Here is a 72,089-nt window from a genome sequence, read left to right on the forward strand (position 1 = left end):
ATTACTCACTTTCTCACTCTCCATCTGTGATCTGTCACTGTGATCCCTCTCTCTCTGTTCTCTCTGTCTCCCTGAGGGATCTCTCTCTGGATCCAGGGCAGGATCTCATTCTCAGAAGTGACGTTCGGTAGGAGGAGCGAGGAAGTGACACGAGTTAAAAAGAAACTTTTAAAAGGAGCGAAAGAGACAGAGACCCAGAGAGAGAGAGAGAGAGGGACCCAGACAGGGACCCAGAGAGAGAGTGGGACAGAGACCCAGACAGAGGGACAGAGACCCAGAGACACAGAGAGTGGGACAGAGAGCGGTTCCGGGGGATCCGGGATTTCCCTCCCGCGGTTACTTTGTAACAAAGAGAGTCGCGGCTGTTCGGATCGATCCCGGGGATCCCCGGAGATCCCGGTGATCTGCTGGGATGCGGTTATCCATGCTCCTGGCGCTGGTGCGGCCGGTGGGGCCGGTGGTGATTGGAGTTTCCCTGGGATTCACCCTGAGTTTACTGAGCAGCGGCTGGGGGGAGGAACCCTGCTCCCAATCCCGGGATGGAGCTGGGATTCGGGGCAGGAAGCCCAGCTCCCTGGCTGCTGCTCCCGGGGGACAGAGTCAATCCCAACGGCAGGAATTCCAACCCAGGATCGTCCCGTATAAAGCAGCAACTGGGAAAAACCCAGGCAAGAAAACTGTCCGGTAAGGAATGGGATTGGGAATTGAAATGGGGATTGAGATGGGAGATCTGGCATGGGAATGGGGATCTGGAATGGAATGGAATGGGGATTGGACAATGGAATCAGGAATGGGAATGAGGGATGGGGATTTTGATTGGGAATTGGGAATGGGGATTCAGATCAGGAATGGGGATCGGGATCGGGAATGGGATCAGGAATGGAAATGGGGATCTGGATTGGGAATGGGGTAAGGGAAGGGGATCTAGGATGGGAATGGGGATCTGGAATAAGAATGGGGAGTGGGAGTGGGGATCGGTAATGGGATTGGAAATGGGATCAGGATCGGGAATGTGGACTGCGATCAGGAATGGGGATTGGGAATGGGAATGGGGGATCAGGAATGGGGATTGAGAATGGAGATTGTGGATTGGAATGGGGATAGGGAATGGGGATCAGGAATGGGATTGGGGGTTGTGAATGGGGATGGGAGAGTGTGTATGACGCACAAAGCTATGGAGGGGTTACAGGGACTGGAATTGGGATCAGGGTATGGGAATAAGGAATCAGAGAATTGGGAGTTAGAGGGACAGTGGCTGGGATTGAAATTAGAACAGGGGAATGGGGGATTGGGAATGAGGAGGTGACTGGATTCAGGGATTGATGAATGGGAACTGGAAATCCTTTGGGGATTGGGACTGGGAGTTGGATTACGATCCCAGTCAATTATTTGTAATGGGACAGGAGGAGGGAATGGGGATATGGATGAGACTGGGATGGAGGGTTCCCAGTTTTAACAATGCAGGATAACCGGAGCTCACATTCCACCCACCTCCTTCCCAGATTCTCTACCCTGCACCTGGAAACATTGCTCCCTCACACACACCACCATCCCAAAGACACCTGGAATCTCACGGATATCACCCATTCACCCAGCCTTCGTCTTCCATTGTGAATGTGGACCTTCAGCTCTGGGCACATTGCAGCCAGGGCCAATCCTGACCTCAACACCCAGGTGTTTCTAACACCCGGTTCCCAGACAGTGATCAGGAACAGAGGGATTTGGGGGTCACAGAGTCATAGAACTTTCCAGCACAGAAAGAGGCCTTTCAACCCATCTATCAGTCTGTGCTAACCATCAAACACCTGTCTATTCTAATCCTATTTCCTAGCACGTGCTCCGTACCCTTGGTTATTCTGGCGTTTCAAGAGTTCATCTAAATGCTACTTAAATGTTGTGAGGACTCCTGCCTCTCCCATCCTTTCAACCCCAGTCTAACCAGCCTCTCCTCAGAGCTCACTCCAGCCCAGGCAACGTCCTGGTGAACCTCCTCTGCACCCTCTCCAGCGCAATCACATCCTTCCCGAGTGTGGGTGATCAGAGCTGCTCACAGTTCTCCAGCTGTGGCCTAACCAGCGTTTTATACAACTCCATCATAACCTCCCTGCTCTTACATTCAATGCCTCAGTTAATAAAGGTAACTATCCCCTATGCCTGCTTAACCACCTTATCTACCTGTCCTGCTGCCTTCAGGGACCTATGGACATGCTTACCAAGGTCCCTCTATCCTCAGTGCTTCCTAAGGTCCGATTGTTCATTGTGTGTTTCCTTTACCTTGTCAGTCCTCCCAAAATGCATCGCCTCACCCTTTTCCGGGTTAAATTCCATTTGCCACTGTTCTGTCCGTCTAGCCGGCCCATCTATATCATCCTGTTATCTAAGGCTGTCCTCCTCCATATTCACCACAGCACCAATATTCACATCAGCGGTGAATTTACTGATCATACCCCCCAACATCTATATCACTAACATACACTATAAACAGCAAGGGACCCAGCACCGATCCCTGCAGAACACCACTGGACACAGGCTTCCAGTCACAGAAACAACCTTCCACCATCACCCTCTGCCTGCTGACTCGAAACCAATTTGTCTATTTGCACTGGATCCCATGGCTCTTACCTTTCTGATCAGCCTCCTACGCGGGAGTTTGTCAAAAGCCGTGCTGAAGTTTATGTATAGACGACATTGACTGCAGTAACCTCGTCTACACACCCAGTCACCACCTCGTGCATAAATCACCAAACGTTCGTGTGCAGATGGTGATCTTATAGAGATCTATAAAATAATGAGGGGCACAGATCAGCTAGATAGTCAATATCTTTTCCCAAAGGTAGGAGAGTCTAAAACCAGAGGGCATAGGTTTAAGGTGAGAGGGGAGAGATACAAAAGTGTCCAGAGGGGCAATTTTTTCACACAGAGGGTGGTGAGTGTCTGGAACGAGCTGCCAGAGGTAGTAGTAGAGGCGGGTACAATTTTGTCTTTTAAAAAGTGTTTAGATAGTTACATGGGTAAGATGGGTATAGAGGGATATGGGCCAAATGTGGGCAATTGGGACTAGCTTAGGGGTTTAAAAAAAAGGGGGGCATGGACAGGTCAGGCCGAAGGGCCTGTTTCCATGCTGTAAACCTCTGTGGCTCTAAATTCAGTGGGGAACACGGAAGGTCAGATAGAAAGTTGGCCTTTATTTCAGAGGGAATGAAGTATAAAACAGGAAAATCCTGCTAAAACAATACACTAGATAGACCACACCTGGGATACTGGGAACAGTTGTGGTCCCCTTATCTTAGGAAAGATATCTGACAATCAAGGCAATCCACTGCCAGTATAGGTTGGGCCTCTACTCATTGGAGTTTAGTAGATTGAGAGGTGGCCTCATTGAGACACATTGGATTCTCGGGGGCCGGGCAGGATGGGTGCTGAGAGATTGTTTCCCCTTGTGAGAGAGTCTAAGTCCAGGGTAAGGGGATTGCCCGTTGAACACAGAGATGAGGAGGAATCTCTCACTCAGAGGGGAGTGAATGTGTGGAATTTTTTCCCGCACACACATAGCTCATGGGATAAAAGGGACATTAGCAACTTGGCAAAGTGATAGGAAAAGAGTGGAATGATTAATGGATAATTTCCATGTTTTTAAAAAATTCTTTCACGATATGATCACTGTGAGCCGATGCCCTTGGGCAGGACAAACAAGGCAAGGGAATACACGACGAACGACAGAACACTGGGAAGCTCCGAGGATCAGAGAGGTGTCCATGTACACTGGCCCCTTAAGGTAGCTGGACAGGAGGCTAAAGTGGCTAAGAAGGCATTTGGTATTAGCCGAGGCATAGAGTTTAACAGCAGGGAGGTTATGCTGGAAATGTATAAAATGTAGGTTAGGCCACAGCTGGAGTGTTGTGTGCAGTTCTGGAATCCACATCATAGGAGCATTGGAAAGGGTGCAGAAGAGATTTACCAGGATGCTGCCTGGGTTGGAAAGTTTTAGTTACAGAGAGAGATTGGATAGACTGGGCTATTTTCCTTGGAGCAGAGGAGACTGAGGGAGGTCATGACTGAGATGTATAAAATAATGAGGGGCAGAGATAGAGTCGACAGGAAGAATCTTTTCCCCTTATTGGAGTGATCAATGACCAGGGGCCAGAGATTTAGAGAAGATGTGAGGAAAAGCTTCTGCAGTCAAAGGGTGATGGGAGTCTAGAACTCTACCTGAAAGGGTGGTGGAGATAGAAACCCTTAAAATATTTAAATGTGCACCTGGGATAGCAAGGCACACAAGGCTATGGGCCAAGTGCTGGCAAATGGGATTAGAATGATTAAGTGGTTTGTCTTTGACTGGCACAGATACAATGGGCCAAAGGACCTTTTTTGTCCCGTAGACCTCGATAATTCTATGTGGGCATCGCTGGCTGGCCAGCATTTATTGCCCATCCCTAGTTGCCCTTGAGAAGGTGGTGATGAGTTGCCTTCTTGAATTGCAGCAGTCCGCGTGCTGTGGGTTAACCCACAATGCTGTTCGAGTGGCAATTCCAGGATTTTGACCCAGCGACTGCGAAGGAACGGTGATATATTTCCAAATCAGAATGGTGAGTGACTTGGAGGGGAAGCTCCAGGTGGTTGTGTTCCCAGATATCCGCTGCCCTTGTCCTAGATGGTAGAGGTTGTGTGTTTGGAAGGTGCTGCCTAAGGAGCCTTGGTGAGTTGCTGCAGTGCATCTTGTAGATGGTCCACACTGTGGCCTCTGTGCGTTAGTGGTGAAGGAAGTGAATGTTGAAGATGGTGGATGGGCTATCAGTCTCACAGGCTGCTTTGTTCCTGATGGTGTTAAGCTTCCTGATGTGGTTGGAGCTGGAGGAAGGTTTGTTGTAGGGTTCCCCAGGGGTCAGTGTTGGGATTCCAGCCTTTCCAGATGTATGTTAATGATCTAGACCCTGTGTAAGGGACAGTTTAGAAATTTGAGGATGATGTGAAAATTGGAAGCTGTGAACTGTGAGGAGAAACATGTAGAAATAAAAAGCACAAATTCGCGTTGGTGGAACAAGTGGGAAGGTGAAAGGTTAAGTTCAATATGGAGAAATGTGAAGGATTTTTTGGGAGGAACACGAAGAGACAATTTAAGATAAAGTATAGGATTCTAAATGGGGAGCAGGAGCAGAGGGAGAGGGAGTATCTGTCAGGACAAGTGGAGAGAGTAGTGAATCAAGCTGATTGGACGTGATGGATGAGGAGCCGAGGGTCGGGTGTGTAGATATTCTGGGTCATGCCGATATCAAAAAGGAGGAGGTTTTGAGTATCTTAAAAAGCATTAAAGTAGATAAGTCCCCAGGGCCTGATGGGATCTACCCCAGAATACTGAGGGAGGCTGGGGCCTTGACAGACATCTTTGTAACCTCATTGGCCACAGGTGAAGTTCCAGGGGACTGGAGGAGAGCCAATGTTGTTCCATTGTTTATGAAGAGGAATAATCCTGGAAATTATAGGCTGGTGAGCCTTAGATCAGTGAAAGGGAAATTATTGGAAAAGATTTTTAGGGACAGGATTTACTCACATTTGGAAACAAATGAACTTGTTAGTGTTGGACAGCATGGTTTTGTGAAGGCTGTGCCTCACTAACTCAATCGAGTTTTTCAAGGAGGTGATGAAGATGATAGATGAGGGAAAGGCAGTGGATGTTGTCTACATGGACTTCAGTAAAGCTTTTGACAAGATACCTCATGATAGACTGGTATGAAAGGTGAACTCACACTGGATCAAAGGTGAGCTGGTAAGATGGATACAGACTGGTTTGTCCTTAGAAGGCAGAGAGTAACTGCTTCTGTGAATGGAAAACTGTGACTAGCGGGGTTCCACAGGGATCAGTTCGAGAACCTTTGTTGTTTGTAGTGTATATAAATGATTATATAATTAATATTGTATTTATTATATAAATAATACATATGAAGGAAAATGTAGTTGGCCTGATTTGTAAGTTTGCAGACAACACAAAAATTGGTGGAGTTGTGGATGGTGATGAGGTTTGTCAGAGGATACAGCACCATTGGAGACTTGGGCAGAGAAATGGCAGATGGAGTTTAATCTGGACAAGTGTGAGATAATGCATTTAAGAACCAGGAGCAGGAGTCGGCCATCCGGCCCCTCGAGCCTGCTCCGCCATTCAATAAAATCATGGCTGATCTTTTCATGGACTCAGCTCCACTTACCCGCCCGCTCACCATAACCCTTAATTCCTTTACTGTTCAAAAATTTATCTATCCTTGCCTTAAAAACATTCAATGAGGGAGCCTCAACTGGGCAGGGAATTCCACAGATTCACAACCCTTTGTGTGAAGAAGTTCCTCCTCAACTCAGTCCTAAATCTGTTCCCCCTTATTTTGAGGCTATGCCCCCTAGTTCTAGTTTCACCCGCCAGTGGAAACAACTTCCCTGCTTCTATCTTATCTATTCCCTCCATAATCTTATATATTTCTATAAGATCTCCCCTCATTCTTCTGAATTCCAGTGAGTGTAGCCCCAGTCTACTCTGTCTCTCCTCATAAGCCAACCCTCTCAACTCCAGAATCAACCTAGTGAATCTCCTCTGCACCCCCTCCGGTGCCAGTATATCCTTTCCCAATAAGGAGACCAAAACTGTACACAGTACATTTTGGAAGGTCCAATGCATGTAGGAATTATACAGTAAATGGTTGAACTTTTAGGAGTATTGACAGGCAGAGAGATCTGGGCGTACATGTCCACCAATCACTGAAAGTGGCAATGCAAGTGGATAAGGTAGTCAAGAAGGCATACGGCATGCTTGCCTTCATTGGTCGGGACATTGAGTTGGCAGGTCATGCTGCAGCAATACAGAACCTTAGTTAGACCTCATATAGAATATTGTGACTCCCCCACTGGTGCCCAAAACCAGGGGTCACATCAGGAACATCCCTCCTGAATCTACCCTGTCTAACCTTGTTAGAATTTTATAAATTTCTATGAGACCCTGCTTGTTCTTCGAAACTCCAGTGAATATAATCCTTACCTAGACAATCTCTCCTCATACACCAGTCCCGCCATTCCAACTAGAAAAATGGGCTGAAAAATGGCAAATGGAATTTAATGCAGCCAAATGTGAGGTATTGCACTTTGGAAGGACAAACCAAAGTAGAACGTACAGGGTAAATGGTAGGACTCTGAAGAGTGCAGTTGAACAGAGGGATCTGGGAATACAGGTACAGAATTCCCTAAAAGTGACGTCACAGGTGGATAGGGTCATAAAGAGTGCTTTTGGTACATTGGCCTTTATAAATCGGAGTATCGAGTATAAGAGTTGGAGTGTTATGGTGAGGTTATATAAGGCTTCGATGAGGCCGAATTTAGAGTATTGTGTACAGTTTTGGTCACCTAGTTACAGGAAGGATGTAAATAAAGTTGAAAGAGTGCAGAGAAGGTTAACAAGGATGTTGCTGGGACTTGAGAAACTGAGTTACAGAGAGAGATTGAATAGGTTAGGACTTTATTCCCTTAGAAGAATGAGGGGAGATTTGATAGAGGTGTATAAGATTTTGATGGGTATAGATAGAGTGAATGCAAGCAGGCTTTTTCTACTGTCTATTTTCTCACTCTCCATTCCAGCCTTGGGTCGCTATCTGTGTGGAGTTTGCCCATTGTCCCCGTGTCTATGTGAGTTTCCTCTGGATGCTCTGGTTTTCTCCCACAGTCCAAAGATATGCGGGTTAGGTGGATTGGCCACAGTAAATGTTACGGGGATAGGGCAGAGGGACAGATTGGGTGGGAGTTCTTTCAGAGAATCAGTGCAGACTCAGTGGGCTGAATGGCCTCTTTCTGCACTGTAGGGGTTTGATGGAACTCTGCTGGAGTATTGTTTCCAGATCTGGCACAGAATTGTAGAGAAACCAGAAAAGAATCACAAGAATTCTTCCTGGCAAATAAGAGGTTTGAAAGGAATCTTAATGGAGGGATTCCAATCAGGAATGGTCAGCACAGAATACAACCAAATAACACTGGGGTACAGTACTGGTGGGGACAGGTCTGTCTCTGTATAACACTGGGGTACAGTACTGGTGGGGACAGGTCTGTCACTGTATAACACTGGGGTACAGTACTGGTGGGGATGGGTCTGTCACTGTACAACACTGGGGTACAGTACTGGTGGGGACGGGTCTGTCTCTGTATAACACTGGGGTACAGTACTGGTGGGGACGGGTCTGTCACTGTATAACACTGGGGTACAGTACTGGTGGGGACAGGTCTGTCTCTGTATAACACTGGGGTACAGTACTGGTGGGGACGGGTCTGTCTCTGTATAACACTGTGGTACAGTACTGGTGGGGATGGGTCTGTCACTGTACAACACTGGGGTACAGTACTGGTGGGGATGGGTCTGTCTCTGTATAACACTGGGGTGCAGTACTGGTGGGGACGGGTCTGTCTCTGTATAACACTGGGGTACAGTACTGGTGGGAACGGGTCTGTCACTGTATAACACTGGGGTACAGTACTGGTGGGGACGGGTCTGTCACTGTATAACACTGGGGTACAGTACTGGTGGGGACGGGTCTGTCTCTGTATAACACTGTGGTACAGTACTGGTGGGGATGGGTCTGTCACTGTACAACACTGGGGTACAGTACTGGTGGGGACGGGTCTGTCTCTGTATAACACTGGGGTACAGTACTGGTGGGGACAGGTCTGTCACTGTATAACACTGGGGTACAATACTGGTGGGGACGGGTCTGTCACTGTATAACACTGGGGTACAGTACTGGTGGGGATGGGTCTGTCACTGTATAACACTGGGGTACAGTACTGGTGGGGACAGGTCTGTCACTGTATAACACTGGGGTACAGTACTGGTGGGGATGGGTCTGTCACTGTACAACACTGGGGTACAGTACTGGTGGGGACGGGTCTGTCTCTGTATAACACTGGGGTACAGTACTGGTGGGGACAGGTCTGTCACTGTATAACACTGGGGTACAGTACTGGTGGGGACAGGTCTGTCTCTGTATAACACTGGGGTACAGTACTGGTGGGGACGGGTCTGTCTCTGTATAACACTGTGGTACAGTACTGGTGGGGATGGGTCTGTCACTGTACAACACTGGGGTACAGTACTGGTGGGGACGGGTCTGTCTCTGTATAACACTGGGGTGCAGTACTGGTGGGGACGGGTCTGTCTCTGTATAACACTGGGGTACAGTACTGGTGGGAACGGGTCTGTCACTGTATAACACTGGGGTACAGTACTGGTGGGGACGGGTCTGTCACTGTATAACACTGGGGTACAGTACTGGTGGGGACGGGTCTGTCTCTGTATAACACTGTGGTACAGTACTGGTGGGGATGGGTCTGTCACTGTACAACACTGGGGTACAGTACTGGTGGGGACGGGTCTGTCTCTGTATAACACTGGGGTACAGTACTGGTGGGGACAGGTCTGTCACTGTATAACACTGGGGTACAATACTGGTGGGGACGGGTCTGTCACTGTATAACACTGGGGTACAGTACTGGTGGGGACGGGTCTGTCACTGTATGACACTGGGGTACAGTACTGGTGGGGACGGGTCTGTCACTGTATAACACTGGGGTACAGTACTGGTGGGGACGGGTCTGTCACTGTATAACACTGGGGTACAGTACTGGTGGGGACGGGTCTGTCTCTGTATAACCCTGGGGTACAGTACTGGTGGGGACGGGTCTGTCTCTGTATAACACTGGGGTACAGTACTGGTGGGGACGGGTCTGTCGCTGTATAACACTGGGGTGCAGTACTGGTGGGGACGGGTCTGTCGCTGTATAACACTGGGGTACAGTACTGGTGGGGACGGGTCTGTCACTGTATAACACTGGGGTACAGTACTGGTGGGGACAGGTCTGTCTCTGTATAACACTGGGGTACAGTACTGGTGGGGACGGGTCTGTCACTGTATAGCACTGGGGTACAGTACTGGTGGGGACGGGTCTGTCTCTGTATAACACTGGGGTATAGTACTGGTGGGGACGCGTCTGTCTCTGTATAACACTGGGGTACAGTACTGGTGGGGACCGGTCTGTCACTGTATAACACTGGGGTACAGTACTGGTGGGGACGGGTCTGTCACTGTATAACACTGGGGTACAGTACTGGTGGGGACGGGTCTGTCTCTGTATAACACTGGGGTACAGTACTGGTGGGGACGGGTCTGTCTCTGTATAACACTGGGGTACAGTACTGGTGGGGACGGGTCTGTCTCTGTATAACACTGGGGTACAGTACTGGTGGGGACGGGTCTGTCTCTGTATAACACTGGGGTACAGTACTGGTGGGGACGGGTCTGTCTCTGTATAACACTGGGGTACAGTACTGGTGGGGACGGGTCTGTCACTATATAACACTGGGGTACAGTACTGGTGGGGACGGGTCTGTCTCTGTATAACACTGGGGTACAGTACTGGTGGGGAATGGGTCTGTCACTGTATAACACTGGGGTACAGTACTGGTGGGGACGGGTCTGTCTCTGTATAACACTGGGGTACAGTACTGGTGGGGACGGGTCTGTCACTATATAACACTGGGGTACAGTACTGGTGGGGACGGGTCTGTCACTGTATAACACTGGGGTACAGTACTGGTGGGGACGGGTCTGTCTCTGTATAACACTGGGGTACAGTACTGGTGGGGACGGGTCTGTCGCTGTATAACACTGGGGTACAGTACTGGTGGGGACGGGTCTGTCACTGTATAACACTGGGGTACAGTACTGGTGGGGACGGGTCTGTCTCTGTATAACACTGGGGTACAGTACTGGTGGGGACGGGTCTGTCTCTGTATAACACTGGGGTACAGTACTGGTGGGGACGGGTCTGTCTCTGTATAACACTGGGGTACAGTACTGGTGGGGGCGAGTCTGTCGCTGTATAACACTGGGGTACAGTACTGGTGGGGACGGGTCTGTCTCTGTATAACACTGGGGTACAGTACTGGTGGGGACGGGTCTGTCTCTGTATAACACTGGGGTACAGTACTGGTGGGGACGGGTCTGTCTCTGTATAACACTGGGGTACAGTACTGGTGGGGACGGGTCTGTCGCTGTATAACACTGGGGTACAGTACTGGTGGGGACGGGTCTGTCTCTGTATAACACTGGGGTACAGTACTGGTGGGGACGGGTCTGTCTCTGTATAACACTGGGGTACAGTACTGGTGGGGACGGGTCTGTCTCTGTATAACACTGGGGTACAGTACTGGTGGGGACGGGTCTGTCTCTGTATAACACTGGGGTACAGTACTGGTGGGGACGGGTCTGTCGCTGTATAACACTGGGGTACAGTACTGGTGGGGACGGGTCTGTCACTGTATAACACTGGGGTACAGTACTGGTGGGGACGGGTCTGTCACTGTATAACACTGGGGTACAGTACTGGTTGGTTAATTTTTTTCTGTTACTTTTCTTGGAGTTTTGTGTTTGTTTCTGTGTGTTAGATGTTTTCTGATTTTAATATTCCTGATAAGATATGAAAAGGCTATTCAGATGCGATGATGTGGAAATTCTGATCCTGTTACAGCATCCTGCTGTTTTTCCCAACATAAGCTGCAGCAATCTTGAGTGAACGATAAATCTCCGTATCTGACTTGCTGTAGAATTGCTGTTTGTTTCATGTCCGTAAGGAGCCAAAGTCAGCTCTCCCTGGCTGCCTTCCTCAGCCACATTCTCTCTCGACAGCAGCTTCGCTTTCCTGCGCTAAACTCGTTAATTAATTATTTTTGGTTCCCACAGCTTCTCACTGCCTGCTGACTGCTGTTGGAGGGTGGACAGGTGTCCAGTAAGTGCCTGACACATAGCATCACGTTGACATTGAGACAACCTGTTGGAATCTGCATTTCCAGGACAGTAGCAGGGCGTCAGTCGAGGGAGGTGTGTCATGTGATTCAGTCTCAGTTTAACTTTGGCTTTGAGCAAGAATATAGCACACACAGCTCTGATATTGTTCTCCTGTGCCCAGTCTGAATGGATAAAGCCGCAACCTGTTTACCCAATCCCTTCTGAGTAATTGCTACCTTTATATCATTATTACAACACAGAATGTTGCTGTCCAGTTCTCAGCCAGACCAGCAGTAAGGTTCATTACAGTACGACACGGTGACCAGTCTTCCATCGTGCTACAGCGCAAGAGACAACCCTCAACATTCTGGTCAGATCACAGCAGACTCACCGCTTCAGAGTGTTTTGGTGACTAAACAGGAAAGTTTTGAGGACACAGGTCTGAGTGAGTGATTGAGTAAGGAGCTGGAAAGCAGACAAATCCCTCTTGGTGAGATTACAGCGTCTAGCCTGTCAGTCAGCGAGTGGGACAGCTCGGTGAGAGGGTCAGTACTGGGTTCACTCTGACAGGAAAGGTCAGTGAGTGGGGTGTGCGCCGGATCGATAGCGAGTGAGAGACAGTCAAAAAATTAAAACAAAAACCCTCATAAAACTCAGGCCAGAGAAAGGTGGGATTCCAATGGGCCGATTCTCAGAAAAGCAAACTGAAGGGGCTGCACCTCAGGCACTGCCCCTGGGGGAAGGTCAAAGGAATATTGTCCAAATCTCCACTCAGACTGAATCACAAGACACACCTCCCTCGACTGATGCCCCGCTGCTGTCCCAGAAATACAGATTCCAACAGGTTGTCTCCTTGTCAGTGTGATGTTAGGGACATACTGAGCACCAGCCCACCCTGCAACAGCAGAGAGCGGACAGTCAGGAGCTGTGTGAAGATTATAGTTTGAATTGGCTGCTGAGTTCCTGTCAAGATTCAGAATGTTTAAACAACATCCAGAACTCTGGGTTCCTCAATTCAGGTGCGTCTGAAGCAGACGAGCAAGCCCCGGAATCTCATCCGGTAAGGAGATGTGTTTGAGTGAGGTTTCCTGTGTCTTTGATTGGGTTTTGCCTGCGGGCATGTCCCTTGGCAGGATTGGGAGAATGTGTTAGTGCACAGTGTGCCAGCTTCTGTATTCCAGCAGCCAATTCTTCCAGACTCCTGTCCAGGCACAACACAGGAAATCAAAAACCTGTTCACACCCCGTGTTCAGAAACTCGTCTCAACATCATTACTGAGCTCACAGAGCAACCTCCCTCATCGTAGAACACCCACACTCCTCACTAAAACACTGAGGGACAGTGTAGAGGGAGCTTTACTCTGTATCTAACCCCGTGCTGTACCTGTCCTGGGAGTGTTTGATGGGGGGGTACAGTGTAGAGGGAGCTTTACTCTGTATCTAACCCTGTGCTGTCCCTGTCCTGGGAGTGTTTGATGGGGGACAGTGTAGAGGGAGCTTTACTCTGTATCTAACCCCGTGCTGTACCTGTCCTGGGAATGTTTGATGGGGGGTACAGTGTAGAGGGAGCTTTACTCTGTATCTAACCCCATGCTGTACCTGTCCTGGGAGTGTTTGATGGGGACAGTGTAGAGGGAGCTTTACTCTGTATCTAACCCCGTGCTGTACCTGTCCTGGGAGTGTTTGATGGGGGACAGTGTAGAGGGAGCTTTACTCTGTATCTAACCCTGTGCTGTCCCTGTCCTGGGAGTGTTTGATGGGGGGTACAGTGTAGAGGGAGCTTTACTCTGTATCTAACCCCGTGCTGTACCTGTCCTGGGAGTGTTTGATGGGGGACAGTGTAGAGGGAGCTTTACTCTGTATCTAACCCTGTGCTGTCCCTGTCCTGGGAGTGTTTGATGGGGGGTACAGTGTAGAGGGAGCTTTACTCTGTATCTAACCCTGTGCTGTCCCTGTCCTGGGAGTGTTTGATGGGGACAGTGTAGAGGGAGCTTTACTCTGTATCTCACCCTGTGCTGTACCTGTCCTGGGAGTGTTTGATGGGGACAGTGTAGAGGGAGCTTTACTCTGTATCTAACCCCGTGCTGTCCCTGTCCTGGGAGTGTTTGATGGGGGACAGTGTAGAGGGAGCTTTACTCTGTATCTAACCCCGTGCTGTCCCTGTCCTGGGAGTGTTTGATGGGGGACAGTGTAGAGGGAGCTTTACTCTGTATCTAACCCCGTGCTGTACCTGTCCTGGGAGTGTTTGATGGGAGGACAATGTAGAGGGATCTTTATTCTGTATCTAATCCTGTTTCTCAGGCAGTTGATTGGCAATTTTGTCTCTATGATGTTTGCTAACATCATCTCGACAGGGTTAGCGTGATGCCTATATCCCGTTTTGTATCAGTGTCTGACTTTCCCTGTCACAGTTTGTGTTGGAGACCCTGGTCTTTCCCTTTGTTCCCTCTGTCTGTGGCCATTCCGGCAGATTCCGGGCTGGTGTCCCATGTCCCAGCTTTGATAAACTGGAGGTGACCGGAATCGCTGCTCCTGTTTCCTCACTCACTCTAACTCCTGTTCCTGACTGTTTCTGTGCCCACTCACACACACACACACTGATCCCAGACCAGCTGGACCTCCAAATTCTCATCCTGCTTTCCATAGTAGTCATGATGTGGAGATGTCAGCGTTGGACTGGGGTAAACACAGTAAGGATTCTCACAACACCAGGTTAGAGTCCAACAGGTTTATTTGGTAGCAGAAGCTTTTACTATCAAACAAACTGGTGTTGTGAGACTCCTTACTGTGTTTCCAATCTCTCCACAGAGTCACTGCTCCCTTTCTCTGTGATCTCCTCCAGCTCCACATCTCTCTCACATTCACGCCTCTTCTTTCTGCCCAAGTCTAACCCTCCGAGTTGGCTCTGAACCTTCAGCTGCCGGGGCTCACACTGGGATTCCCGCAGTTTCTGCCTTTAACTCTTCCTCACTGACTCATGTTTCTGTCACCTGACTGAATATTTCTTTCACTGGTTTCTATCAAACTCCCACGCTCCTGTGCTGTGCCTTGTGGATGATGTGTTGCGTTAAAGGTGCTATGTCAATGAAAGTTGTTGTTTGATGTTCCCTCCCGTTAGATCTCGTTACATCAGCACGGAGTTGGGAATACGCGAGCGTCTGCTTGTTGCTGTCCTCACGTCGAAAAGCACTCTCAACACCTTGGCAGTGGCTGTGAACCGCACCATTGGCCATCACATTGACAAGGTTCTGTACTTCACTGGGACAAGGAGCCGGAAGATTCCGCACGGAATGTACATTGTCACACATGGGGATGAGCGGCCGATCTGGAACATGTACCAGACCGTAAAGTACATGTTTGAACATTACAGTGACGAGTACGACTGGTTCTACTTCATCCAGGATAATTCGTACACAGAGAGTGATCGCATCAAAGACTTGGTGAACCACCTCAGCATCAACACTGACCTGTACATGGGGTGTCCCGAGGAGTTTATTGGCGGTGAGACAGAGGGACGTTACTGCCACGGGGGATTCGGATACCTGCTGTCCCGCAGCCTCCTGATCAAACTACAGCCACACCTGGAGAGCTGTCGCAACGACATCCTGAGTGCCAAGCCAGACGAGTGGTTGGGTCGATGCATCATTGACTACGTGTCAGTGAACTGTGTCAGCGATTACGAGGTGGGTAAAACTCACTGGAACCTGGACTGAGATTGCGGATTTCTCCTCCGGTTATCGTGACTTTGTGTCAACCATTCCTGAAGCTGTGAGTTCCGAGGGTTGGATTGTGGGGATTCCGGACGGAGGGGACGATATTAACCCTTCACCTCCCCGTGACTCTGCCCTGCTCCCTCGGGCCAGGTACTGCCCGCACCGTGGGTGGCGTACAGGCTGGCGAGACGCAGTCACAGGGTTCGATCGGAGGATGTCGTGTGGCCCACTCTGCCAGCGGGCACACTCCTCACAGCTACACCAACCAGAACAGAATAAACAGCTTGATATTTACCCCACCCAATCAAAAAGGGAACACCGGGATGAGGGTTAACGTGGAGAGACCGGGGAAGCTGGGACTGTTCCCCTCGGAGCAGGGAAGGTTCAGGACGGGTTTAATTGAGGTGTTCAAACTCGGGAAGAGTTTGGACAGAGTGAATAAGGAAGCAATGTGTTTCCAGTAACAGGAGTGTGGGTAACCAGATTAAAGGGGGACAGGAATAGAATATTAGATCAGTTGTTGTGATCTGGAAGGCGCTGCCTGAAAGGACGGATTCAACAGGAACATTCGGAATTGGAGAAATAGCTAAAGGGGGAAATTCTCAGGGCTCTGGGAAAAGAGCTGGGGGAGGAGGGGGAAGGGGGGCCAATTGGGTTGACTTTCAGAGAGCTAGCAGGGGGGGGCAATGGGTCGAATGGCCTTTCTCTGTACAGTGCAATGCTGTCCAAAGATGTGCAGGGTAGGTTGATTGGCCATGTTAAGAAATTGCCCCTTAGTGTCCAGGGATGTGTAGGTTAGAGGGATTAGTGGGTAGAATATGTAGGGATATGGGGGTAGGGCCTGGGTGGGATTGTGTTCGGTGCAGACTCGATGGGCCGAATGGCCTCTTTCTGCACTGTAGGTTCTATGAATTATTCTGTGCCAATTAGTGAATGATGTTGATGCTACGCCGGCCAATGGGAAAAGACAGTTAAAAATCCGTGTGGTATTTGGGATAGAGTCAGGAGCAGTCAATCCGGATGCAGTCTGGGATTTTACTGATCATCTGGAATGGGATTGGGCTAGTACTGGGGAGTGAATGGCCTCACAGAGAAGCAAGCTTTGTATTGGATTGTAGTTAGACTGTGAGCTGGCCAGTGCAGTACCATTCAGACAGAGCAGCCTGTGTAATCTCTGCACTCAGAGGCTGCCACACTGACTGAGATCATTCTTCATGTGAAGCTCATTGCCCAGCCTGTGAGTAACACAACATCTGACACCTCCCCCCTTCTCCCTCGAGTGTGTCCCACACAAACTCTCTCCTCTCAGTCTCTGCCTCGCCAGCTCAGCTGCCAATCACTGTGAGAGAGCCTGGCTCTGGGCACTGAGGGGAGGGGGGCGAGGAGATGGCAGATTCAGTAACTGCACTCGAACCCCCTCGGAACAAATCACTGCCAGTGTGTGTGAGCCCAGAACTCACCACACAGCCTCAAACACTACCCCCCCCTCAACCCCCTTCACTCCCCTCAAACACTACCCCCCTCAACCCCCTTCACTCCCCTCAAACACTACCACCCCTCACCCCCCTTCACTCCCCTCAAACACTACCCCCCTCACCCCCCTTCACTCCCCTCAAACACTACCACCCCTCAACCCCCTTCACTCCCCTCAAACACTACCACCCCTCACCCCCCTTCACTCCCCTCAAACACTACCACCCCTCAACCCCCTTCACTCCCCTCAAACACTACCACCCCTCACCCCCCTCACTCTCCTCAAACACTACCACCCCTCACCCCCCTCACTCTCCTCAAACACTACCACCCCTCACCCCCCCCTCACTCCCCTCAAACACTACCACCCCTCACCCCCCCTTCACTCCCCTCAAACACTACCACCCCTCACCCCCCTTCACTCCCCTCAAACACTACCACCCCTCACCCCCCTTCACTCCTCTCAAACACTACCACCCCTCACCCCCCCTTCACTCCCCTCAAACACTACCACCCCTCACCCCCCTTCACTCCCCTCAAACACTACCACCCCTCACCCCCCTTCACTCCTCTCAAACACTACCATCCCTCACCCCCCCTTCACTCCCCTCAAACACTACCACCCCTCACCCCCCCTTCACTCCTCTCAAACACTACCACCCCTCACCCCCCCTTCACTCCCCTCAAACACTACCACCCCTCACCCCCCTTCACTCCCCTCAAACACTACCACCCCTCACCCCCCTTCACTCCCCTCAAACACTACCACCCCTCACCCCCCCTTCACTCCTCTCAAACACTACCACCCCTCACCCCCCTTCACTCCTCTCAAACACTACCACCCCTCACCCCCCCTTCACTCCCCTCAAACACTACCACCCCTCACCCCCCTTCACTCCCCTCAAACACTACCACCCCTCACCCCCCTTCACTCCCCTCAAACACTACCACCCCTCACCCCCCCTTCACTCCTCTCAAACACTACCACCCCTCACCCCCCCTTCACTCCCCTCAAACACTACCACCCCTCACCCCCCTTCACTCCCCTCAAACACTACCACCCCTCACCCCCCTTCACTCCCCTCAAACACTACCACCCCTCACCCCCCCTTCACTCCTCTCAAACACTACCACCCCTCACCCCCCCTTCACTCCTCTCAAACACTACCACCCCTCACCCCCCCTTCACTCCCCTCAAACACTACCACCCCTCACCCCCCTTCACTCCCCTCAAACACTACCACCCCTCACCCCCCTTCACTCCCCTCAAACACTACCACCCCTCACCCCCCTTCACTCCCCTCAAACACTACCACCCCTCACCCCCCCTTCACTCCCCTCAAACACTACCATCCCTCACCTCCTCCTTCGCTCCCCTCAAACACTACCACCCCTCACCCCCCCATACTGATTGCTGTGTGTGTGTAAATAGGCAGTTGGGGAGTTTGGGTCGGATTGTCACTAAGCAGTGGTTTGGAATCTTTACCATTTCTAATCAGCTTCCTGCAGCAACTGCCAACTCCCTTTGGCAGTTCATCACTACTGCTGAACCGCCTCGTGTTTTAACAGCTCTCTGGACAAGGAAAGGGTTTTGGTTAAAACCAACTCACTGAAAGCTTCCCTCCAGAGGGACTGTCACTCTCAGCAATGCAGAAACTGGAGGCAGGCGGAGGCATTTGGCCCCTCGAGCCTGCTCTGCTGTTCACGATGATCATGTCAGGTCGAACCCCGGGGGAACTGGATTCGAATAGATCTTTAGAGGGTAAGCTCTTTGCTGTGGAGGTTTACTGGAGGAGGAGAGAGATGGAGGTGACCATTTACACCAATCACTAAAGGTTAGTGACTGCTGCAAAAGGTAGCTAAAGACCTAACAGGATACTGCCCTTTACCCCGGGGGTATAAAGGGGAGGGAGTCAGATGACAGTTATAGAAAGCTCTGCTTCCCCGCCATCCGGAGTTCCATTCTGGGCCCCGCACCTCAGGAAGGAGATTTGGGTTCTGGAGGGGGGAGCAGCTCAGATTCCCCAGAATGACCCCAGGACTAAAAGGGTTAAATCCTGAGCTGTGTAACCACTCGCTGTGTGAATCTGTCTCCACCACACTCTCAGACAGTGCATTCCAGATCCTAACCACTCGCTGTGTGAATCTGTCTCCACCACACTCTCAGACAGTGCATTCCAGATCCTAACCACTCGCTGTGTGACTCTGTCTCCACCACACTCTCAGACAGTGCACTCCAGATCCTAACCACATGTGAAACTCATTTGTATCCCACTAATGGGATTCAGCATGAAGGTCAGATCCACCACCGCAACCCCCCCACCCCCACCCCCACCCCCCACCCCCCACCCACCCCAATTGTAACCCTTGCTCAATTCTCTGATGTGGTGAATGAACACTCTCTGGAACTGAACACACTGGAACAATGTGGTGTTCAGGACAGAGTGAATTATTTGAGGAAGGAGTGGATTTTCTCAGTTGCTGTGATGGAATTTATCACAGTTATAAAAATGAGCAGACTTTTCAGGGCAGGTTGTTGGATCTGGTTTGGGCTGAACCTTCCTCAGTCAGATGGAAATTCTTTCAAATTTGTCACTAAAGCAGAACCGGACAATGAGGAGCCGCACAGCATTGTGATAAAGATTGTAAATTTTATTGGCACATTTAATGGTACAAAGGATCAGTTACAGCGTCGAGATGTTTGAATGTAGTTGTTATTCTCACAGCGTGGCAGGGCCATGATTCTAATCTGTGTCTTGTTTAATATTCTCTGTGTTTCTCTAGGATCTTGTTGGAACATTGCTAACTGCATCATTCCACTCTCTTAATGCTCCTCCCATTAATTAGAGATAATTCCCTTCAGTAATTAACCTTTTAGCCCTTTGCTCTGTGTTGGATATTAATGTGAGGTACCTGCTCCTGTTCACAAATAAATTCACCCATTAGTAATCGCTAGCTTTAATCGCATTTCAAACACATTCAGATCTTTCTCAGAAACAGGTGGGATTTCTGTCCAATATCTGATACCCACCCTGGCAGCAGGAAAATGTCAGGTCTTCTGATACTGTCTGATTGTGGGCTGTGGGAAAGTCTCTGTCCCCATACAGCTCAACCATGGGACGTATTAGTGAGAGACAACATGGTTTTGTGAAGGGGAGGTCGTGTCTCACTAACTTGATCGAGTTTTTCGAGGAAGTGATGAAGATGATTGATGAGGGTAGTGCAGTGGATGTTGTCTACATGGACTTCAGTAAGGTCTTTGACAAGGTCCCTCATGGCAGACTGGTGCAGAAGGTGAAGTTGCATGGGATCAGAGGTGAGCTGGCAGGGTGGATACAGAACTGGCTCAGTCAAAGAAGACAGAGGGTAGCAGTGGAAGGGTGCGTTTCTGAATGGAGGGCTGTGACGATTGGTGTTCTTCAGGGATCAGTGCTGGGACCTTTGCTGTTTGTAATATATATAAATGATTTGGAGGAAAATGTAACTGGATTGATTAGTAAGTTTGTGGGCAACACAAAGCTTGGTGGATTTGTGGAAAGCAATGAGGACCATCAGAGGATACAGCAGGATATAGATCAGTTAGAGACTTGGGTGGAGAGATGGCAGATGGAGTTTAATCCAGACAAATGTGAGGGAATGCATTTTGGAAGGTCTAATACAGATAGAAAATATACAGTAAATGACAGAACCTTAGGGATATTGATAGGCAGAGGGATCTGGGTGTACAGGTACACAGGTCACTGAAAGTGGCAATACAGGTGGAGAAGGTAGTCAAGAAGGCATACGGCATGCTTGCCTTCATTGGCCGGGGTGTTGAGTTCAAAAATTGGCAAGTCATGTTGCAGCTTTATAGAACCTTAGTGAGGCTGCGCCTGGAATATAGTGTTCAATTCTGGTCACCACATTACCAGAAGGATGTGGAGGCTTTAGAGAGGATACGGAAAAGATTTACCAGGATGTTGCCTGGTATGGAGGGCATTAGCTATGAGGAGAGGTTGGAGAAACTTGGTTTGTTCTCACTGGAGCGACGGAGGTTGAGGGGAGACCTGATAGAAATCTACAAGATTATGAGAGGCACGAACAGAGTGGATAGTCAGAAGCTTTTTCCCAGGGTGGAAGAGTCAATTACTCAGGGGCACAGGTTTAAGGGGCGAGGGGCAAGGTTTAAAGGAGATGTACGAGGCAGATTTTTTACACAGAGGGTGGTGGGTGCCTGGAACCTGTTGCCGGGGGAGGGAGTGGAAGTGGATACGATAGTGACTTTTAAGGAGCATCTTGACAAATCCATGAATAGGATGGGAATAGAGGGATATGGTCCCCGGAAGGGTAGGGGGTTTTAGTTCAGTCGGGGGCAGCATGGTCGGTGCAGGCTTGGAGGGGCCGAAGGGCCTGTTCCTGTGCTGGAATTTTCTTTGTTCTTTGTTTGCAGCAGAATTTCCTCACAGTTACTGTCCCCCCCCCCCCCCCCCAACATGTGTAATCATTCCCAATGCAGAAAGCTGTTGGCACGGTGACTGTCCCATGACTTTATAATAAAGATGGTAAATGTCAGAGATATTTACAGCGGTTAATATGGACCCAATCATTCCCATTCTCCATTCATACACAATGGCCACCCAGCCAATCCTTGGCCTCACTGGACACGGTGTTTTTAATGTTTCACTGTCCGTGTGGCCATCCTGCGGGATTCGCTGCGGCTGGGACCCAGAGGACATTCCCAGCCTGTCCCACCGGGAATCACCCATAATCTTGAAGGATTCCTTCCGGGGCTCCATGTGGGACCTTTACAGCACCTGCCAGGCCCTGGCACAGAGCATCTGGGCAGCTACACAATGGCATTCAAACAGCCCCACTTCCACTGGGATCAGACCAGCCAGGATGCAGGAATCCTGGGATCCACCTGGATATCTGGCTTTCCAAAGTCGCTCTCAGACCCCCCACCATGTTGTAGGGTTCACTGTAGTTTCAGGTTGTTTCCTGGGGATCCCCGGAGAGAGCAGCAGAGACCAGACACAGCGAGGCTCAGGCTGCGAGTTAGAGCACGGCAGAGGGAGACTGTGAGTCAGGCTCTGGTGTCTGGACCGGGCTGGTGGGGCCCTGCTGTACAGTCTGCAGAGGGGTACTGGCCACCCGCTCTACCCAGGAGGAGAACTGCCTGAGGAGGAGGTGGAGGGGTGGCACTCTCTCCTCGGACGGAGGGCAGCCGCTGACGTCCCTTCCTGATTTTGCCTTGCCTCAGGAGCTCCAGCTCCAGGCCTGACAGAGTCCAGAGGTCGTTATCTGACTCGGGTTCAGCAAATTCCAGAAACCCTCTGCGTGCCGGCACCTGGGATGTCCCCGTGTCTGCCTGCTGTGGGTCAGATAGTCTGTCACCCTGAGGCCTCTCGAACTCGGTCGCACCAACCCGTGTCTCTGTGTTGCTGGGGGATGTGGGCAAAAACTCTGAGGCTCCTTCAGTCTCCACATCCAAGAAATCTCCTTCTCTGCTCCCTGAGCTTGTTTGGATCTGGAATGGCGACTGTCTGCGCTTCACCCCTGAGGGGTCTACACGAGAGCAGCGTCCTGGGTCCTTGGTTTGTCAGACGCTGCCTCACCCTTTGTACAGGCAGAGCGGAGTTTCACCCCAGCTGCCTGGAGAGCCTCCTCCTTGGTGCTTGTGTACCGTGAATGTTACTGCAGCCCGAGCCTGGATATTGTCCAGATCTTGCTGTATTTGAACATGGGCTGTTTCAGTATCTGAGGAGTCTCGAATGGTGCTGAACATTGTGTAATCATCAGCAAACATCCCCAATTCTGACCTTATGATGGAGGGAAGGTCATTGATGAAGCAGCTGAGGATGGTTGGGGCCTCGGACACTCCCCTGAGGGACTCCTGCAGAGACGTCCAGGAGCTGAGATGACTGACCCTCCACAACCACAACCACCTTCCTATGTACCGGGTCTGACTCCACCCAGTGGAGGGTTTTCCCCCAGATTCCCATTGACTCCAGATTCACTCGGGCTCCTTGATGCGGCACTCAGTGGAACGCTGCTCTGATGTGAACAGCTGTCACTCCCACCTGAGTTCAATCTGGGCCGTGTGTAATTTGTGAGCTGGTTGTTTGGAAGCTCAGTTCCTGTTTCAGTCAGTGTGTTTTCTGATTGTTAGACTGAGCACAGACTGTACTGAAACTGTGACCTGTGATTGATTGAGACTGTGGCCCTGTCTATCCTGTGACCGGAACCTGGGTGTTTACAGGAATTACAGGTTCAGGAAGGTGTCAATCTCACGCCAACACTCACTCCGAGTCTGCCTGTCACTCAGAAGGGGACCCTTTAGACAAAGTAGGCTGATTGATGAGATTTTCTTGTCCATTCTGAGTGAACAATTCAGTAAACTTCCCTTCCTCCTCCAAGCTCTCTCCCTCTTCACCTCATTATCCAACTGCTTTTGGAAAGTTATTACTGAGTCTGCTTCCACTGCTCGTTCAGGCAGTGCCTTCCAGACCACAGCTCGCTGTGGAAAATTACTCATCCCTTCCCCTGGCCCCTGTTCCCGATTCTCCTCAGTCTCTCCCTCTGGTCACACACACACACACACACACACACACACACACACACACACACACACACACACACACACACACACAGACACACACACAACACACACACACACACACACACACACACAGACACACACACACACACACACACACACACACACACCCCCCCCCCCCCCCCCCCCCCCCCCCCAGTGAATGGGAACAAGTTTCTCCTCCTTCACTCAATCAAAACCCTTCCGGATTTTGAACATCTCAATTGGGTAGTGGGAGTGAAGGGGGGGGGTGGGGGGGGCTAGAGGGGGCAGGGTCGGTGGGGGGAGGTGGGATATGGGGGTGGGGGGAGCGGGGCTGAGGGAAGTGGGGCTGGGGGGGTTAGTGAAGATGGGGTGCACAGGGGTGGGGGTGAGCAGGAGGGGTCGGGGGGTGGAGGTCACGGGAGTAGGAGTGGGGTGGAGCGGGGTGGGGGGAGTGGGGTGGTTGTGGGGGTGGAGGGAGTGAGGGGAGCAGGGGGGAGGAGTGGAGTAGGAGTTGGGGGGGAGTGGGGTGGGGGGAGCGGGGTGGGGGGAGTGGGGTGGTTGTGGGGGTGGAGGAAGTGAGGGGAGCAGGGGGGAGGAGTGGGGGTGGGGATGTGAATGGTTACGCGGGTCTGGGGGTAATGCTCACTCTCTGTCCCTCTCCTGTCTCAGGGTCGCCATTACCGATTTTTCCAGCTGCTGGATGACGTTGAGCTGGAGAAGGAGGAGGCTGAGGAGTTCAGGAACGCAGTGACCGTCCACCCGGTCCTCGACCCCGTCCTGATGTACCGGCTCCACAAACGTTACACTGAGCTGGAGCTGCACAGCACCTACCTGGAGATCGCACAGCTGCAGGTACGGCCCAGAACCCCAATTCCAGAGAACAAAGAACATTACAGCGCAGTACAGGCCCTTCGGCCCTCAATGTTGCGCTGACCAGTGGAACCAATCTAATGACCCTCTAACCTAAACTATTCCAATGTTATCCATATGCCTATCCACTGACCATTTGAACACCCTCAAAGTTGGCGAGTCCACAACTGCTGCAGGCAGGGCATTCCACGACCTTACTACCCTCTGAGTAAAGAACCTACCTCTGACATCCGTCCTATAATTACCACCCCTTAATTTAAAGCTATGCCCCCTCGTGTTAGCCATCACCATCCGAGGAAAAAGGCTCTCACTGTCCACCCTATCCAATCCTTTGATCATCTTGTATGCCTCAATCAGGTCACCTCGTAACCTTCTTCTCTCCAATGAAAATAACCTCAAGTCCCTCAGCCTTTCCTCATAAGACCTTCCCACCATACCAGGCAACATCCTGGTAAACCTCCTCTGCACCCTTTCCAATGCCTCCACATCTTTCTTATAATGCGGCGACCAGAACTGTACGCAATACTCCAAGTGCGGCCGCACCAGAGTTTTGTACAGTTGTAACATAGAAACCCCCTCACATCTGAGTCAGTGCTGAGGGAGTGCCGCACTGTCAGAGGGTCAGTGCTGAGGGAGTGCTGCACTGTCAGAGGGTCAGTGCTGAGGGAGTGCCGCACTGTCAGAGGGTCAGTGCTGAGGGAGTGCCGCACTGTCAGAGGGTCAGTGCTGAGGGAGTGCCGCACTGTCAGAGGGTCAGTGCTGAGGGAGTGCCGCACTGTCAGAGGGTCAGTGCTGAGGGAGTGCCGCACTGTCAGAGGGTCAGTACTGAGGGAGTGCCGCACTGTCAGAGGGTCAGTGCTGAGGGAGTGCCGCACTGTCAGAGGGTCAGTACTGAGGGAGTGCCGCACTGTCAGAGGGTCAGTACTGAGGGAGCGCCGCACTGTCAGAGGGTCAGTACTGAGGGAGTGCCGCACTGTCAGAGGGTCAGTGCTGAGGGAGTGCCGCACTGTCAGAGGGTCAGTGCTGAGGGAGTGCCGCACTGTCAGAGGGTCAGTGCTGAGGGAGTGCCGCACTGTCAGAGGGTCAGTGCTGAGGGAGTGCCGCACTGTCAGAGGGTCAGTGCTGAGGGAGTGCCGCACCTGGATCCCCTGGAGAGTGGAAAATCTTCACCAGCGAGTTTACAGAACCACACTGCCCAGTGCATCACAATGGGTGGCACAGTGGTTAGCGCTGCTGCCTCACAGCGCCAGGAACTCGGGTTTGATTCCCGGCTCGGGTCACTGTCTGCATGTTCTCTCCGTGTCTGTGTGGGTTTCCTCCAAGTGCTCCGGATTCTTCCCACAGTCCAAAGATGTGCAGGTGGATTGGCCGTGCTAAATTGCTCCTTAATGTTTGGGGTATGAGCTAGGGTAAATACATGGGGCTATGGGGATAGGGCCCCAGTGGGATTGTGGCCGGTGCAGACCGGATGGACTGAATGGCCTCCTTCTGCACCGTAGGGAATCTATCGTCAGGAAACACACACGATGCCACCTTGACAGACACACTGACACTGAGAAACACAAATATACTCACAGTCACACTGGCAAACACACACACACACTGGCACACACTGACACACACACACACACACACACTGACACACGCTTGCACACGCACACTACACGCAGTGACATTGAGGCACAGACATGCACTCACACAGCACACGGAGCAGGTTTTGGATCCAGATTTGAACGAGGCATTCCGACAGGAATTGGATTGTTATCTGAGAAGAGAGAATGTGCGAGGTTATGGGCATTAGACAGGGGGTGGATTGCCCAGGACTCTCTGCAGAGACATAGCGCAGACTCGATAGGCTGAGTGATCTCTGCCTGCTGCGTAGAGACACAGACAGCCCGATGTACAGGCAAAGACTCACACAGGCGCAGACATTGACACACAGTCTGTGGTTTTGAACAGTGGGTCTGATTCTCCTGAGTCACACACAGGGCGTGTGAATGGGTCTTCTCATTCTGCTCATGTCCATTCGCTGCTGGGCAAAGAAAGGAATGGAGAGAGAAGCATTCCTGATCCTCGGAGGGGGGGGATTGGGAATATTGTTGCTGATCCAGGTCACCTCAGGAAGGAGATTTGGGTCCTGGAGGGGGAACAGCTCAGATTCCCCAGAGTGACCCCGGGGCTGAAAGGGTTAAATCCCGAGGACAGCTCACTCAGACTCGGCTCGTACCCCCTCGAGTGTAGAAGATTAGGGGGTGATCTAATCGAGGGGTTTCAGACGGTTAAAGATCGAGTCGATAGGGAGAAACTGTCACCTCCGTGGGGGGGAGTTCAGAACAAGGGGACAGAGCCTCCAAACTGGAGCCAGGCGGTTCAGGGGGGAATGTCAGGAAGCACTTCCTCACACAGAGGGAGCGGGAATCTGGAACTCTCTCCAGAAATGGAGTTGTGGCTGGGATTGAGTTTCCGAGGGGAGGAGAGATCCTTGTTGGGTGCATTGTGGTAAAGTCAGGGAAATGAAGCTCAGATACCGATTGGCCAGGATCTAACTGAGTGTTGGAAGGAGCTGAATGGGCCAAATGGCCTCCCTGTTGTTCTGCAAAGACTCGAGGGATAAAACGGCCTTTTCCTCTTCCTAACTTTTTTGTTCCACTTTTCAGGATGAAATCAGGAATGTCAGTGGGCTGACGGCTGAGGGGGAGAAAACCAGCAGCTGGCCCATTGGGATTAACCCCCCTTTCCAGCCCCACACCCGCTTTGAGGTCCTCCGCTGGGATTACTTCACCGAGGACCAGGTCTTCTCCTGTGTGGATGGTTCCCCGAAATGTGAGCTGCACGGGATTGACAAGAGCGATGTCAGCAATATCATTGAGACTGCGGTGGAAGAACTAAACAAGAAATACCGACCCACACTTCACCTGCGCAAAGAGCAGCTCCTGAACGGTTACCGCAGATTTGACCCCACTCGGGGCATGGAGTACACGCTGGACCTGCAGCTGGAGGTAATGACCCAGAAAGGACACAGTCGCTCCATCACCAAGAGGGTCCATCTCGTCCGGCCGCTCAGCAATGTGGAGATTATCCCCATGCCCTACGTGACGGAGGCCACCAGAGTCCACATCATTCTCCCTCTCAGTGTCCACGAGAGGGAGCAGGCCATTCGCTTCATTGAACTGTACGCGCTGAATGCACTGGAGAATAATGAGAACGCCATCCTCACACTGCTCTTCATCTACGACCCCTTCGAGGCTCAGCACGTCAGTCAGAATGACATCTTCAGCAGCGTCAAGTCAAAGATCATGGACTGTGAGAGGAAATATCCTGAAACAAAGATTCCCTGGATCAGTGTGAAGACTGACTCACCGTGCCAGCTGAAAATCATGGACATCATCTCCAAGAAGCACCCAGTTGATACTTTGTTCTTTGTAGCCGGCATCAACATGGAGGTTAACTTTGAGTTCCTGAATCGCTGTCGCATGAACACAATCAACCAATGGCAAGTCTTCTTCCCCATCCACTTCCAGGAATTTAACCCGACCGTCGCCTACCACAACCAACCACCACCGCTGACCATCGACCTGCTGAAGGATTCCGGACACTTTGACCGAGATTTCTTTGACGCAGCCTGTTTTTACAACTCGGATTACATGGCAGCTCGAGGCAGGATGGCCTCTGACGTGCTGGAGAATGAGGAGATCCTGGAGACTCTGGATCTGTACGAAATGTTTGTCCAATATTCCAACCTCCACGTGTTCCGTGCTGTGGAGCCTGCTCTGCGCCAGAAATACGGGGAAAAGGTGTGCAGCCCCCGGATGAGTGAGGAGATTTACCACCGCTGTGTACAGAGTAACCTCCAGGCGCTGGGCTCTCGCTCCCAGCTGGCAATGCTGCTGTTTGAGCAGGAACAAGGGAACAGCACTTGAGGCTGAGAACCTCGAGGAACATCCATCCGGTGCTCCACGTTACACCTCTGCTCCTCCTCCTGCCCATTGCTGGAGGAACAGGACACACTCCTGACCCAACTGAGACTGGTTCAATCCCATTTACTTCAACCAAATAGCAGGGTCACCAACAGGACAAAGACGACCATCATTGGTCAACAAGATAACCAAAATCTCTCTGTCTGCAGGGGCCTGTCAACAGTCATCCCATCGTTCCCCAAACCACGGAGACACCCCAACCAACACCTGTCAAGATTCTATTTTTACAATAAATGATGTAACAATTTACATTTTATTCCATTTCCTTCGTCCAACGGTGAGACTCCATTAAACAATAGGCACTCTGATTTGTTGACACTGTGCAAGTGCTGGGGGTCCGGGGTGGGGTACAGACAGGTGAGTAGGGCCGAGAATCGGGGAGGAGAGGCAGAATGTGACAGATGGTGGAATGGACAGATGGCTGGAATATAAGGAGAGGAGGGGAGGGAGAGAGAGGAATGAATCAGAAGACTGGCACAGTCATTCTGGGGAAGGCGTGAGAGGTTGGTGAACCTTCCCTGGATCCAGAGTGCAGTGTGCAAGTCCCTTATATTGGATAGGTGCAGCAGGCAGTAAAGAAGGCCAGTGGTATGTTGGCCTTCACTGTGAGAGGTTTCGAGTACAGGAGCAGGGATGTGTTGTTACAATTATACAGGGGCCTTGGTGGGGCCACTCCTAGAGTATTGTGTGCAGTTTTGGTTTCCTTTTCTGAGGAAGGATGTTCTTGGTCTCGAGGGAGAGCAGTGAAGGTTTACCAGGCTGATTCCGGGGATGGTGGGACTGATGTGTGAGGAGAGATTGACCAGGTTAGGATTGTAGAATGAGCCTGACCAGGTGGTTGATATTTCAGTAGGGGAGCAGTTCAGGAACAGTGACCACAATTCAGTAAGCTTTAAGGTGCTGGCGGATAAAGAAAAGTGAAGGTATTGAACTGGGGGGAAGGCAAATTACAACAATATTAGACAGGAACTAGGCAGGCTATCTCGCTGAATATATTTAAGTCACGGGTAGATAGGTTTTTGACAGACAGGGGAATTAAGGGTTATGGGGAGAAAGCGGGAAAGTGGACCTGATCCACTTCAGATCAGCCATGATCTTATTGAATGGCGGGGCAGGCTCGAGGGGCTAGATGGCCTACTCTTGCTCCTATTTCTTATGTTCTTATGTTAGAACTGAAGAATGTAGATTGGGGGCAGATGTTTGAGGGCAAATCAAGATCTGACATATGAGAGGCTTTCAAGTGTAAGTTGATAAGGATTTAGGACTGTCACATTCCTGTAAGGATGAAGGATAAGTGGCAAGTTTTGGGAACCTTGGATAATGAGAGATACTGTGAGCCTCGTCAAAGAGAAAAAGGAAATATTTGTCAAGGCTAGGAAGCTGGGAACACAGGAAGCAAGTGTAGAATACAAGGAAAGTAGAAAGAAACTTAAGGAGGGAGTAACAAGAGCTAAAAGGGATCATGAAAAAGCATTGGCCAGCAGGATTAAGGAAAATCCCAAGGTTTTTTATACATATATAAAGAGCAAGAGGGTAGCCAGGGAGAGGTTTGGCCCACTCAAGGACAAGGGAGGGAATCTATGTGTGGAGCCAGAGGAAATGGGTGAGGTATTAAATGAGTATTTTGCGTCAGTATTCACCAAAGAGAAGGATTTGGTGGATGATGACTCTGGGAAAGGATGTGTAGATAGTTTGAGTCATGTTGAGATCAAAAAGGAGGAAGTATTGGGGTTCTTGAGAAAAATCAAGGTAGACAAGTCCCCAGGGCCTGACGGGATATACTCCGGAATACTGAGAGAGGAAAGTGAGGAAATTGCTGGGGCCTTGAGAGAAATCTTTGTATCCTCACTGGCTACAGGGGAGTCATGATATTGAGATGCCGGCATTGGACTGGGGTAAACACAGTAAGAAGTCTCACAACACCAGGTTAAAGTCCAACAGGTTTATTTGGTAGCAAAAGCTTTCAGAGCAATACACATCTCTTTAACCTGTGCTTAACGTTCTTTCCACTCACATTGCCTGTAGCTTTAAGATTTGATTACCTGTAAAGACATGCATTCCAACCATTATTTTGCAAATTGAGTTTATGTCTGTGTGCCCTGTTTATGAACAGAACTCCCACTCACCTGACGAAGACACAGGGGAGGTTCCAGAGGATTGGAGAATAGAGAAAGTTGTTCCTTTGTTTAAGAAGGGTAGCAAGAATAATCCAGGTAATTACAGGCCGGTAAGCCTTACGTCAGTGTTAGGGGAATTACTGGAGAGAATTCTTCAAAACAGGATTTATTCCCACTTGGAAATAAGTGGATATATTAGTGAGAGGCAACATGGTTTTGTGAAGGGGGGGTCATGTCTCATGAACTTGATCGAGTTTTTCGAGGAAGTGATGAAGATGATTGATGAGGGTAGGGCAGTGGATGTTGTCTACATGGACTTCAGTATGGCCTTTGACAAGGTCCCTCATGGCAGACTGGTGCAGAAGGTGAAGTCGCATGGGATCAGAGGTGAGGGGGCAAAGTGGATACAGAACTGGCTCAGTCAAAGAAGTCAGAGGGTAGCAGTGGGAGGGTGCGTTTCAGAATGGAGGGCTGTGACGATTGGTGTTCCTCAGGGATCAGTGCTGGGACCTTTGCTGTTTGTAATATATATAAATGATTTGGAGGAAAATGTAACTGGATTGATTAGTAAGTTGCAGACGACACAAAGGTTGGTGGATTTGTGGATAGTGATGAGGACCATCAGAGGATACAGCGTGATGTAGATCAGCTGGAGACTTGGGTGGAGAGATGGCAGATGGAGTTTAATCCAGACAAATGTGAGGGAATGCATTTTGGAAGGTCTAATACAGATAGGAAATATACAGTAAATGGCAGAACCCTTAAGAGTATTGATAGGCAGAGGGATCTGGGTGTACAGGTACACAGGTCAGTGAAAGTGGCAATGCAGGTGGAGAAGGTAGTCAGGATGGCATACGGCATGCTTGCCTTCATTGGCCGTGAGATTGAGTTTAAAAATTGGCAAGTCATGTTAAGAACATAAGAACATAAGAAATAGGAGCAGGAGTAGGCCATCTAGCCCTTCGAGCCTGCCCCGCCATTCAATAAGATCATGGCTGATCTGTCGTGGCTCAGTTCCACATTCCCGCCCTCTCCCCATAACCCTTAATCCCCTCTCTTATCAAAAACCCATCAACCCGCGTCTTAAAAATATTTAGCGAGGCAGCCTCCACCACTTCAACAGGCAGAGAATTCCAGAGGTTCACCACCCTTTGAGTGAAGAAGTTCCTCCTCAACTCCGTTCTAAACCGCCCCCCCCTTTATCTTGAGGCTGTGCCCCCTAGTCCTACTGTCTTTTTTGAGCGGGAAGAGTCTCTCCACCTCTATCCTATCCATCCCATTCATCATCTTATACGTCTCAATGAGATCTCCCCTCGTTCTTCTAAACTCTAACAAGTACAAGCCCAGTTTATTCAGCCTCTCCTCATAGCTCAACCCCCTCAACTCCGGTATCAGCCTAGTAAACCTCCTCTGCACTCCCTCCAAGGCCAAAATATCTTTGCGCAGGTGCGTTGCAGCTTTACAGAACCTTAGTGAGGCTGCACTTGGAATATAGTCTTCAATTCTGGTCACCACACTACCAGAAGGATGTGGAGGCTTTGGAGAGGGTACAGAAAAGATTTACCAGGATGTTGCCTGGTGTGGAGGGCATTAGCTATGAAGAGAGTTTGGAGAAACTTGGTTTGTTCTCACTGGAGCGACGGAGGTTGAGGGGAGACCTGATAGAAATCTACAAGATTATGAGAGGCATGGACAGAGTGGATAGTCAGAAGCTTTTTCCCAGGGTGGAAGAGTCAATTACTCGGGGGCACAGGTTTAAGGTGCGAGGGGCAAGGTTTAAAGGAGATGTACGAGGCAGTTTTTTTACACAGAGGGTGGTGGGTGCCTGGGACTCACTGCCGGGGGAGGGAGTGGAAGCGGATACGATAGTGAGTTTTAAGGGGCATCTGGATAAATACATGAATAGGATGGGAATAGAGGGATATGGTCCCTGGAAGGGTAGGGGTTTGAGTTCAGTCGGACAGCACGGTCGGTGCAGGCTTGGAGGGCCGAAGGGCCTGTTCCTGTGCTGGAATTTTCTTTGTTCTTTGTTTTCACTGGAATTCAGACAAATGGGGGGTGGGGGGGTGCTGTTGGTGTTGTGGGGGGATCTCATTGAGACTTGTAAAGTTCTAACAGGACCTGACAGGGTAGATGCAGGGAGGATATTCCCGATGGTGGGGAGAGTCCAGAACCAGGGGTCACAGTCTGAGGATTCAGAGTAGACCATTTAGGACGGGGATGAGGAGACATTTCTTCCCCCAAAGAGTGGTGAGCCTGTGGAATTCATTCCCACAGGGAGTAGTTGATGCCAAAATATTGAATGTAAAATTGATGAAATTGCTGGGCCTCTGACGCAAATCTTTGTCTCTTCTTTGGACACAGGTGAGGTCCCAGAGGACTGGAGGGTAGCTAATGTGGTACCATTGTTTAAAAAGGGCAGTAGGGATAACCCTGGTAATTATAGGCCAGTGAGTCTGACATCGCTGCTAAGAAAATTGTTGGAGAAAATTGTTAGGGATAGGATGTATGAACATTTGGAGCGTTGCAATCTGACTAGGGATACGCAGCATGGCTTTGTTCAAGGGAGGTCTTGCCTTACAAATCCGGTAGAATTTTTTGAGGAGGTGACAAAAACGGTCGACAAAGGACGAGCCGTTGATGTCGTCTATATGGATTTCAGTAAGGCGTTTGACAAAGTCCCTCACGGTAGGCTGGTAGAAAAGGTTAAGGCTCATGGGATACAGGGACAGGTATCTGGATGGATTGAAAACTGGCTGGGCAACAGGAGACAGAGAGTAGTAGTGGAAGGGTCCTTTTCTAGCTGGAGGTCTGTCACCAGTGGTGTGCTGCAGGGCTCAGTACTGGGAACTCTTCTATTCGTAATATATATAAATGACTTGGAAGAGGGCGTACGTGGTGAGATCAGCAAGTTTGCAGATGACACAAAGATGGCAGGATTGGCGGACAGTGAGGAGGAGTGTCAGGTGACACAGCAGGATATAGATAGGCTGGTATATTGGGCAGATAAATGGCAGATGGAATTTAATCCTGACAAATGCGAGGTGATGCATTTTGGAAGGAATAATGCAGGGAGGAGTTACATGATAAAGGGTAGACCTATTAAGAGTATAGAAATGCAGAGGGACCTGGGAGTGCAAGTGCACAAGTCTCTGAAGGTGGCAACTCAGGTGGAGAAGGTTGCGAAGAAAGCTTACGGAATGCTAGCCTTTTATAGGAAGGGGTATAGAGTATAAGAACTGGTGTCTAATGCTACAGTTGTGTAGAACGTTGGTTAGACTGCATTTGGAGTATTGAGTCCCGTTCTGGTCGCCTTACTACCGGAAGGACGTGGAGACCCTGGAGAGAGTGCAGAGGAGGTTTACCAGGATGCTGCCGGGTATGGAAGGACTGGGTTATGAGGAAAGATTGGGTAAATTGGGGCTGTTTTCCTTAGAAAGACGGAGATTAAGGGGGGATCTGATAGAGGTGTATAAAATAATGAAGGGTATAGATAGAGTAAACAGTGGCAGGCTTTTTCCTAGATTGGAGACAAATATCACGAGGGCCCACGGGCTTAAGATGAGGGGGGAGAGGTATAATTTCAATGCTAGAGGGAGGTTTTTCACACAGAGGGTTGTGGGGGTATGGAATGCACTGCCAAGTAAGGTGGTGGAGGCAGGCACGCTGGACTTGTTTAAGGTTTACTTAGATAGACACATGAGCGAAATAGGGATGGAGGGTTATAGGAGACAGTTTTAAATAAGGGTCAGAGCCTCGGGACGTTACTGGAAATCTAATGCTACATGTGTTGATGTTTTTTCTCTTTTAATTCGCAGGTGTGTCGGTCCACCTTGTTGTCAAACGAGGGGCATACACACGGTGGGTCGTGCGTGGGCTACTCTTGGATGTTTCGGGAGTGGCCTAGTACTTTGCATCGTTGTGTGTGCTTAAAACTGGACCAGCAGATGGGCACCACAACAGCTCAGTGACTATCACTGCTGGCTGTGCAGATACATGGATTTGGGCCAGTGTCTGTGGGAGTTTGCACATTCTCCCCATGGTTGCGTGGGTTTCCTCCGGGTGCTCCGGTTTCCTCCCACACCCCAAAGATGTGCTCTTAGGCTGATTGGTGTAACAAATTGTCCCTAAACTATTCTCCCCTCAATCTGGTTTCCAATGGGGGTACCATAAGCATAGACACGGGTCAAGGGTGGAGGAGGAAAAACACATTGTTAAGATGGCGGCGCGGGCTCGTTGGGCCGAAGGGCCTGTTTCCCGTGCTGGGTTGTTCTTTGTTCTTTGTTCTGAGGTGTCTGGATACAGCACTTGGGGTGAATGGGGTCAAAGGTTATGGGGAGAAAGCAGGATTAGGCCATTGAGTTGGACGATCAGCCAGGATCGTAATGAATAGGGAAGCAGGCTCGAAGGGCAGAATGGCCTCCTCCTGCTCCTATTGTCTATGTTTCTGTGATAAAGCGTTAGAACCAAAAAGGGAAGGGGAGGGTGTGTGTCACTGAACAAAAATCAAACATTTATATTTTCATGTATTTTAATAAGTGTGCAATAAGAGCTGGAATTACACAAGGATCAAATTGAGAAGCAACAACAGGAAAGAGAAAGTGAGGATGTTATAAATATAACCAGGGCATGCTCCGTATTCCCAGAATAATGGCGAGACTGTGAGGGGTGCAGAGGAGATTTTGTGGGTGTCTCTGGGCCAGCAGTGAGTCTTTATTTCCTGATTGCCGTTTAACTGAGGCTGTTTAAGAGCCAATCACATTGCTGTGGCTCTGGAGTCACCAATAGGCCAGACCAGGTAAGGACGGCAGATTTCCCTCCCTAAAGGACATGAGTGACCCAGATGGGTTTTTCTGACAATTGACACTGGTTTCATGGTCATCGGTAGATTCTTAATTCCAGATTTTTCTTGAATTCAAATTTCACCATCTGCTGTGGTGGGATTCGAACCCGGGTCCCCAGACCATTACCCTGGGGCTCTGCATTACTGGCCCAGTGACCATACCACCACGTCACTGCCTCCAGAAAAGAGTGGAAGGAGGGAAGAGAGACCTTATTTATTTGGAGAAGCTTCGTTTCTCTGGGTTTTAGATTTAGACTTTCTCCTAGTTTTGTTTTCTGTGTTTTTTTTTCATTTGTTTACAGGATGTGGGCATTGCTGGGTGGCCAGGATTTACTGCCCATCGCTAACTGCCCTTGAGAAGGTGGTGATGAGCTGCCCTCTTTAACGTGCTGCTGTCCATGAGGTGTGGATGGATAGGGCCTGGCACATTGCATGGCTGGGTGTTCATTATCACTTCTCAGCTCAACCCTGGATATTATCCCTTCCAGCAGCGGGAATATTTTCTCCCTGTCCGCTCTGCCCAGACCCCTATAAAAACATTAACTAAATCCTCCCTCAATTCCAGCTTCCCCAATCAATCAACTTCACTGAGGTTCCCCAGGAACCATTCTCCGGAACACATTCTCTCATTGCATAAGTGTGGTGTCCAGAGTGTGGCACGTGTGCCGCTGGCAATGGAAGCAGGGTCTTGTTGGGAAAGTGGATGGGATAGTTCAACAATCCAGTCCTTTCACAGGCAGTGTACAGCGTACAGGGCCTCTATCACCCTGGCTGCAGTCAGGGACTCGGTGCCAGAGCTGCTGCTGTCGAGTTTCCAGCCGGCTCCAGCCACAGACAAAAGCTCATTGTTTCCGTGGAAGCCAAAACCCTCATGTTCTGGCTGGATTCCACTTTCATCTGCTCCACAGCCCATTGTTTGAACATCTGCCCAGAACTCAGCATTTTAACACATCACACATACGCACACACAGCCTTAGAGCCTCATACAGAGCAGTAACACACACAAGTAAAGCTCCCTCTACACTGTCCCCCATCAAACACTCCCAGGACAGGTACAGCACGGGGTTAGATACAGAGTAAAGCTCTCTCTACACTGTCCCCATCAAACACTCCCAGGACAGGTACAGCACGGGGTTAGATACAGAGTAAAGCTCCCTCTACACTGTCCCCCATCAAACACTCCCAGGACAGGTACAGCACGGGGTTAGATACAGAGTAAAGCTCCCTCTACACTGTCCCCCCATCAAACACTCCCAGGACAGGTACAGTACGGGGTTAGATACAGAGTGTAATGGTGTTGAATTGATTGACCTGAATTCTTGATTCCAAGTTGGGGCTGAATTTTCCCGCCTGTGAATGGGAAGTATCTGTGATGAACCCAATGTTTATTTTCACATTTGTAACGTGACAGAGAATAATAAAGAATCCCACACCCACTCCACCCAGAAACACTTCCCACTTTCAGCATTTCTCCAGGTACATCCTGGTGTTTAGCAAAGGTAAACCATTACTGAGGTGATACGAGTCCAGAGAATCCCTCTCTGCATCTCCAAACTCGGCACATTGGTTAGCACTGCTGCCTTGCTGTGCCAAGGACCTGGGTTCGATTCCAGCCTCAGGTCACTGTCTGTGTGGAGTTTGCACATTCTTCTCATGTCTGCGTGGGTTTCCTTTGGGTGCTCTGGTTTCCTCCCACAGTCCAAAGATATGCCGGTTAGGTTGAGTGGCCATGCTAAATTGATCCTTGGTGTCATGGGGATTATCAGACTAAATAAGTGGGGCTGTGGGGATAGGGCCTGGGTGGGATTGTTGTCGGTGCAGTCTCGATGGGCCGAGTGGCCTTCTGCACTGTAGGGATTCTATGAAATGCCTCATTTCCAACATCTGCTGCAGTTTGAGATGTAACAACTGTCACCTATTAATGGACAAGTCAGAGCCCAGTCCCACAGGGCAGGACCCCAGGGGGAAGGGGCCAGTCCCACAGGGCAGGACCCCAGGGGGAAGGGGCCAGTCCCACAGGGCAGGATCCCGGGGGAAGGGGCCAGTCCCACAGGGCAGGACCCCGGGGGAAGGGGCCAGTCCCACAGGGCAGGACCCAGGGGGAAGGGGCCAGTCCCACAGGGCAGGACCCCGGGGGAAGGGGCCAGTCCCACAGGGCAGGACCCCAGGGGGAAGGGGCCAGTCCCACAGGGCAGGACCCCCGGGGGAAGGGGCCACAAAAAAATAAGCTTGGAGCTTTGCAGCACGATTCCCCATTGAGATGATAGAATCTGCAGCAACTTTAGCCAGAGTTCCATGGGTACGATGGGTACAGAGGGATATGGGCCAAATGTGGGCAATTGGGACTAACTTAGGGGTTTCAAAAAAAGGGAGGCCTGGACAAGTTGGGCCAAAGGGCCTGTTTCCATATGGTGAATCAGTTTATATTGGTACAGCTGTATTTCCAGATGTGAATGATCATGAACTACATCTGGAGTGTCAGTTCCTCAAGTAAGAAAAGGCACAAATCCGTTGGTAAGTTGATAAATTGATCAGGCTTCAGTATTTCCATTTATTGTGAGAATATTAGAGTTTTGCGACAATTCTATAATCACATTTTTCTGATCTACGTTCTAACATACAGCATTAAAAACATACTGAATACTGACCCACACACCTGGTGAATTACAAACAGCTGCAATATTAAACAAAGGTCCTTGCTGACCCTATCCCCTCATCTCTGATCAGTCCTGACTTCTTCTCCTCTCACTCAGGTTGCTATAAGGAGTCAGTGCTCCTCAATCTAACATTGCCCTGTAACCCGGAGTAGCTAATGAAATTTAAAATGGATAAAGCTTCCACTGAAACATCTCAGATACGCCATCAATCTGGATTACACAATTCTAAACACTCAAACTCCCCAATTAAACACCATTCAGTCTCATTCTCGCCTCAGTCTCTACTACAGGACTGTCAGAGGGTCAGTGCCGAGGGAGCGCCGCACTGTCAGAGGGTCAGTGCTGAGGGAGTGCCGCACTGTCAGAGGGTCAGTGCTGAGGGAGTGCCGCACTGTCAGAGGGTCAGTGCTGAGGGAGTGCCGCACTGTCAGAGGGTCAGTGCTGAGGGAGTGCCGCACTGTCAGAGGGACAGTGCTGAGGGAGTGCTGCACTGTCAGAGGGTCAGTGCTGAGGGAGTGCCGCACTGTCAGAGGGTCAGTGCTGAGGGAGCGCCGCACTGTCAGAGGGTCAGTGCTGCAGATTAGCTTTTCCAGATTCTTGTACTAGGACACCCAGATCCATCTGTACCTCAGAATTCTGCAATCTCCCTCCATTTCAATAATTTGCTGTTATTCTTCCTGCCAAAATGAACAAGTTCAAATTTTCCCACATTCCTTTGACCAAATTTTTGCCCATTCACTGAACCTGTCAGTGTTCCTTCAGCGACTCCTTGTTCCGTCTGCCACGGGAATTGTAGTGGACGGGGTGGGGTGTGGAGGAGAGGGGCGGGGGGGGGTGATGGGGAACCATGCAGAGGTCTGTTGGCCTCGGCAGGAATTTCCAGCCTTGAGGCGAGCGTGGCTGGAAAATCCCGCTTCTCGTGTCCTTTTCCAACTTACCCTCTGACCTCCCCCTGTGCCCAGCAGTGCATTTAGTAACCGCACCTTCACTGCCTCTATCCAAGTCATCGATATAGATTCGAAACAGCTGGTCCCCAGCACTGATCCCTGTGGCACTCAACTCATCCCACCTTACCAACCTGAAAATAACCCATTTATCCCTACTCTCAGCTTCCTCACCAATCCTCTATCCGTGTGAATACGATACCTCCTACACCATCAGCTCAAACTTTGTGTCACAACCTTTGATATGGCATCTTATCAAATGTCTTCTGGAAATTTAGGCCAAACACATCCACAGATTCCCCTTTTTCCATGTTGCTTGTTTCTTCCTCAAAGAACTCCAGTACATTAAGAAACACAATGTCCTTGTCACTAAACCATGTGTGTGGTTAGATTGAGATTTCTAAGTGCTCTGCTATAACCTCCTCAATAATAGATTCCTGTAACCTCCATTCGACAGACATTCAACTGTAGTTTCCTGCTTTCTGTCTCCTTTCTTGAATTGAGAAGTTACATTCACTATTTCCCAATCTGAGGGAATCGTTCCAGTATCGAGGTAAATTAGGAAAGTTAAAACCATTGCAGTTACCCGCTCAGTAATCACTTCTTTTCAGACTGTAGGAGAAACTCTTATCAGGAGCTGGGATAGTGTCTGGTGATTGTAATTATTTTAATTTCCTCCCTGCCTTTCATCTCCTGCTTCACAGTTTTTCCTGGAATGTTATTTGTTTCCTCTACGGCAAAGACAGAAGCAAAATGTCCATTCAATTCATCCACCATTTCCTTATTTTCCATCATTAATTCCCCATTCTCACAGAACACTACAGCACAAACAGGCCCTTCGGCCCACAAGTTGCGCCGATCATATCCATACCTACCAGGCCTATCTATAACCCCCAATCCCATTAAATCCCATATACTCATCCAGAAGTCTTTTAAAAGACCCCAGCGAGTTCGCCTCCACCACCACCGACGGCAGCCGATTCCACTCACTCACCACCCTCTGAGTGAAAAACTTACCCCTGACATCTCATTCTGTAGAATTCCAAAATTCATTTTACTTTATTCCTTACTAAATACCTGGAGAAACTTATTATCTATTTTTGAGCTAATTTTCTCTCGTACTTTCATTTCTCCCTCGACATTAATATTACTCATTCTTTGTTATAAGTTTTCTCTTTCAATTTCACAGTCACAGAATCATAGAATCCTACAGTGCAGAAGAGGCCCTTCGGCCCATCGAGTCTGCATTGACTCATGTAAGGCCCTGACCTGCCCCCCCCCCCCCCCCCAGTCCCGCTTGCCAGCTCTTGCTCCATAGCCCTGAATGTGATGATGCGCCAAGTGCTCATCCAGATACTTCTTAAAGGATGTGAGGCATCCCACCCCCACCACCCTCCCGGGCAGCACATTCCAGACCCTCACCACCCTCTGGGTAAAAAAGCTTTTCCTCAAACCCCCAAACCTCCCGCCCCTCACCTTGAACCTCTGTCCCCTTGTCACTGACCCTCCAACTAAGGGGAACAGCTGCTCTTTATCCACTCTGTCCGTGTCCCTCATCGTCTTGTACACCTCGTTCAGTTCACCCCTCAGTCTTCTCTGCTCCAACGCAAACAGCCCAAGCCTATCCAACCTCTCTTCATAACTCAAACACTCCATCCCAGGCAGCATCCTGACTCTCCTCTGGACCCCCTCCAGTGCGTACATGTCCTTCCGATAATGTGGTGACCAGAACTGCACACACTGCTCCAGCTGTGGCCTCACCAAAGTTCTCTACAACTCCATCATGACCTCTCTGCTTTTAAGCCCTGATTGATAAAGGTGAGTGTGCCTTATGCCCTTTTTCACCACCCTATTAACCTGTCTTTCCACCTTCAGAGATCTAAGGGCGCACACACCAAGGTCCCTTTGTCCTTTGGAACTTCCCAGTCTCAGACCTTCCACAGTAAATTTCCTTGTCAAATTATTCCTTCTAAAGTGTATCACCTCACACTTTTCAGGGTTAAATTCCATCTGCCACTTATCCACCCATTTGACCATCTTGTCTCTATCTTCCTGAAACCCAACATCAACCTCACGGTTAACCATCCGGCCAATCTTTGTGTCATCGGTAAACTTACTGATCCTATCCCCCACATAGTCATCAATATCATTTATGTAAATGATGGACAATAGGTGGCCCAGCACTGATCCCTGTGGTACACCACTGATCACTGGCCTCCAGTCATTAAAGCAGCCGCCTGTCACTGTCCTCTGTCTCCTACCACTAAGCCAATTATGAATCCATCTTATCAGATCACCCTGTATCCCAGGTGCATTTGTCTTCTTAATAAGTCTCCCATGTGGGACTTTGTCAAAGGCTTTGTTGCAATCCATATAAACTACATCAACCGCACTCCCCTCATCTACACACTTGGTTACTCGCTCAAAAAATTCAATCAAATTTGTTAGGCCTGAACTCCCTCTGAAAAAACCTTGCTGACCATCCCTGATCAAACTTTGCCTTTGCAAATGGAGATAGATTCCCTCCTGCAGAATCTTCTCCAGTAGTTTCCCAACCACACCTGCGACTCACCGGTCTGTAGTTCCCTGGTTTGCCTCTGCAACCTTTCTTAAATAGTGGGACCACATTAGCTGTTCTCCAGACCTCTGGCACCTCCCCGGTGAGAAGTCTCACAACACCAGGTTAAAGTCCAACAAGTTTATTTGGCAGCACGAGCTTTCGGAGTCTCAAACTCCTTCATCAGATGAATGAGGACTTGTGTTCACACACCCTGACCTCCCCAGTGGCCAGGGAAGAATTGAAAATTTCAGTCAGAGTCCCTGGAAATCCCTTCCTTGCCTCCCACAACTGCCTGGGACATAATTCATCTGGACCTGGAGATTTGTCCACTTTTAAGCCTGCCCAATATCTCCATTACTCTCGATGATAATTTTCTGTACAGCCTCAGAGTCTCTCTCCCCGAGTTCCATAACCACCTCCTCATTCTCATGGATAAAGACAGATGTGAAATATTCATTTAACACCTGACCAATGTCCTCTGCCTCCACCCACAGATTTTCCCCAGAGTTCCTGATGGGCCTTACTCTTTCCCTGGTTATCGTCTTCCCATTGATATACTTTTAGAATATCTTTGGATTTTCTCTGCTTTTCTCAGCCAGAGCTTCCTCATATCTCCTCTTTACTCTCCCAATTGATTTCTCAGCTCCATTCTGCACTTTCTGTCCTCCACTAATGCCTCCGTAGACTGACTCCCTTATACTTGTTAAAAGCTTCTCTTTTCCTTCTCATTGTATCTTGAATGTCTCTGGCCATCCATGGTTCTCTGGGTTTGTTACACCTTCCTAATATCCTGGAGGTAGCATGTTGGGCCGGTATCCTCCCCATTTCATTTTTGAATATGCCCCACTGCTCTTCTGTACATTTCCCCACAAGTAACTCGTTCCAATCTACCTTGGCCAGATCCTGCTGAATTTTGTTAAAATCTACTCTCACCCAATCCAAAACCTTTTTCTGCAACTTGTCTATTTCTTTGTCCATAACAAATTTGGATTGAACCATGCTGTGATCGCTATCACCAAAATGCTCCCCCACCAACATACCTACCACCTGGCCGGCTTCATTCCCCAGAATTAGGTCCAGCACAGCTCCTTCCCTTGTTGAATCCCCTGTATACTGGCTTAAGAAGTTTTCCTGTATGCATTTTAAGAACTCTGTTCCATCTAAACCCTTAACATGATGGCTGTCACCATGGAATGGTGAAATCACCTAATATAATTATCCTCTTGTTATTTTTACACCCTCTGTGAATTGCGCACATATTGCCTCTTCAATTTCCTGTTATCTGGGGGTCTATAATTAACACCAAATAATGTGGCTATTCCTTTTTTATTCCTAAGCTCCACCCACAAAGCTTCATTTGATTCCCCCTCCAAAATATCTTCTCCCCTGACTGCAGTCACTAATAATGCAATCCCTCCCCCTCTTTTACCCCCTCCCATCTCACCTGAAGATTCTATATCCCGGAATGTCGAGCTGTCCCTCACACAGCCACATCTCTGTGATGGTTATTATACCATAATTCCACCTGTCAATCCTCACCCTTAACTCACCCGTTTTATCATTAATACTCCTGGCATTAGAGGCCATTCCGTCCTATCTTATTCCCTTGAAACTTACTCTCACTTTATTCCCTCTCTGACCTGTTTGTTTTCCTATGTTGTACTGTGTCCCTATCCCCTCCCAAACTAGTTTAAACTCTTCCCAACAGCACGAGTAAACCCACCAGTAAGGATGTTAGTCCCACTCTGTTCAGATGGAGACCGTCCGGCTTGTACAGGTCCCACTTTCCTAAAAACAGTCCCAGTGGCCGAGGAACCCAAAACCCTCCCTCCTGCACCAACTCTTGAGCCACACATTCATAAGAACTAGGAGCAGGAGTCGGCCATCTGGCCCTTCGAGCCTGCTCCGCCGTTCAATAAAATCATGGCTGATCTTTTCATGGACTCAGCTCCACTTACCCGCCCACTCACCATAACCCGTAACTCCCTTACTGTTCAAAAATTTATCTATCCTTGTCTTAAAAACATTCAATGAGGGAGCCTCAACTGGGCAGGGAATTACACAGATTCACAACCCTTTGTGTGAAGAAGTTCCTCCTCAACTCAGTCCTAAATCTGCTCCCCCTTATTTTGAGGCCATGCCCCCTAGTTCTAGTTTCACCCGCCAGTGGAAACAACTTCCCTGCTTCTATCTTATCTATTCCCTTCATAATCTTATATGTTTCTATAAGATCTCCCCTCATTCTTCTGAATTCCAATGAGTATAGCCCCAGTCTACTCAGTCTCTCCTCATAAGCCAACCCTCTCAACTCCGGAATCAACCAAGTGAATCTCCTCTGCACTCCCTCCAGTGCCAGTATATCCTTTCTCAAATAAGGAGACCAAAACTGTACACAGTAACTCCAGGTGTGGCCTCACCAGCACCTTATACAGCTGCAACATAACCTCGCTGTTTTTAAACTCCATCCCTCTAGCAATGAAGGACAAAATTCCATTTGCCTTCTTAATTACCTGCTGTACCTGCAAACCAACTCCTGGAGATTCCTGCACAAGGACACCCAGGTCCCTCTGCACAGCAGCATGCTGCAATTTTTACCATTTAAATAATAGTCCATTTTGCTATTATTCCGACCAAAATGGATGTCCTTACATTGACCAACATTGTACTCCATCTGCCCTATCATCTGTGCTATTCTCCTATTTCTCACTAGCTTGTGGCACTGGGAGTAACCTAGAGATTACAATCCAAGAGGTCCTGCTCCTTAGTCTATTGCCGAACTCCCTGAATTCTTGGTGCGAGACCTCATCCCTGTTTCAACCTATGTCATTAGTGTCAACATGTACCGTGACCTCTACTCTATTACCCTCCCCATTCAGGGTGCCCTGCAGCCGTTCAGTAAAATCTCGGACCCTGGCACTAGAGAGGGAAACACAGCATCCTGGAGTCTCTCTCACAACCACAGAGGCCTCTATCTGTGATTATGGAGCTTTTCTGTGCTTTGACCCTCCCTGCTGAATAACAGAACCAGCCATGGTGCCACTGCACTGGCCGCTGCTGCTGTTTCCCCCAGTAGGTCATCCCCTCAATAGTATCTAAAGCGGTATCGCTGTTAGAGAGGGGGACAGTCCCCGGGGGATTCCTGCACTGACCGCCTGCTCTTTCTGGCAGTTGTCTATCTGTCTGCCTGCACTTTGGGTGTGACCAGGTCTCTGTAACTCCTGCCTATGATGCCTTCCAGCACTTGCGTGCTCCTGAGGTTATCTTCTTTAGTTAGTCACGGATGGTGGGTCCTTCCCTACGGGTCTGTCTTTCTCACTAGAATTTACCTTTTTTGAGGATTCTGAAATATCTCCTTAAGTGTTTGTGAATTCACCTCCCTGGCCCAGCTCCTAATTCCCCAGTTCACTTTAATCAACTCTGTCTCCATCCCACTAGAATTGCCCTTATTTAAATGGAAACGCTGTCTTAGATTCACCTTCTCTTCCTGGAGTGATGTCTGCTGCTTCACTATGAGTTTATTGCCCATTTACCAGGTCCAGTGTAATCTGCTATCAGGACTGTAACAGGCAGAAGGAGCTGAGTTCAGCTGAAGCAGGACACAGAGTGTGTGAGCTATATCGAGTATTTGAGATAATTCCTGTCACAGGCAGTGTTGTAGAAAGAGAGATACTGAAAGGTAATGGATCTGGATTCACGCCCTGAGTGCTGAAGGTGGACTGTGTCCCTTTGTGAGGATGGGATCCTGTCCACATTCGGGGTAAGGATATAGATTGGAGCAGGGGTAACGTGGAGAGAGCAGGAACAGTCGCAGCAGGAGTATCAGACTGGATTACTGAGTCAATGTAACATTACTGAATTCAGATTGCTGAACAGCAGGGTCTCAGAATCAATCCCTGCCCTCCCTCCCAAAGACCCCCTCACATCCCTCCACAGACCCTCACATCCCTCCCAAAGACCCCCTCACATCCCTCCCACAGTGTGGTGAACACAGCTGGACCAACCAGAGAATTCTATAAATGTTCAGAATAACTTGCCTGTTTATAATTTCAATATCTATATTTATGAAGTCCACCATCCCATTGGTTGGCTGGATTCTCCCTCCACAGAGGCTGTCAGACCTGCTGAGATTTTCCAGCAGTTTCTGTTTTGTTTCAAATTCCAGAATCCGCAGTATTTTGCTTCCATTCCATTGGCCAATTGTGCTCCCAATGTGTCCTGTCACCATCAAAGGTCAAAGTGCATGACCCCCCCCCACCCGCCCCCCCCCCCCCCCGCGGATCCCTTTGCTCCCGGACACTCTATGGAACTGTGTCAGTAAGTCTATCCATCCCTCCCACTTCTCCATATGGAATTCCAGCTGCCGTTTGTCTGTTTCTTGCTCAGTTTATTCGGATTGTCACCTCCCGGTTTACATTTCGGGGCCAGCAGCCTATCAGCAAGTACTGGAATCTTTCCGATTGTCAGAGGTTTTTGGTTTACAAAAGATGTTTGTGCTTTGTGGCGGGGAGGGGGGTGAGGGAGGCTGGGAATAGGAGGCAGTCACCGGTCAATCCAAGGGAACGAGCCCTTACCCAGAGCAGGGGGGGTTTATTGGGCAGAGGAGTGGGTTTGTCTTTACTCGATTTACACTGACCTGCCTGTTGATTTGCTAACCTGAACTGGCTCAGCCCGGTCTATACGCTGTAAGTGGCCATGCCAACGTTGAATTCTAACCATTTCCCTCACCCAGAGCATCCCACCCAGAGTGTGTCCCACCTCACCCAGAGTGTGTCCCACCTCACCCAGAGTGTGTCCCACCTCACCCAGAGTGTGCCCCACCTCACCCCAAGTCTGACCCTGCTCAGTGTCAGGTGTGTCCCAGCTCAGTGTCGAGAGTGTCCCACCTCAGTGTTGACAGTGTCCCACGTCACTAGTGAGGGTTTTTCTTTGAGGGATTATTTAGTTTCGATACAGTACGGTCAGCGGCCGTCACTGAGAAGGTAGTTAATGACATGCTAAGCTGAGAACGGACCAATCCCCACAGGGATCAAATTCAACAACTAGGTTCAGCTAAAGTACAATAATTTCACTCGGTGTAATGAAGAGAGAGAGAGAGAAATGGAGATTTTTCAATGTTTTGAATACAGATAGTTACACAGAAACAAGGTTTGCAGTCAGGGATATTGATGAGGATTGTGTGAGACTTTGGCTTGCGATTGTGCAGCTGACAAGTTGATGCTAGTGGGAGGATTCCGAGATCCCCCGATTCAGAGGGCAGAGGGATGGAGGGAGGGAGGGATGGAGGGAGGGAGGGGTGGAGGGAGGGGTGGAAGAGGACAGGGGGAACAGATGAACCGTCCTGTTCAGACTCAACAGGCAAAGTCTTCGAAGGGCAGTGTGTGCTGAGGGTGGCGAGGCAGAGTGTTGCTGCTGATAACCATTCCTTCAGGGTTACATCTCACCGAGTCACAAGAGCTCTGAGGACACAAAGACAGAAAGTTCCAGTAAAACACAGCTCCCAAATCCACAAAGACATTTGGAACTATGATGGTTAGATGGCAATGTAATTTGAGAGACAGATTCTACAGGATTTAGAGACGCAAGGACTGATTAGGGACAGTCAGCATGGCTTTGTGAGTGGAATATCACGTCTCACAAATTTGATTGAGTTTTTTGAAGGTGTAACCAAGAAGGTAGATGAGGGCAGTGCAGTTGATGTTGTCTACATGGACTTTAGCAAGGCCTTTGACAAGGTACCACATGGTAGGTTGTTGCATAACATAGAACACTACAGCGCAGAACAGGCCCTTCGGCCCACGATGTTGCGCCAACCAGTTAAAAAAAAACAACAACAATGACCCACTAATCTAAACCAATCCCTTTTCGTCCATAAACCTATCCACAGACCTCTTAAACGCCCCCAAACTAGGCGCATTTACAACTGCAGCAGGCAGGGCATTCCAATCCCTCACCACCCTCTGGGTAAAGAACCTACCCCTGACATCTGTCCTATAACTACCCCGCCTTAGTTTAAAGCCATGCCCCCTCGTGCTAGATTTTTCCATCAGAGGAAAAAGGCTATCACTATCCACCCTATCTAAACCTCTAATCATCTTATATGTTTCAATAAGATCCCCTCTTAGCCGCCTTCTTTCCAGCGAAAACAACCCCAAATCCCTCAGCCTCTCCTCATAGGATCTCCCCTCCATACCAGGCAACATCCTGGTAGACCTCCTCTGCACCCTCTCCAAAGCCTCCACATCCTTCCTGTAATGTGGGGACCAGAACTGCACACAATACTCCAAGTGCGGCCGCACCAGAGTTGTGTACAGTTGTAACATAACGCTACGACTCCTAAATTCAATCCCCCTACCAATAAACGCCAAGACACCGTATGCCTTCTTAACAACCTTATCTACTTGATTCCCAACTTTCAGGGATCTATGTACACATACACCTAGATCCCTCTGCTCCTCCACACTATTCAAAGTCTTCCCGTTAGCCCTATACTCAACACATCTGTTATTCCTACCAAAGTGAATTACCTCACATTTCTCTGCATTAAACTCCATCCGCCACCTCTCGGCCCAGCTCTGCAACCTGTCTAAGTCTTCCTGCAAACTATGACACCCTTCCTCACTATCTACCACACCTCCGACTTTGGTGTCATCAGCAAATTTACTAATCCACCCAACTAGAACATAGAACATAGAACATAGAACATTACAGCGCAGAACAGGCCCTTCGGCCCACGATGTTGCGCCGACCAGTTATAAAAACAATGACCCACTAGCCTATACCAATCCCTTTTCGTCCATAAACCTATCCAGAGATCTCTTAAACGCCCCCAAACTAGACGCATTTACAACTGCAGCAGGCAGGGCATTCCAATCCTTCACCACCCGCTGGGTAAAGAACCTACCCCTGACATCCGTCCTGTAGCTACCCCCCCTTAATTTAAAGCCATGCCCCCTCGTGCTAGCTTTCTCCATCCGAGGAAAAAGGCTATCACTATCCACCCTATCTAAACCTCTAATCATCTATCAACTATACCCTCATCCAGATCATTAATAAAAATCACAAACAGCAGTGGCCCCAACACAGATCCCTGAGGCACACCACTTGTAACCGAACTCCATGATGAATATTTACCGTCAACCACCACCCTCTGTCTCCTATCCGCTAGCCAATTCCTAATCCAGTTCCCTAGATCACCCCCAATCCCATACATCTGCATTTTGTGCAGAAGCCTACCATGGTGAACCTTATCAAACGCCTTACTAAAATCCATATACACCACGTCCACTGCCTTACCCCCATCCACCTCTTTGGTCACTTTCTCAAAAAACTCAATAAGGTTAGTAAGGCACGACCTACCCGCCACAAAACCAAGGTTAAATCTCACGGGATCCAGGGTGAGGGATCTAAATGATACAAAATTGGCTTCTTGACAGAAGACAGAGGGTGGTTGTAGAAAGTTATTTTTCAAACTGGAGGCCTGTGACCAGCGGTGTGCCTCAGGGATCAGTGCTGGGCCCACTGTTATTTGTCATTTATATTAATGATTTGGATGAGAATATAGGAGGCATCGTTAGTAAGTTTGCAGATGACACCAAGATTGGTGGCACAGTGGACAGTGAAGAAAGTTATCTCCAATTGCAACAGGATCTTGATCAATTGGGCCAGTGGGTTGACGAATGGCAGATGGAGTTTAATTTAGACAAATGTGAGGTGATGCATTTTGGTAGATTGAACCAGGGCAGGACTTACTCAGTTAATGGTAGGGCGTTGGGGAGAGTTACAGAACAGAGAGGTCTAGGGGTACATAGAACATAGAACATTACAGCGCAGAATGTTCATAGCGCCTTGAAAGTGGAGTCACAGGTGGACAGAGTGGTGAAGAAGGCATTCGGCATGCTTGGTTTCATCGGTCAGAACATTGAATACAGGAGTTGGGACGTCTTGTTGAAGTTGTACAAGACATTGGTAAGGCCACACTTGGAATACTGCGTACAGTTCTGGTCACCCTATTATAGAAAGGATATTATTAAACTAGAAAGAGTGCAGAATAGATTTACTCGGATGTTACTGGGACTTGATGGATTGAGTTATAAGGAGAGGCTGGATAGACTGGGACTTTTTCTCTGGAGCGTAGGAGGCTGAGGGGTGATCTTATAGAGGTCTATAGAATAATGAGGGGCACAGATCAGCGAGATAGTCAATATCTTTTCCCAAAGGTAGGGGAGTCTAAAACTAGAGGGCATAGGTTTAAGGTGAGAGGGGAGAGATACAAAAGTGTCCAGAGGGGAATTTTTTCACACAGAGGGTGGTGAGTGTCTGGAACAAGCTGCCAGAGATAGTAGGAGGGTACAATTTTATCTTTTAAAAAGCATTTAGACAGTTACATGGGTACGATGGGTATAGAGGGATATGGGCCAAATGTGGGCAATTGGGATTAGCTTAGGGGTTCAAAACAAGGGTGGCATGGAGAAGGTGGGCCGAAGGGTCTGTTTCCATGATGTAAACCTCTATGACTCTAAGTATATACGTGTTCCAGACTGAAGAGCAGTTTGTGTCTGAATCAACAATTAGCTTTTGTTCATTACATTCATTATCCTGAATAGGTGTGAAAGCTTGAGGCACAATCACAGGGTCAGTGCTGAGGGAGTGCCGCACTGTCACAGGGTCAGTACTGAGGGAGTGCCGCACTGTCAGAGGGTCAGTGCTGAGGGAGTGCCGCACTGTCAGAGGGTCAGTGCTGAGGGAGTGCCGCACTGTCAGAGGGTCAGTGCTGAGGGAGTGCCGCACTGTCAGAGGGTCAGTGCTGAGGGAGTGCCGCACTGTCAGAGGGTCAGTGCTGAGGGAGTGCCGCACTGTCAGAGGGTCAGTGCTGAGGGAGTGTCGCACTGTCAGAGGGTCATTACTGAGGGAGTGCCGCACTGTCAGAGGGTCATTACTGAGGGAGTGCCGCACTGTCAGAGGGTCAGTACTGAGGGAGTGTCGCACTGTCAGAGGGTCAGTACTGAGGGAGTGCCGCACTGTCAGAGGGTCAGTACTGAGGGAGTGCCGCACTGTCAGAGGGTCAGTACTGAGGGAGTGCCGCACTGTCAGAGGGTCAGTGCTGAGGGAGTGCCGCACTGTCAGAGGGTCAGTACTGAGGGAGTGCCGCACTGTCAGAGGGTCAGTGCTGAGGGAGTGCCGCACTGTCAGAGGGTCAGCATTTTCTTTCTTCTGGTTACTCACGAGTTTGAGGTCATCGATCACGAGAGTTGCGATGCTATTCTGGGTTTCTGCTGGAGAGCGTCGGTGAGGATTCAGAACTTGCCGAAGTTTATTCCGTATTAGCTGCACAATAACAATGGGATTATTCAGTCAACACATCCGGTCACCTCCCAGCAACACATCCCAGCAGCGGACACTCTGCACCCCCCCTCCGTTCCCCGTTCCCCAGCACGGTTCAGGAACCAGGCTGCACGCCTCCAGTGGTACCTCAGCGCAACAGGCCATTGGTCAGAAGCTGGGTCGACTACATTGAGTAACTCACCTCCTGACTCCCCAGAGCCTGTCCACCATCCACAAGGTACAAGTCCGGAGTGTGATGGAAAACTCCCCACCTGCCTGGATGGGTGCAGCTCCAACAACACAACACCATCCAGGACAAAGCAGCCCCACTTGATTGGCACCACATCTACAAACATCCACTCTTTCAACACTGCCCACTGTCACCCTGCCCACTGACTGCCCACTGCTCAAACTGCCCACTGTCCATACTGTCCACACTGCTCAGTTCCTATCCACACTGCCCACTTCTGTACAGTCCGCTTCTGCACTGCCCAGTTACTGTCCACACTGTCCACCATCTCCACTGACCACACTGCCCACTTCTGTACAGTCCGCTTCTGCACTGCCCAGTTACTGTCCACCATCTCCATTGACCACACTGTCCACTGCCTATACTGCCCAGTTACTGTCCACATTGCCCACTGCCCAGTTACTATCCACACTGCCTGCTGTCCACACCATCCAGTTACTGTCCACTGTGCCCACTGTCCACACTGCCCATTGTCCACACTGCCCACTGACCATACTGCGTATTGTCCACACTGCCCACTGCTCACACTACCCAGTTACTATCCACACTGCCCACTGTCCACACCATCCAGTTACTGTCCACACTGCCCACTGACCACACTGCCCACTGACCACACTGCCCACTGTCCACACTGCCCACTGTCCACACTGCCCACTGACCACACTGCCCATTGTCCACACTTCCCACTGACCATACTGCGTATTGTCCACACTGCCCACTGCTCACACTACCCAGTTACTGTCCACACTGCCCACTGTCCACACTGCCCACTGACCACACTGCCCACTGTCCACACTGCCCACTGACCACACTGCCCACTGTCCACACTGCCCACTGTCCACACTGCCCACTGACCACACTGCCCACTGACCACACTGCCCACTGTCCACACTGCCCACTGACCACACTGCCCACTGACCACACTGCGTTCTCAGTGACTCCCGCTGTAACAGGCAGAGATGAACTCACCTCGTAAATATAGTCAATAATTTCGAGGATGGTTAGGACACTGGCTCCAATGAATAGCCCCATGTGACCACCGATATCTCCTGTGAGAACAGGACAGGAAACTGTCAATTCTCACGACAGTTAGAGTGCGGGAAAAGGGGGAGCAAACACCCAGTGGACCCGATCCTCCCAACATTCTGAACTGGTGAGGGAAGCTGCTCTAATTCTCTATTGTTTCCTCAGTGGGAGTTCAGATTTGATGGGCTGAAGGGCCTCTTTCTGCACTGTAGGATCCTATGAAACCTCCCGCGCTCTGTGCAATGCAGAGATCACAATCCGGAATATCATTCAAAACCAGGGGAGGGCGGGGCCTCTTCACACTGATAGATCTGGAACTCTGCACATGCGCAGTGGCGCCCCCCACAGTCAGCCTCCCGATCGCTGGCCAGCCCGGGACCCCCACCCTGCTGTCCCTGGTGAGACACCCGTGGCCCAATCGCAGCCCAACCCACTGCGTTTCCACCCCTTTCCCCAGTCCCAGAGCACTGCAATCTCTGGCCCCCACCCCCTCCCCCTCCCACCAGCCGTGACAAATCCCCCCTCCGTCCTGCTGACCCACCCCGGGAGACAAGGCCCCTCCTCCCGGCAGACAAGCAACCCCCCCCCACCCCCCCACCCCCCAGCCCACCCCGGTTGCTGCCCTCCCTCCCAATGGTCCTGTCTGCAGAGTGGCAGCAGGACCCCCACCCCCCCTTGGCCCTGCCCTATACCTGATGGGCAGTGCCAAGGTGCCCTCTGGGCAGTGCTAGGGGGCACAGGCTGGCACTGCCAGAGTGCCCATGGTCAGGGGGCATCCCACCCCACCGCCCGACCCACTGGGAGGGCCCCGATTGCCCTCCCCCCACCTTCATTTCGGTGGGGTCTCCCACTAACTCCACAAACGTGGGGACCTTCTCTGAGCTCTGCCGGAGTGAAATTACACTGGCAGGATGGGAGATGTTATCCGGTTCGGAGAATCCCATCCCAGGCCAATAATCACATTTAAAACAGATTAAAAATCCATTAAAGTTACTTTCCTCTGTTCCCGCTCGTTTCCATCACGGTCCCCACTGTGCCTGATCTCCGGCTCTGGGACGCGCTTACGTCAGGAACGCGTACACAAATCCCGCAAAATGTCCGATACGCTCATCACCCAATCCAACACGCCAAAAACACGCACATCAGGACTGGAACATCGGACCCACTGTCTCTCTCCCTCCCACCTTCCTCTCCCCATCTCCCTCTGTGTCAGTCCTCCTCCCCCTCCCTCCCTCCCCCTCTCCCCTCGCTCTCCCTCTCTCCCCCCACTCTCCCCTTCTCCCTCTTTGTCACTCCCCACCCTCCCTCTCTCCCTATCCCCTGTCCCCTCCCCCCATTGCCTCTAACTCCCTCTCGGTCTGTGATTGATGGGATTGGGATGGTGTTCCCCGGATTATTCTTGGAATGAGGTTCTCCTTGCCGTGAATCTTTGGGCCTTTCCTGGTGCAGTGACTTACCGAGCAATCCTGCCACTTCATAAGCTTTCTTCTGCTCAATTGTCTCATAGTTTAAAGCTTCGAAGTAAACGTCCAGCACCAGGTAATTCTCTCTACAGAAAGGAAGCAGAGGCAGGCAGTAAGGAGACAGAGTGACTGCACTCACCTCAACCTCTGCTCCCCCCCCCCGTCCCCTCCCAGTCTCTCCCCTCACCCCCTTCACTTTCTCTGGGAATTCTCTGATTGTGACATCTCCATTTTTCACCTTCAGCTTCTTGTTCATTTTCCGGAACTTTCTATCCACTATGGAGGAGTAGAGAACTATATTTCTCACGCACCTATCAGAACCTGAGGCGTTGCCAATGTCTTTTCCAGTTGGTCAGTTATTTTTGTGGAAGTTCTGGGGGGTTCCCCAGGGGTGGGACCTTCTCTTTTCCCGATATTATTAATGACCTGGATCTCGGTTTACACGTGGGACAGGTTCCAAAAGTTGAGGGTGAAATAAAACTTGGAAATATTTGTAAACTGTCAGGAGGATTTTGATAGGATATCAGCAAGTTGCTGGAGTGGGCAATCGAAGGCAGATGAAGAGTAACACAGAGAGGTGAGAGATGATGGGGAGAAGATCACAGACAGACATTATAAAATAAAGGGTAAAATCCCTGATGGGGGGTCAGGAGCAGAGGGAGCGGGGTATATCTGTGCAGAGATCATTGAAGGTGGCAGGACAGGTGGAGAGAGCGGTTAATACAGCAGCTCATATTCTGGGTTTTATTAATAGGGGCACAGAGTGCAAGAGCACAGAGTTACTGCCGATTTTATACAAGACCCTGCTTAGACCGCAGCTGGAATATTGTGCACCGTTCTGGGAGCCGCGTGATAGGAAGGATGTGAACCCATTGGAGAGAGCGCAGAGGAGGATTACAGGAATGATCCCAGGGATGAGAAACTTCAGTGAAGAGGATCGATCGGAGAGGTTGGGACTGTTCCTCTTGGAGAGAAGAAGCTAAGAGGAGATTTGATAGAAATGTTTAAAAGCTGGACAGAGTCGATCGGGAAAAACCGTTCCCACTCAGAAAAGGATCGAGAATGAGAGGGCACAGATTTCAGGTGATTCACAAAAGAAGCAAATGCGATGGGAGAAACTGGCTTTTCCACCCAGTGAGTGGTTGGGGTCTGGAATGGGGAGCGGGGGGGGGCGGTGGAGGCAGCTTCAATCGAGGCATTATAGGAGACATTAGATGATGATTTGGATAGAAACAGTGTTCGGGGGTCTGGAGAAAAGGCAGAGAAACTGCACTAAAGCCATGAGACTCATTTGGAGAGTAGGTGCAGACATGATGGGCCAAATGGCCTCCTTCTGTCCCATAACAACTCTGTGATTAGGTAAGGTGTAGAATATAAGGGGAAGGTGGAACTGTCTAAAACATTAGTTAGGCCAGGTTTGGATCACTGTGTGCAGGTGTGGTCGCCTCACTACAGAAAGTTTACAGTGAGGGTGTAGAGGAGATTGACGGGGATATTACAGGACTGGGATATTACAGGACTGGGATATTACAGGACTGGGAAATTACAGGACTGGGATATTACAGGACGGGGATATTACAGGACTGGGAAATTACAGGACGGGGATATTACAGGACTGGGATATTACAGGACGGGGATATTACAGGACTGGGATATTACAGGACGGGGATATTACAGGACTGGGAAATTACAGGACTGGGATATTACAGCGATGAGGAAAGATTGGAGAGGATATGATTATTCTCCCTGGGATAGAGGAGAGCTGAGGGGCTGGGGTAGAATGGGTGGGAAGGGCCTGTCAGCTTAACAGAGAGGTCACTGATTTGGGGGTATTGATTTAAAGTGATTGGTAGAAGGAATAGGGGGCAGGAGAGGGAAAAACTTTTCAGCCGGGGGCTGTGGGGTCTGGAACTCACTGCCTGAAAGAGCGGTGGAAGCAGAGAACCTCAGCTCGCTGAGAACTACCGAGAAAATACTGCAAAGCGGGGATTAGGCCGGGGGTTCGGTTCTCATCTGGTGCAGGTGTGATGGGTCAGGTGAGCTCTTTCTACAGGGTAAACATTCCAGGATTTACAATCTGTCGTCTCTCACACAAAAACAGAAAGACTTACTTGATGTTTTGCTCTGAGGTGTTGTATCTCTTGGCAAGAAACTTGGAGCTACCTCTGCTGGGGATTTTTACCATCGACAGCTCTTTACCATAGCGTATTAAACTGCACGGGGTCTCACATTTACAACTTAGGTTTGATGTTGAGACCAGTTCATCTGCAGAAAGAAACAAAATCATGAACCATCCTGGTAAAGACTGATTCCCAAATCATCACCACAACAACACGCAACGCAACACGCAACGCAACACGGAACATTACAAAAACACAACACACATTACAAAAAACACAACACAACACGCAACACAATCGCAACATTACAAAAACACAACACAACACACAGCAACATTACAAAAACACACAACATGCAACACAACAGCGACATAACACATAACATTGCAAAAACATACAACACACAGCACAACATGCAGCAACATTACAAAAACACACAACACAACACCCAACACAACCGCAACAGCATTGCAAAAAGACACAGCACATCCCCAGCACCATGCAGCACAACCCTAACATCATGCAACACAACTGCAACAACACACAACACAACATACAAAAAGCACGCATCAAACCCATCCTTATACATTCTCATGTACATTCTCCCCTATCACCGTCTCTACCCATCCATTCCCCCTCCCCTATAATGTTCCCATCATGAGCTGGTTCTGCCTGTACAGGATGTGTGAAGAGGGAGAATTAGAAGATTATGTTGATGAATCTTTAAAGTGTAAGTTACAGAGACGGTTAAAAAGACCATTGTGGGTTTTATAAACAGCAGCAACATGAAAACATGTTGTTCAATGTTAATAAACCTCTGGTTATTATTGTGCTGAATTCTGGGCTCCACACTTTAGGAAGGATGTCCCGGCCTTGGGGAGGGGGCGAAGGGGGATTTTCTGCAATGTTCCCAGGGATGAGGGACTTCAGTTAATGTTAAAGAGAGACTGGAGACTCCGGGATTGATCTTCTTGGAGCAGAGAAGGTTAAGAAGAAATTTAATAGAGGTTACAAAAATCAGGAAGGGGTTGAATAGATTAAATTTGGAGAAAGTGTTTTCAGTAACAGGAGGGTGGGTAACCAGGGGGAAACAGATTGAAGAGAATTGCCTCCAGAACAGGAGAGTGAGATGAGAAGGATTCTTTTCCACGGCGAGGTGTTGGGATCTGCCTGAAAGGAAGCAGGTTCAACAGGAACTTTCACAAGGCTACTGGACAAATAGCTGATAAGGAAAATAGTGGCAGCCTCTGGGGAGAGAGTGGGAGGGGGTGGGAGTAATTGAACAGCTCTTTCAAAGAGCTAGCACTGACACAATGGGGCGAATGGCTCCCCCTGTGCTGTAAGATTGTGAGGATTTAATTACTTACCCAGGGTCTTGTCTGCACATTCCACATATTGTTTTGGTGAACAGATACTTTCATGACCTGTGGAATGGAAACACATTCAGTAACTGACTCAATCCAAACTCCAATCCTCAAACACAAACCCTCCCAGACAGACCTTTGCAAAGACATTCCTTGGATGTGAGGATCTCTGGGATACTCGCGTGTTTATGAAAAGGAAAATGGAACGGGATCTGTATTTAGGGTCCAAATCTAATGGAAAGGGAACTGGATTTGGGGAAGTAAAACTGGGCAGCACGGTGGCACGGTGGTTAGCACCACTGCCCCACAGCACCAGGGACTCGGTTCAATTCCTGGCTCGGGTCACTGTCTGTGCAGAGTCTGCACATTCTCCCCGTGTCTGCGTGGGTTTCCTCTGGGTGCTCCGGTTTCCACCCACACTCCAAAGATGTGTGGGTTAGGTGAATTGGTCATGCTAAATTGCCGCTTAGTGTCAGGGGGGACTATCTAGGGTAAATGCATAGGGTAACGGGGAAAGGGCTTCGGGGGGGCTGTGCTTGGCACAGGCTCGATGAGCTGGGTGGCCTCCTTCTACACTGTGGGAATTCTGTGATTCTATGAAACCAAAATAGAAGCAGAAATGGGAAAGTCGCCAGGCTCCGACAGGAACTCATTCGGAAAAAAATCTAAGAACATCGAACATCGAACCCTACACTGCAGAAAGAGGCCCTTCGGCCCATCAAGTCTGCACCGAACACAATCCCACCCAGGCCCTACCCCCATATCCCTACACATTTACCCGCTAATCCCTGTAACCCACACATCCCAGGACACCAAGGGGCAATTTTAGCACGACCAATCAACCTAACCCGCACATCTTTGGACTGTGGAGGAAACCGGAGCACCCGGAGGAAACCCACACCAATAAGGTGTGAAGTTATTGAATCCCTGAGGACCCATTGGTGCAAATGAATAAATGGATGAATACAAAGGCTGGGTCTGGGAACCATGTCCCCGCCCCAGATTCAACAGCTCTGGCAATACAATATACCGGGCTGTTACTGAGCCCCTCAGTAAAGTAATCCAACCATTGGACTGGTAACTAGGTTCCAGCAAAGGAACACACCCTTGTGAGGAACAGAACCACGGAGCTCAGATTGAGTGGGAGCTGCTGAATGGAAATGGGAATCAGAACAAAAACATAAGAACGTAAGATCTCGGAGCAGGAGTCGGCCATCTGGCCCCTCGAGCCTGCTCCGCCATTCAATAAAATCATGGCTGATCTTTTTGTGGACTCAGATCCACTTTCCCGCCTGCTCACCATAACCTTTAATTCCTTTACTGTTCAAAAATGTACCTATCCTTGCCTTAAAAACATTCAATGAGGGACCCTCAACTGCTTCACTGGGCAGGAAATTCCACAGATTCACAACCCTTTGTCTGAAGAAATTCCTCCTCAACTCAGTCCTAAATCTGCTCCCCCTTAATTTGAGGCCATGCCCCCTAGTTCTAGTTTCACCCGCCAGTGGAAACAACTTCCCTGCTTCTATCTTATCCATTCCCTTCATAATCTTATATGTTTCTATAAGATCTCCCCTCATTCTTCTGAATTCCAATGAGTATAGGGAGATATGTGGAAGCTTGAATTCATGTGGCAATCTAGGGCAGAGGAACACTGAAAGGAGAGAAAGGAGAGATTGAAATCCCGGAGGTGGATCCTCGGTGAAGACATCTGCATGGAAGTCTTGTACGGGACAAGATTTCAAAATGTTCTTCAAGAGTGTAATTTAAAAAGCTTTGTATTGGAGACCATGGAATCCACAGAATCTCGACAGTTAAGAAGGAGGCCATTCAACCCATTGAGTTTGCACTGGATCTCTGATAGAGCATCTTACCCAGACCTTATCCCCATAACACTGTGCATTAAACATGACTGATCCGTCTAACCCACACATCTTTGGGACTGTGGGAGGAAACTGGAGCATCTGGAGGAAACCCACGCAGACACGGGGAAAAATGCAAACTCCACACAGACAGTGACCCAAGCCAGGAATTGAACCTGGGTCCCTGGCGCTGTGAGGTAGCAGTGCTAACCACTGTGCCACTGCACTGCTCCAGCGCCACTGCAGTGAGATCAATTGGGTCTTTGTGTGACAAGGGTCTGTATGGCCTCTGTCGCTTGGTTTCAGTGTGTGGTGTGTCTGAGCACATTTTGCCAATTGGTTTATATGGACTGTGTCCTGACTGAGAACATTAGACTATAAAATAGATTTTGTGACTTGTATTATTTATACAAATTTGTATCTATCTGGAAAGAAACAGCTTGTGTGAAGTATCATCGTAAAACTTAGCTATTTCTTAAAAATTCATTGGCAGTCATGTGACTCTGTTCATCAAAAGATCAAACTGTTAAAAATAGAAGTTTGGATTTATTGAGCCAGGATATTGCACTCTGGGATTTGGCTGTCCAGCGGAAACACTAACCGGGCTCTGAATAACTCACCAATGAGACGCATCATACAATGCTGCCCGGGGAGAACAGAGTTACTGATTCAATCTCTAATCTGATCAACAAGTTAATGGTGGCACACAAACTATCCCTCAGAGTGAAGCAGAAACGACAGAGCTCCCCCAATGGAGACTCCTGGGCAGAAAGCACAGGAAGTGGATTGTATTCACTTCCTGTGTGGTAATGTTTACAGAACTTTTCCCTGTTTTCAGAGTTAATCAGATATTGAATACTTTTCTTAATCATCACAGCAACAGTGAATGATAGAGCTGTCCAATTCTTCACCAAAGGCAAAGAAGCTCTTGCCATCTGCTAACAGGGAACTGTACACATCAGGGAGAATCTCGGTTTGTCCTTCAGGGAACGTTAGGGAGAATCTCGGTTTGTCCTCTCTGGTTCAAGAGAGTTCTCTGCATCCTGAAGCTTTCTGTCCTGAACAACTCTTCCAGTGAGGAGGGTTTATGCTCAGTTGTCAGAGAGATCACAGGCCAGTTACCAGCAAGTGCTGGAGAGACACTCGACCAATAGGTTCAACCTGCAGAGAAAGGAATGGTGGCTGTTTGTGTTTCCATGATGCTGGTAGAGAGCTCAGAGCACTCAGTGTGAGACTGAATCCCTGTCTGACAATGACTCAGAGAATCCGAGGAATTGGAGAGAATCTGTAACAGTGAGAGGTTTAAAAGATTCAATAATGAAACGTAAAAAGTTTACAAAGACAATAAAGAAAATTGAGGGCGGCACAGTGGTTAGCACTGAGCTATCTGAACTGCTGTCCTTTTATTGTTGCTACAGTCTATAATGGGCCTTTAGTTTATGAGTAATCTGGGCCTAATGCAATGTTCTGGAGTTTTCTGACCCTTTTTGAATTGCTGGGGGAAGAATGATTGACAGGTCAGGACAGGGACAGTCTCCTTTCACAGGGAAATCGGACTCTCAGTTTGTCAGATACTGTAGGGTCTCCAGGCTGGAAGCAGTGTTCTTGTCTCTCTCGCTGCTATTGGAAATCCAGCTGTCTGTAAGGTGCAGCTGGAAGCTAGCTGGCAATCTGTATCTCTGTGTGTCAGAACGTGATTTGATTTGATTTATTATTATTGTCACATGTATTAACATACAGTAAAAAGTATTTTTTCTTGTGGGCTTTACAGAAAATGCATACTGTTCATAGAGAAGGAAACAAAAGAGTGCAGAATTTAGCGTTAGACTCATAGCTGGGGTGTAGAGAAAGATCAATTTAATGCAAGGTAGGTCCATTCGAAAGTCTGACAGCAGCAGGAAAGAAGCTGTTCTTGAGTCGGTTGGTGCGTGACCTCAGACTTTTGTATCCTTTTCCTGATGGAAGAAGGTGGAAGAGAGAATGTCCGGAGTGTGTGGGGTCCTTAAATATACTGACTGCTTTTCAGAGGCAGTGAGAAGTGTAGACAGAGTCAATGGATGGGAGGCTGGTTTGCATGATGGATTGGGCTACGTTCATGACCTTTTGTAGTTTCTTGTGGTCTTGGGCAGAGCAGGAGTCCAGACCAAGCTGTGATACAACCAGAGAGAGTGCTTTCTATGGGGCATCTGTAAAAGTTGGTGAGAGTTGTAGCGGACATGCCAAATTTCCTTAGTCTTCTGAGAAAGTAGAGGCATTGATGGGCTTTCTTAATTATAGTGTCAGCATGGGGGGGGACCAGGACAGGTTGTTGGTGGACACCTAAAAGCTTGAAGCTCTTGACATTTCTACTTCATCTCATTGATATAGACAGGGGCATGTTCTCCTTTATTTTCCCTGAAATCGATGACAATCTCCTTCATTTTGTTGAGATTGAGGGAGAGATTATTGTTACCGCACCAGTTCACCAGATTCTCTATCTCATTCCTGTACTCTGTCTCGTCATTGTTTGAGATCCAACCCATTACGGTGGTGTCGTCAGCAAACTTGAAAATCGAATTGGAGGGGAATTTGGCCACACAGTTAGAGGGTATGAGGAGTGTAATAGGGGGCTGAGAACACAGCCTTGTGGGGCACCGGTGTTGAGGATGATCGTGGAGGAGGTGTTGTTGCCGATCCTTACTGACTGTGGTCTGTGGGTTTGGAAGTTCAGGATCCAGTCACAGAGGGAGGAGCCGAGGCCCAGGCCACAGAGTTTGGAGATGAGTTTCATGGGAATGATAGTGTTAAAGACTGAGCTGTAGTTGATAAATAGGAGTCTGACAGAGGTGTCCTTGTTACCTCAGTGTGCAAAAACTCCAGGACTGAGAAGGCCTCAGTGTTTCCAATTCAACAACCAATGGGCTCACAGCAGGTGTTGGAAAGCTGCAAGATCCAGCATCACGTGAGCACAGTTACTTTCCACACCGAGCCGGGGATAGTGGAAGATTGTCAGGCTGTTTGGTTGGAAGATCACCGTGAGCTGTTAAGGTTTATATAATATCATAGAGTCCTAGAGTCACAGAGATTTACAGCATGGAAACAGGCCCTTTGGCCTAACTTATCTACGCTGCCCTTTTGAAACAAGTAAGCTAATCTCAATTGCCTGCATTTGGCCCATATCCATCTATACCCATCGTACCCATGTAACTGTCTACATGCTTTTTAAAAGATAAAATTGTACCCGTCTCTACTACTACCTCTGGCAGCTTGTTCCAGACACTCACCACCCTCTGCGTGAAAAAATTGCTCCTCTGGACCCTTTTATATCTCTCCCCTCTCACCTTAAACCTATGCCATCCAGTTTTAAACTCCCCTACCTTTGGGAAATGATATTGACTATCTCGCTGATCTGTGCCCCTTGTAATTTTATATGGCTTTATTTTTCTTGTTTATAATTGGTAAAAGTTATTACGAATTGGCTTATTATATGTTATCTGTGTTCTTAAATAAACTTTGTGTGATAAAAGCTCCCCAGAGGCTCATTTCAATAGTACCAGAGTTAAACATCTGATGCTCACCTGGGCCAAGTTTAAATGAAAACACTTGTGGTCTCTTAAACCACCGCGAGTTTCTGGCCTGGACTATTTGTACATAATCAATATTACAAAGCCAATCATGTTTATTATTGTTCTGGCATTAATATATTGATCAGACATTCCTGGGAAAAGAGGAATTCTCTACCCCATTGTGACCATAACACCGTCACTCACAGCTGAGTGACAGATTGCTGCACACACTCACACTCTACCTGGCATATGGACCATCCGACAGTGACATTTACTGACCACAGCCTCTTTCTCACAGTGGATGCGACACGCCGTTATACTGTAGTCATCATAGCCAGGGAGGAGGTGCCCATTGCCAACTGAGCGACAGTCACCCCAGGGCCGGGGCAAATATGTCAACTGGATAAAAAGGTGGAGAGAAAGAGAACAACAGAAAACTGCAAACATTCATACAATCCCAGGACAGGTACAGCACGGGGTTAGATACAGAGTAAAGCTCCCTCTACACTGTCCCCCATCAAACACTCCCAGGACAGGTCAGCATGGGGTTAGATACAGAGTAAAGCTCCCTCTACACTGTCCCCCATCAAACACTCCCAGGACAGGTCAGCATGGGGTTAGATACAGAGTAAAGCTCCCTCTACACTGTCATAAGAACATAAGAACATAAGAAATAGGAGCAGGAGTAGGCCATCTAGCCCTTCGAGCCTGCCCCGCCATTCAATAAGATCATGGCTGATCTGTCGCTGCTCAGTTCCACTTTCCCGCCCTCTCCCCATAACCCTTAATCCCCTCTCTTATCAAAAACCCATCAACCCGCGTCTTAAAAATATTTAGCGAGGCAGCCTCCACCACTTCAACGGGCAGAGAATTCCAGAGATTCACCACCCTTTGAGTGAAGAAGTTCCTCCTCAACTCCGTTCTAAACCGCCCCCCCCTTTATCTTGAGGCTGTGCCTCCTAGTCCTACTGTCTTTTTTGAGCGGGAGGAGTCTCTCCACCTCTATCCTATCCATCCCATTCATCATCTTATATGTCTCAATGAGATCTCCCCTCATTCTTCTAAACTCTAACGAGTACAAGCCCAGTTTATTCAGCCTCTCCTCATAGCTCAACCCCCTCAACTCCGGTATCAGCCTCGTAAACCTCCTCTGCACTCCCTCCAAGGCCAAAATATCCTTGCGTAAGTGCGGCGCCCAAAACTGCACACAGTACTCCAGTTGCGGCCTCACCAATGCCCTATACAGCCGCAGCAAGACCTCCCTACTTTTATATTCAATCCCCCTCGCTATGAAGGCCAGCATCCCATTCGCCTTCCTGACCACCTGCTGCACCTGCAAGCTGGGTTTTTGTGACTCATGCACAAGGACCCCGAGGTCCCTCTGCACCGTCGCCTGCTGCAGTTTTTCTCCACGTAAGTAATAATCCTTCCTACCATTATTCCTACCAAAGTGGACCACCTCGCACTTGCCAACATTAAATTCCATTTGCCAGTTCCTGGCCCATTCGTCCAGCCTATCTAGATCCTTCTGCAGACTCTCCACACCCTCCGCACAATTTGCCGTTCCCCCAATCTTGGTGTCATCAGCAAATTTCGACACCATACACTCGGTTCCCTCCTCCAGATCATAACCCCCATCAAACACTCCCAGGACAGGTACAGCACGGGGTTAAATACAGAGTAAAGCTCCCTCTACACTGTACCCCCATCAAACACTCCCAGGACAGGTACAGCACGGGGTTAGATACAGAGTAAAGCTCCCTCTACACTGTACCCCCATCAAACACTCCCAGGACAGGTACAGCACGGGGTTAGATACAGAGTAAATCTCCCTCTACACTGTCTCCATCAAACACTCCCAGGACAGGTACAGCACAGGGTTAGATACAGAGTAAAGCTCCCTCTACACTGTCCCCCATCAAACACTCCCAGGACAGGTACAGCACGGGGTTAGATACAGAGTAAAGCTCCCTCTACACTGTCCCCCCATCAAACAGTCCCAGGACAGGTACAGCACGGGGTTAGATACAGAGTAAAGCTCCCTCTACACTGTCCCCATCAAACACTCCAACGACAGGTACAGCACGGGGTTAGATACAGAGTAAAGCTCCCTCTACACTGTCCCCCATCAAACACTCCCAGGACAGGTACAGCACAGGGTTAGATACAGAGTAAAGCTCCCTCTACACTGTCCCCCCATCAAACAGTCCCAGGACAGGTACAGCACGGGGTTAGATACAGAGTAAAGCTCCCTCTACACTGTCCCCCATCAAACACTCCAACGACAGGTACAGCACGGGGTTAGATACAGAGTAAAGCTCCCTCTACACTGTCCCCCATCAAACACTCCCAGGACAGGTACAGCACGGGGTTAGATACAGAGTAAAGCTCCCTCTACACTGTCCCCATCAAACACTCCCAGGACAGGTACAGCACAGGGTTAGATACAGAGTAAAGCTCCCTCTACACTGTCCCCCCATCAAACACTCCTAGGACAGGTACAGCACGGGATTAGATACAGAGTAAAGCTCCCTCTTCACTGTACCCCCATCAAACACTCCCAGGACAGGTACAGCACAGGGTTAGATACAGAGTAAAGCTCCCTCTACACTGTCCCCCCATCAAACACTCCCAGGACAGGTACAGTACGGGGTTAGATACAGAGTAAAGCTCCCTCTACACTGTCCCCCCGTCAAACACTCCCAGGACAGGTACAGTACGGGGTTAGATACAGAGTAAAGCTCCCTCTACACTGTCCCCCCGTCAAACACTCCCAGGACAGGTACAGCACGGGGTTAGATACAGAGTAAAGCTCCCTCTACACTGTCCCCCAATCAAACACTCCCAGGACAGGTACAGTACGGGGTTAGATACAGAGTAAAGCTCCCTCTACACTGTCCCCCCGTCAAACACTCCCAGGACAGGTACAGTACGGGGTTAGATACAGAGTAAAGCTCCCTCTACACTGTCCCCCCATCAAACACTCCCAGGACAGGTACAGCACGGGGTTAGATACAGAGTAAAGCTCCCTCTACATTTCCAGATAAAGGAAGTAAATTAACGAAAGACACAATTGATTGGTTGGAAATACCCTTTGTTCCTGACAAGCGACGAAGGTTTGGAATCCGGGGGGCACTCCGAATCCTAACTCGTGGATGTAGGGCGGCTCATTCTGATTGTGAATCTGAACTCGAATCCCTGCCTCAAAGGAGGTTTCATCTGAAACAGAATGAATTGTAAAATTAGACAATGCTGCCTCTGATATAAAGTTCCTGCAATCTCTTAATCCAATTCTCATTGCGGACTCTCACTGGGATACAGTTCCACACACACTGACTCTCACTGGGGTACAGTTCCACACACACTGACTCTCACTGGGGTACAGTTCCACACACACTGACTCTCACTGGGATACAGTTCCACACACACTGACTCTCACTGGGATACAGTTCCACACACACTGACTCTCACTGGGGTACAGTTCCACACACACTGACTCTCACTGGGATACAGTTCCACACACACTGACTCTCACTGGGATACAGTTCCACACACACTGACTCTCACTGGGATACAGTTCCACACACACTGACTCTCACTGGGATACAGTTCCACACACACTGACTCTCACTGGGATACAGTTCCACACACACTGACTCTCACTGGGATACAGTTCCACACACACTGACTCTCACTGGGATACCGTTCCACACACACTAACTCTCACTGGGATACAGTTCCACACACACTGACTCACTGGGGTACAGTTCCACACACACTGACTCTCACTGGGATACAGTTCCACACACACTGACTCTCACTGGGATACAGTTCCACACACACTGACTCTCACTGGGATACAGTTCCACACACACTGACTCTCACTGGGATACAGTTCCACACACACTGACTCTCACTGGGATACAGTTCCACACACACTGACTCTCACTGGGATACAGTTCCACACACACTGACTCTCACTGGGATACAGTTCCACACACACTGACTCTCACTGGGATACAGTTCCACACACACTGACTCTCACTGGGATACAGTCCCACACACACTGACTCTCACTGGGATACAGTTCCACACACACTGACTCTCACTGGGATACAGTTCCACACACACTGACTCACTGGGGTACAGTTCCACACACACTGACTCTCACTGGGATACAGTTCCACACACACTGACTCTCACTGGGATACAGTTCCACACACACTGACTCTCACTGGGATACAGTTCCACACACACTGACTCTCACTGGGATACAGTTCCACACACACTGACTCTCACTGGGATACAGTTCCACACACACTGACTCTCACTGGGATACAGTTCCACACACACTGACTCTCACTGGGATACAGTTCCACACACACTGACTCTCACTGGGATACAGTTCCACACACACTGACTCTCACTGGGATACAGTCCCACACACACTGACTCTCACTGGGATACAGTCCCACACACACTGACTCTCACTGGGATACAGTCCCACACACACTGACTCTCACTGGGATACAGTTCCACATACACTGACTCTCACTGGGATACAGTCCCACACACACTGACTCTCACTGGGATACCAGCAAAATGCTGCGGATCCTGGAACCCGAGACAAAAACAGAAAATGGTGGAAGTTCTCGGTGACAGTGTCGGTGGAGAGAGAATCGAGGGAACATGTTATGTCTGGATGATTCTTTGTCAGAGCTGTCATTATTTTGCTTTTATATTAATTGTAACTCCTTCCCTATGCAGGGATTGTGTTCAGCTCTTTCCTGCTCTCCGCCTGTGTCTCTGTGATGTTGGTCGTTGCTCAGTTTAGGACTGTCCAGGTGGAAAGTGACTGGACACCGCCTGCCAATGGTATCTCCAGTGTGAGATGTATATCTTCCCACAGAGGGGCTGTGGGCCACAGCTCTCCCCTGGCCCTCCCTGAGCTGAGTGAGTACGGGCCGCGATGGGCCCAATGGCCTCGTTCCGTTGGGATTCTGTGATGCTGTGAGTGCAGTCGGTGGAATTCCGGCTGGAATTGGGAGTGAGAGACTCTGTGTGTGACTGACCTGTCTCCTGCCAAATGGGGAGATATTCGTCCTGCTGAATGTCCAACATGATCTCCAGGCCGCTGCCCATTCCACTTTGCTTCGCTTTCTTGATGTTGGTTTTGTTGGCGTTGAAGGTGTAGCATTTACCGTACCTGGTGAACACCTGTCAGGGAGGTCACAGGTCACAGGTCACAGGTCAGTCAGCAATATGGCGGCACCTGGATCAATGGGGGGGCCAATCACCTCGTTCAGATCACAGCTCCACAATTCCTCACTCACACCAACCCCTGCCACAGAGTCACAGCCGACAGCAGACCCTTCAGCCCCCAACTAGTCACCGAGTCTGCCCCCTCTCTCCCACTGACCAGCACTGACTGACCCTCACTGACCTTCTCTGACCCTCTCTGACCCTCACTGACCCTCTCTGACCCTCACTGACCCACACTGAGCCACACTGACCCACACCTACCTTCTCTGACCCTCACTGACCTTCTCTGACCCTCTCTGACCCTCACTGAGCCACACTGACCCACACCTACCTTCTCTGACCCACACCTACCCTCTCTGACCCTCTCTGACCCACACTCACCCACACTGACCCTCTCTGACCCTCACTGACCCACACTGACCCTCACTGACCCACACTGACCCTCTCTGACCCTCACTGACCCTTACTGAGCCACACTGACCCACACCTACCTTCTCTGACCCTCTCTGACCCACACTGACCCTCTCTGACCCACACTGACCCTCTCTGACCCTCTCTGACACACACTGACCCCACCCCCGATGCTCTCTGGGTGTGTGATCCCCTCTCTCGGTGTTTGTTACAGCAGCAGGAGGATATTTGACCATGGGGTGCCTCACTGGGATCCCCCTTCACCAGGCTGACAGCATGGTCTGTGTACAGCAACCCACCGCGGAGAAGGAGGCCATTCGGCCCCTCCTCACCATACTGCCTCTGTTCCGTTCGGCTGCTTTCTGAGTTCTCTGATCAGTCGCAGTTTCAGTTTGTTTCTGAATCCTGGCGTCAGGAATATCGAGCTGGGAATTCTGCCCGATTGTGAGGATCTGCTGCCCTCGTGTGCCGTGTTTATGAAGTGCTGCGATTTATCTGATATTGAAGCATTGATCAGAGGGCATCGGGACATTTGGAAGGTTATTTTTTGTCCTTTCTCTGAATTTCAGGGAGTGAGGATCAGTCCGATCGCCCGCTCCCCTCGGGCCCCCTCCCATTTATCCCCAGGCATCACCCCAGGGGACAGGTGGCAAAGGGAGGAGCAGAAATTCTCCAGACCTTCAGTCGAGCGCAGCAGAGTCAGAGTCAGAGGAGAGAGAGATTTTACTGAACCAACTGTTGTAAAATGGGAATCTCTGAGAACCCAGGGCAGGGTGGGGGTGTGGGGCAGCGGGGGGGTGGGGATATGGGGCAACGGGGGGGTGGGGATATGGGACATTGGGGGGTGGGGATGTGGGGCAATGGGGGGTGGGGATATGGGACATTGGGGGGTGGGGATATGGGGCAATGGGGGGTGGGGATATGGGGCAATGGGGGGTGGGGATGTGGGACATCGGGGGGTGGGATGAGGGACAATGGGGGGTGGGGGTGTGGGGCAATGGGGGGTGGGGATGTGGGGTGGGGTGACAGGGGGTGGGGAGGATTAATACAGAACTCCAACAATCTGACAGAGCATCTTACTCAGGGCTTATCCTGTACCCCTCGAATCCCCCTCACTTCCATATCCCAGGACACTAAGGGGCAATTTAGCACGGCCAATCCACCTAACCAGCGCGTCATTCAGACTGTGGGAGGAAACTGGAGCACCCGGAGGAAACCCACTCAGACACGGGGAGAATGTGCAAACTCCACACAGACAGTGACCCGAGCCGGGAATCGAACCCGGGTCCCTGTGAGGGAGCAGTGCTGAACACTGTGCCACCGTGCCACCAGTAATTTGGCAGTCTGGGGGGTGAGGGAATAATTTTTGATGTAGGATTTAGATGACTAATCCAGGTGGTCACAGGTTGTGGGGGGTGCCAGAGGGTGGTCAGAGTGCTGGGGGGAGGGGGGTGGGGAGTGATCGGGGGTACGGTTCCTGTGTATAGCTGGGTGGGGGGGGAGGAGTGACGGGGGGGTGCGGTGAAGGGGGTGAGGGGGGTGAAGGGGTGAGGGGGGGTGAAGGGGTGAGGGGGGTGAGGGGTGAGGGGGGTGAGGGGGGTGAGGGGGGGGTGAGGGGGTGAGGGGTGAGGGGGTGAGGGGTGAGGGGGGTGAGGGGGTGAGGGGGGGTGAGGGGGGGTGAGGGGGTGAGGGGTGAGGGGGGGTGAGGGGTGAGGGGGGTGAGGGGGGTGAGGGGGGGGTGAGGGGTGAGGGGGTGAGGGGGGTGGGGGGGGTGAGGGGGGGTGAGGGGGGTGAGAGGGGGGTGAGGGGGGGGTGAGGGGAAGGGTAGGTTCATTGCGTATCAGATAGGAGGAGTTTCAATCAGGTCAGGACCATTGAAACAAGAGCGAATCAAATGGTAGCTTCACAGAAGGCTGCGAGCTGATTGGCCAGTCAGAATTGTAGAAATGTTTCCTTTCGTCCAAAGTTTGAAAGTTTGTCGGAAAATTAAAATCTTCCATTTGCTCTGAGAATAAAGGCCCAGGAAGCATTTTAATTATAACCTCCCTCGAAGCGACAATACAAGGTGGGAAGTGAGTCACTGGGGACTCTATTTCTGTGAGCAGTTCCCTAAAGATAGAGGAATGGCAGGGCAACCCCAACCCCTGGAGTGCACATCCTGTTCCACGTGAGAAGTCGAGGACATTTCCCACATCCTAGAGAACTGCACGTTCGGGATGTATTGTCAGCTGCAACATTTTACTCTCTGGGTTTTGGAGATACCGTGATCCTCTGGGGTTTTTGAGACACTTTGCTCTCCCAGGGTAATCTGATGTGGAGGTGCTGGTGTTGGACTGGGGTAAGCACAGTAAGAAGTCTCACAACACCAGGTTAAAGTCCAACAGGTTTATTTGGAATCACGAGCTTTCGGAGCACTGCTCCAAATAAACCTGTTGGATTCCAAATAAACCTGTTGGAATTTAACCTGGTGTCGTGAGACTTCTTTCGAGGATAATCCAAGGTACACTGGGCTGAATGTGGTGATTCCAGCCTGTCCATGAGTTTGTGTGATATCCAAAATCACCTGATCCAGGAACCCAGGGTGTCTCTGATACTCTCCACTCCAGTGTTATGAGTTCACAGCGAGTAAATGGTTATTTGATTTGATCAGTGAATTTCTCAATGAATAATTTACGTGTCTGGCAGTGCAGTGGTACAGAAACCTGTACCCAATGTCACTGGTGGGCAGAATGTCTCCGAGGGACCGACAGCGCATTCTCGCTGGTGGAAATTGTCACTCAGTTGTGTTGTGGCAGAGTGATGCAGATTCCTTCACCTGTTTGTCACATTTGATGGCACGGTTGGCACAGTAATTAGCATGGCTGCCTCACAGCGCCAAAGACCCGGGTTCGATTCCCCGCTTGGGTCGCTGTCTGTGTAGACTCTGCATGTTCTCCCCATGTCTGCGTAGGTTTCCTCCGGGTGCTCAAGTTTCCTCCCACAGTCCGAAAGACATGCTGGTTAGGGTGCATTGGCCGTGCTAAATTCACCCTCAGTGTAACCCGAACAGGCGCCAGAGTGTGGCGACTGGGGGAATTTCACAGTAACTTCACTGCAGTGTTAATGTAAGCCTTACTTGTGAGACTAATAGATAAAGTTTAAACTTTAACAATATTCTGGAGATTTTTTGCCTATTCCTGGGCATTTCCAAGTCATGATGTGGGAATGCCGGCGTTGGACTGGCGTAAACACAGTAAAAAGTCTGACAACACCAGGTTTTAGTCCAACTTATCAAATAAATCGGTTGGACTAAAACCTGGTGTTGTCAGACTTTTTACTGCATTTCCAAGTCTGCAGGGGGCAGTCTTTGCCACATTGTGAGTTGCTGCAGTTCACAGAGAGCAGTGACCTCAGCAGGACTGTGTGTATATCCACGTCACAGCTCTTGGCCAGGATCCTGTTTACAATATTACTGAGAAGCTCAAGCTGAACATCCAGCAAGGTCTCCCAACCCCAACGTGCAAACTGACACAACGTTCCTGGACTCCTCAACCAGCAGTTTCAGTTCGACTCTCAGCAATGGGGGGAATCCTCACACACAGCTATACACTCACAGGCCGACCTACTGGAAATAAACATGGTGTAGGAGATTGGTCTCTCCATCAATAACACATTTCTCTCGAAAATTAAGGAAATTGATAATGAGAATTGGGCCCCGTGGGGTCCCCATGGCGATGTCACTTGTTTGGGCAGACCCGCTGAACATAAAAGTATGAGTTCCTCCTGTCACCAAATCAGGCTGCCCTGGATTGCCACCATGTAAAAAGTCTGACAACACCGGGTTTTAGTCCAATCGATTAGTCCAACTAAAACCTGGTGTTGTCAGACTTCTCACTGTGTTTACCCCAGTCCAACGCCGGCATCTCCACATCATTGCCACCATGTGGTAGTGTGTCACAGAGTCTGATTC

At 49.7% G+C, this 72,089-nt stretch overlaps 2 protein-coding genes across 2 annotated transcripts in view; one reads left to right on the forward strand and one right to left on the reverse strand.

The window, feature by feature from the left end:
- Positions 1–218: 218 nt before the first annotated feature.
- LOC145350370 (chondroitin sulfate synthase 2-like) lies at positions 219–28,625 on the forward strand. Its single transcript, XM_080199630.1, has 4 exons — positions 219–684; positions 14,922–15,486; positions 24,218–24,400; positions 27,076–28,625. The coding sequence occupies exons 1-4, from the start codon at positions 413–415 to the stop codon at positions 28,336–28,338; spliced, it is 2,283 nt and encodes a 760-aa protein (XP_080055756.1). The 5' UTR covers positions 219–412; the 3' UTR covers positions 28,339–28,625.
- A 17,731-nt stretch (positions 28,626–46,356) lies between these two features.
- Positions 46,357–72,089, reverse strand: part of asic4a (acid-sensing (proton-gated) ion channel family member 4a) — a 127,981-nt gene continuing 102,248 nt past the window's right edge. The window contains exons 2-10 of the mRNA XM_080199638.1: positions 67,540–67,684; positions 65,559–65,686; positions 62,710–62,866; positions 57,064–57,120; positions 55,688–55,841; positions 53,571–53,662; positions 52,057–52,136; positions 50,739–50,840; positions 46,357–46,972 (exon numbers count right to left, since the gene is read on the reverse strand). Coding sequence (XP_080055764.1) covers positions 46,865–46,972; positions 50,739–50,840; positions 52,057–52,136; positions 53,571–53,662; positions 55,688–55,841; positions 57,064–57,120; positions 62,710–62,866; positions 65,559–65,686; positions 67,540–67,684 — 1,023 coding nt within the window. The 3' untranslated portion in view covers positions 46,357–46,864. The remainder of the gene's footprint in view (positions 46,973–50,738; positions 50,841–52,056; positions 52,137–53,570; positions 53,663–55,687; positions 55,842–57,063; positions 57,121–62,709; positions 62,867–65,558; positions 65,687–67,539; positions 67,685–72,089) is intronic.

The sequence above is a fragment of the Carcharhinus amblyrhynchos genome, chromosome 11 (genome assembly GCF_965287045.1).
Source record: "Carcharhinus amblyrhynchos chromosome 11, sCarAmb.v2.hapA, whole genome shotgun sequence".
In the NCBI taxonomy this organism is placed as follows: Eukaryota; Metazoa; Chordata; class Chondrichthyes; order Carcharhiniformes; family Carcharhinidae; genus Carcharhinus; species Carcharhinus amblyrhynchos.

Excerpts from the sequence above, each read along its gene's own strand:
- LOC145350370 (XM_080199630.1), top strand. The coding sequence starts at position 413 with ATGCGGTTATCCATGCTCCTGGCGCTGGTGCGGCCGGTGGGGCCGGTG. Across the intron at positions 685-14,921 it reads CCAGGCAAGAAAACTGTCCG|ATCTCGTTACATCAGCACGG; the intron begins GTAAGGAATGGG and ends CCCTCCCGTTAG. Across the intron at positions 15,487-24,217 it reads ACTGTGTCAGCGATTACGAG|GGTCGCCATTACCGATTTTT; the intron begins GTGGGTAAAACT and ends CTCCTGTCTCAG.